The 72,089-nt window shown below is 45.1% G+C and overlaps 1 long non-coding RNA gene across 1 annotated transcript; it reads left to right on the plus strand.

The window, feature by feature from the left end:
- Positions 1-12,267: 12,267 nt before the first annotated feature.
- Positions 12,268-17,233, plus strand: LOC128915460 (uncharacterized). Its single transcript, XR_008468637.1, has 3 exons — positions 12,268-13,082; positions 14,116-14,280; positions 16,192-17,233. It is a non-coding gene; the product is annotated as an uncharacterized LOC128915460 (long non-coding RNA).
- The last annotated feature ends 54,856 nt before the right edge of the window (positions 17,234-72,089 follow it).

A 72,089-nucleotide genomic window follows, 5' to 3' on the forward strand; every position in this document is an offset into this window, starting at 1 on the left:
TAGAGTACCACGCGGTACTTAACATCTGTTTTAAAATTCCCTTTTATTGATTTTTACATAGAAGTAATATAGCTTACATCAGCGCTGTATTATGGGCATCTTAATCACATGTCTTCAGGCATTGTATCTTTGTAAAATGTTATCAGTGTTAAAAGAAAAAAGGGCCACTAGAGACAACAAACTAATAAAAGCTTATGATTATGAAGAAATCACTAGCGGTTTACACCCTTGTCCACTCCTGTGTGGAGGGCTATTTATGGGACAGGCATCCTCCAGGCTGAGTAAAAGTGGCAGTAACAAGTGGGACTAATCACATGAGTAAGCGCCACACTGATGAACAAAGATTTGGCAGGATTAAATACCCAGTTCTTCTCTGCTCAGATAAATCAGTTTATTATGTGATCAAGGCCTGTACTTTGATCTTTGCAAATGTGAATTATTTATAACACCATGCTGAATTTCAGCCATACACACTGAATTCTTTGAACAGATTTAATGAAGTCTGAGAAATTATCCTTTGTGATAGGTCTTCACGTTAGTGGGCCCTTACAGATTGCTTCTTCCATAGTTGCAGAGTGTAGATTTTTAATCTGGTAATGGACTGTCCACTGCCTTGAGCCATTATTCTTGCTTTTCATAGTAACAAGGACTTTATTGCAAATCCAGCACAATTTGTCTGCAGTTTATTGCTTATATAGAGGGGGCTTATCACAGACAGATGTTCCTTCCTCATATGCAAACCGGTATTTCCAGGGAGGTAGACAAACATACTCAAGCCCTTATGAACATGCAAAGATTACAGTACTCGACAGATGAAGAAATACTCCAATGTAATTTTGCTGTATCTGATTTATTAGAGTGTATACTGTGCTGCTGAAGGCAAATGATATACATGGAAGATGAAAACTGGCTGCTAATTTTCATATACCATTCTTGGTAATATTTTAAGGATTACTATGTATTTGACCAAGCTGACAAATATTTTTGATGTTAAACCATGCTTCAGTTTTATCTCGGCAAGCACGGAGATGTTCAGCTAGCTACTACGGACGTCTCTATTGACTTTAAAAGGGAACTTGTCTGCTAATTTTGGTCTTTCAAATTGCACAGAAGTTAGATCACCAAACCAGCCTAAAATAGATGGTGTAGATACCCTTATACCAAGAACCTGTTATTGCACTTTTTGTTTCGTGGGTTATGTTTCAAATACTCAGCTGGACTAGCAGGGGGTGGACGGCTCCATGAAAGGAGCTCGGAGAAACTATGGAGATTTATATCCACCCTGACTCTTGACACACCATTTACTGCGTGATGTTACTGGCTTGGTTAGGAAAAGAAAAGTGACAGCATGGATAGTCCTTTTTACAAGCAGGAGAAAAAGGACGTTCCTTCTGTGGGACTAATCACCATCCATGCTCCTCATCCCCACCCCTGTCTCTCGCGGGTGAGGAGGCTGGTCCCTGTTGAAAAGCAGTCCTCTTCACGCCTTTCCTCATCCCTCAGCAACCGGCAACAAGCTTACAAAATAAGAAGGCAGCTTGGGGCTTCACTATCATTGCTTAGAGAAACGTTCCATTTCTAGCCCAAGGTTTGTGTGGAGCTAGACAAAAGTTACGAACTCAACACTTAGACACGTAAGGTGCCGCCTTTTATTTCCTCTCGGTCCTACTGTGTTCGTTCTTTGCTTTTCAGACGTTCAGTAATACCTGCCTTATCCCTTAAGGCGATGATGATTTTTGAAAAAACCCACTCTTTTAACTCAGTCAGTAGTTTAATTGACAAGAATATACATACTTTACCACCTTCAGAAAGCAGGCATGAATATATGAGGATTCAATGAAGTTTCAGATAGGCAGTGGTTTTATTATTCTCATCTTTTTAATACTCTTCTCATTTGTGACCAGTGATTTTGTTTCACAGTAGGAAGTCATCTATCAGCAGCAAAATAATAGGACTGGAAATTAATAACTGCCTTTTTCCCGTGGTATCTTGTGAGCCTCTAATTTCACCTCTCTTTTACCACCTATCCTCTACTGGGTCTTCTGGTTAGTTTACCTTAATGGTAAGCATTCAGTCATTTTAAAGCAGCAGCAGAGCTTGTACCATACAAATGTACGCCTTTGTTATGCAGCATGCTCCTTTGATTTATATTCTTGATGTAATTTCAAGAGGTATCGATATTCTCTAGAATTTCCATCATTTAGAAAATAGAGTTTGGGACAGGGTAATGCCTTGTTGTTTTCTCTTATGAAAACTGAAATTCATGGGTGTTATTTGGTTGATTACAACTTTTGACTTCAGGGTGAAAGCATAAAAACTTAGTCCACTTTAGGCAAAGCAATCTTAGTAAAAACATTATAAAATATGTATCTAATAAAGCCCCCATGAAATGAACCAAATAACAAGAGTTGTTACTGTCATTAACTTCTTGCTGTCTTGATTTTCTCACAGTAACTTAAAAGAACATTAAAACGTGTGCATGAATGATCTCCCATACAAAAAGATCTAACTGATGGTTTTATTTTGTTTTGTTTTTTTTTCTAGATCCTGTGCAATTGTTTTAGTAGGGGCATCTCATATAGGTTAGTATGTTGGGTGAATGCTGCATTTAGGACCACATGTATATAAGCCCCACAGAGTATTAAATTTAAAAGTTCTAAGTATAGACCTTCATAGTTATGTGAAGCACGTATAGGGAAATATATATCCTTATATACCTTATTTAGCATTTGCCTAGCCCTACTGCCTTTATGAATATGGTTTTTGTCCTTTGTCTTTCACTTCTGGAGTTTATTGCCATATGTTTCCTGATTGACAGTGCTTCACTCTCTGCTCCCTCGTGTTGGTCTGTAAGGACAGACCCCAGCATTCCCATGAAAGCGAAGGATCCCAGAGCATCCACGCAAACCGACTGAAGATGAGGACTGTAGTGCATATCTCACAATTAAAAAGTGTGCTCAGAGCGTTTACAATATCAACAAATGGTGTTTCTTTCTAAAAAAAAAAAAAAAAAGGAAAAATTTGAATTATATTGCACGTCTCTTGGTTAGACTGTAAACCTCCCCGAGTGCCTGGATTATCTTTTACACTATGTTTATGTAGGCTCTCAGAAATCAGTTGACTTGCACAGGTAGGGACAGATTTGCAAAAGTATCCAGTTAATTCAGACACACGTATGCGCTGAAACCCCGGCTTTCGGTAGGGGTTCTAGTTGTTCTCTAAAGTTGTCCTTACAGAACTGGGCATTTAAAAATCAGGCTCAGGACAAATTTGAAAAAGCCAATCCTATGGAGTCTACCGTGCTGTTCCAGGTGCAGTGGGATCTGTAGGTATTAGGGAGGCTTGGAGAATATACATCACCTCACCTCCTCCAGTAGGTAATTCAATATAGGCTTAAATTGGTGTGTACCTAGGTCAATCTTTTTCTATTCATATTAGTGGCACAGCTCATTTCTACATTACGGGACATTCTCTGATCCCTTCCTCTTTGTTCTTTTGTTCACTGTTAGCAAAACTCCCAGTTACTCTATGACATTATTGTTACTTCTAAGAAAAACTAGCTCCTGTAGTCCTATTTTGGATGAGTTTTTTCCTGAAACTTCCCTATTGGTTTTGTTCTCATTAGCTGAACCTAGGGATAGGTATTTCCAAAGTAGTTAGAAATTGATTCTGGTCTATCAGGTAGTTGTGTTGGATATTTTACGCTTTGTTTGATGAGGCACAGGCAGCCTTATCACACATTTTTATGACTCATTAGCCGTCAGGCTTTCATAATACTTCAAGTTAGCATACTGGGAACTATTTGTGCACAAATTTAATGAAGCAAAAGAGGAAATGCAGCCCAAGACCTTCAAGCTGACAGAGCTCTCCTGAACAAGAACTTATTTTTGTGCTTGGCATCTCAGACCCACAATTTTTCACCTGGAATCCTGGCCAAAAAGGTACTTTAGAAAACCAAGCATTGAAATCTGCTACGTGGGGTTCTGTGGCTCCGCTAGAAAGGTTTAGAAGTGTGCAAATTGAAAAGGATTAAAAAGTCCCTGCCTTCTCTCAAAAGTCTCCCCCAGTGGCAAGTATCCCTGGCGGAGCGGCAGCATGTGAGGAGCGCGATGATGCTGGGACTGGAGCACGCAGGAAGGCACATGCTAGAGACGCTGGTGCCATGCCAGAGGAAGACCAGACACAGCTCTGGTCCCTGGGAGCAGCCTGGCAAGCAGGTTTCACTGGTTTTAGGCCACACTTACACGTTTAGCGGCAAGATAAATTTAAGTAGTCCTGGCTTCTCCTCCCTCTCACTCCCAAACCCCGCTGAATTCTGCCCACGGTAGCGCCGTTTCCTACACTGAGCTGGCAGAGCTGTTGGTATGGGACACAGTGACCCCCATCAGAGTGAAAAATTGCCACTCAAAACCATTTTCTTTTCTGGCAAGAGCATTCCCCTGCTCCAGCTCTCCGGGCAGTTGCACAAAGACCTATGCCAGCTCACCAGAGAGGTGTGGGAGGGAAGCAGGGGGAGAAGGACCGGGGCTCTCCAGCAGTAGCCAGGGCTGGAAGCCCGGGGAAGCCAATGTGCCTACAGTGCTACTGCAGCTTTCCACCTTAGTTGAATGAGAGCTTCCACTTTCCTCCTTAATTTTGTTCTCTGAAGGTGCTAAACAGTCAGCAAGTGCTCTGTCATTTTGGCTATTATAGTGCTGAAGAATCTGGGGACTCCGGTCTTTGATAAATAATGAGTATACTTATGTAAGTATACTTATAATAAGTGACAGAAAAGACAGAGTTGCTGCTACTTCTGCCCATATTGTTCCTATATGCTACCCGCTGGGTTCATCGTGAGATCTAACGACCCTTCTCTGAAATAGCTGAAAGAGAGGCTAAGTATGACAGATTTATTCTGAACCTCCCACCAAGACACTAATTCCAGTTTCAGCAGCTATTTGTTCCCTTGCCTTTAGCCTGTTCCCTCCTGGATTTGCCCTTCCCTTCCCACAACGCAGGGCTCCGCTCCACAGGGAAGGAGAGGCGGCAGCCTTCGGGAAGGAGTTCAGCTGCCTCCAGAACAGCGCAGTTGGGTGTGCTTTGCACCTTCTCTGGCCTGCTAAGCATGTAATTTGCACCCTCTGAGAAGTGGCTTCTCCTCGGCTCCTACTCCCGCGTACTCAGCGAGACTTGCTGACACGTAATGTATGGCTGCTGGAGTGGGGACCACAGGACTCGGCTGACTCAGAGCTGTCAGCTCCCTGCCAAGGGGCAAAAGGAGAGGTGCGAGTTACAGAAGGTAGAACTCAAAACTCCGCCGCTCATGGTAAATAGCAAGCTGAGCCTGCCATAAGGCAGGCAGATGGATGCGGTGCCCTTTGGTTCTCTCCGACTACAAAAGTAATTCTTTTTTCTTGAGTCTCGCCTAGCAATGGTACAATTATTTTTGGACCACCACCAGGACATCATTGATATAACGATCGTGTCTGTGGTACAACCGCTGTGGCAGCAGTATGTAGCAGTGTGTTTAGACCCATTACTTTTTATTTTTAGATGTTTTCTCAGCTCAACTTAAATTTTCTGATTGTCTAGTAAGACAGAGCACAACTGTGTTTAAGTGCCCAACTTGAGATACGCTAAAGGACCTTGAATTTAAATAAACACTGAAAAGCTTCTCTGTCAAAGATAACCACATGAGAAGTCAGCAGGACACTCGAAATGCACAGTTTTTTGGTACTTTTGTTTAGACACCTGGGTATATTTCACAGACATTGCTGCCCAGTTGCATACTTTGCAAACATCTACTTTTCTTGGTGTGTTATTCAAGGAGTAAGCTGGTATGAAGCTCATCAATATTTATGTGATGATGATTGTGCATCATTGTTGTGTATTGATTGTATTAATATGTGTTGGCTCTGTAGAGTTATTAGAAATGGGTCCCTGGGATGCATCTTGAGAGACACTATTGGAAGGGCTAAGGGTGAGATCCCAGCACTTAATTTAGCTGAGGTCAGGGGTCTAATTCTTAGGCAGAGCAGTGCATGAGAGCAGTGCTGAGGGTCTCCATACAGCCAACAGAGAGACACATTTCCCTCTGGAAGACAGGGACCAGTCTAAGGTCTTCCATTATTCTAGGCAGGTATACAACTCTTGCCATCCTTCGCATCCTCCTGTACTCACCTCCGTGTGGGCTACTGCTTACATCCTTACCTTCCCGTGAACTTCACTGTCTTACAAGAGGTCGGTGACAATTCTCTGCTTCTGCGGTCTCTCCTGAAGGTGATTTTACCCTAGAAGAAGCCACTAGGAGTATTGTGGTGACTTTTATCCTTTGCTGGAATTCATTCACCTGACAGATGACCACAGAAAATTTCCCTGTCCTGTTAAGATCTACAGCAAATAGGAAACACTACAAGAGGCTCTGGTGATGATTTTTCTGGAAGCTGGGCAGGATTATAAAGCTCTGTTTTCCCCTCTTCCCCTTGACACCAGCAGTTGTGACATATGCTCAGCATTTGACATGGCCGCAGCTGAAGCAGCTCCCCATTTAGATCTGGGCTGCATCTGCCTCTAGAGACACAGGTGGAATCTGAGCCATCTGTCTAATGCTAAATGCAGAGACAGCCCGGGGATTGTGCCCTGACACGACTTTTTCTTTTATTTCCTTTAAATAAATAGATTAACCATTCTTGATCATCTTGCAAGTTTGAAAACAATGGAGGGCTGGAAACTGCAGCTGGGAAAATGTTTTGGGGGGCTCCTAAATACAATAAGGTCATTGACACACTGGAGCAAATCCAGTGGAGACCAACTAGGGACTGGAGCACATGATATGAGAGGAAAGGCTGAGAGAGCAGCTGGGTTTGCTCAGCCTGGAGCAAACCCAGCCTTAATGGGATGTTATAGAGAAGATGGAGCCACTCTTTCCACCTACAAGTTGCAACTGGTTAGATATTAGAAAAACGCTTATGACAGTCAGTATAGTCAAACACTGGAAACAGAGGTTGGGGAACCTCTATCACTGGAGATCTTCAAAGCTCCAAGGGCCCTTAGCATCCTCATCTAACTGCAAGCTTGGTCCCACTTTTGAGTGGGCTATTGGAGCAGATGACCTGAGGAGCTGCTTTGAAAACTAAGTTATTTATTCTATGATTCCGTGATAATTTAGCTCACGGCATGCAGGCAGGAAACCAGCAGCTGCATGCTAGGGGACAGCATGAGCACTGGGTAGCAGAAGCCATAGACAATTTGTGTCATATGATCATCACGGCATGAACTCTTCCCCTGCTCTTTCACCAGGTGTGTCACTAGACTGGAGATATCACACCAGATCAGTGCTGCAGTGCTTCTTGTGGCGCGTTGCTTGGCTATGGCTTGCAGTCATTCCTTTTCTCCAAGGAGCAAGATGAATATTGGCAATGCGGTGACTCTTCTGGCATTACTTACACCAGACAGGCAATACCCAGTCACATAGCAACGTCAGTTGCATTCATATGTTGTTATATGTGACTGTACCCTCCTGCAGTGACTATGGGTACACCAGCCTCAAAGACAACTCGGCAGTTCCTCAACTTTCATTTTTTAAAAGCTTGTGAAAGTATTAAGGTGAACGGATGTGTTGCATTTCTACATTCTTACTCCATGCATTAGTATCATTTTTCATCTGTGCAGTCCCATGATGACCATCAACTCTCTGCCAGTGGCAGGGACATCCTTCTCACTCTGATGTTTGGAACACAGGAGATCCACCAAAGACCTCACACACTCAAGGAGCTAATGGCATCTTCTCCTGCCTAAGGCTGCAAATCCAAGCCTGTGCCCATGTCAGCCAGTGTCCTTGACCTATATTCCTTCTGCAGAGATCCTTGTCCCAGGATATTGTGATCTTGTGGAGTCAGTAATCATTTGTTCTTAATTTAAGAGATATTTGGCTGGAGTTGAGTCTATCTACCTAATGACCTGTCAAAGCTCCTTCCAGCCTTATTTTCCATAGTTGTGCAGTGTAAAACATAAGCAGAAAATACTAGCTCAGACAGGCTAATGTTCAAGGATTTGCATAAGGAAAGGCCTTGAAATGATGGAGTCAGACAGAGGTCATGAAGAGGGAACTTTGGCGTGCATGGAGGACAATGCATATAATCTGTTTGTTATAAATGCAGGAAGTCTTTACTGACTCAATAAGCGTTCAGACACCTGGAGAACTACATGTGATACAAGAAATATTGAAATCTGCACTGGAATCCAACATTTTGCACTGTCAAGCTGGCATATGTAATTTTATTGCACAACAAGATAATGACAAACTAGTTCAAAACCCTTGACCTGGAAGTCTAATAAAACACAAGAACCAGTACAGTGTCAGACAGTATAAAACCGGTAAAAAAGATAAACACAAAAGGGGCATGGCTTCCTAGACAGATGAGTCACAGGTAATTTAAGGTACCTGGAGTTGTTTCTGCCACTTTTGTCACGCACCTCAGTAAGCAACACCTTAAACCCTGCCATCACTTCTGGCCAACTGGCTCAAGAGCTGTTCTGCTGGATGGGAGACAAGCAGATGAGGAAGAAACCTGCCCTGTTGGCTGTATTTAGCCATATGAGTCAGGCTGTACTTCTCTGGAAGCACCTCTGTTTCACTTTGTTTGTTGTGAGGGGGTAGGAAGGTGGCTTTGGCTTGTGACCACACCGTGAGGGTGGTGACATCTGTCCGGGCAAATGGCTGTGCAAACATGACAGGGTCCGCAGGCGCTGCTTTCAAGATGACTCAGAGACTACGGGGTAGGTGTGCAGTGGATGTCACAGCTTCTACCCAGCAGGGTTTTCCCTCCCACGGTCCTCTCACGTTGTTTTGGTCCCTGAGCCCATGGGTGTAGGCTCAGGCTGTGGAAGTGGGGGAGCCTCCACGGCACTGTCCCCAGGCAGGGTGTTGCCACCCACCACGCAGAGCAACCATCAGTTCACCAGGCAATAAACTGAGTAATATTTGATATGATAAACTGAAGGCAAAAGCCAACACAAATAACACATGGCTGTACCTGGTGCTCCCATATCTCGAAACTTGTATGTTTACAAGTAGCTAAAGAGTGGGTTTAAGGAGGACGGAGCCAGGCTCTTTTCAATGGTTCCCAGTGACAGGACAAGGGGCAATGGGCACAAGCTAGAACACAGGAAGTTCCGTTCAAATACACGGAAAAACTTCTTTACAGTGAGGGTGACAGAGCACTGGAACAGGCTGCCCAGGGAGGTTGTGGAGTCCCCTTCTCTGGAGATTTTCAAGACCCGCCTGGATGCAGCCCTGAGGGATGTGCTTTAGGTAATCCTGCTCTAGCAGGGGAGTTGGACTAGATGATCTCTAGAGGTCCCTTCCAACTCTAAAGATTCCGTGATTCCGTGATTCCGTGATTCCTTATCCTTTAAATCCACCAGAAAACCTTCGCATGTGTGGTGGTCTGGACCAGGCTTTGAGCCACTGCTTAGGTGATGGTAGGACTGCTTGGTGCCACCACTGGCACTGTGAAGCCTTTGCTTTTAACCTTGGAAACGCTGCTGCTCATCTTTTAGGCGCTTATGGGATACAGACAAAGGTTGATGGTTAACCTCAGCTGTCTTGGGCTCATGGTAGTAACCAGCAGTGACGTTTATCAAGGGTTTTGCTCTCAAGCCTGGGGAGCACTGAAGTGTGACAGGAAGCGAGGAGAAACTGTGTGCAAAAACAGGAAAAGGAGGGGAAACTGGGCGTGAATTTAAGAGGCGGGGCTACACTGGACCAAGGTGAAGGCCAGACTGAGCCTCAGGGTGGAAGATGTGAGGTGGCACATGGTCTCAGATGAGGCGCAGAGGGTAAATACGGGCAGCAGTCTGGCTGTGCTGTCCTTTACATCAGCAATGCACTTCTCCCTGGCATGAGGGTGTCAGACAGGTTTGCGAGGGTGTGGGGCTGGGAATCTTTATTTTCATCCTGTGGAAGTGTTTGAGGTTTCAGAGCAGGAAAACAGCCAGCTGGAAGATGGAGGAAAGAGCCGGCTCCAAAGTGACTGGAAACTCCTAGCTGGGGTACAAGCGTAACCTTTCTCTGTAGACAGGCACTTTGAAAAGACATTTTGATAATTCAACATTTTGATAACCCAGCTTTTTCTCAGGAAAAAAGTTTGCTGGAAAACGTTGTACTTGCATAGGATCAACGGTAGTCAGAGAAAGGCCTTTCCTCTGCTCCTTCTCATTGCAGGGACTTCCAGCGGACAATCCTTACACTCACACCTTCTTCCCAGGGGTGCAGGTTTGATCCCTAGCTATGGCCTGGGCGGGATGCTGGGGCTCTGCACGACTGCACGTGGCCTCCGAGCGTCTGCAGAGGTGGGGAGTCGCCAGCCTTGCCCCGTGAAGCAGCTGCAGTCACAGAGCAACGATCCTCCTAAACCCGTGTTGAATCCCAGGGAATGGGATGAATCCCAGGGAAATCAATAAGCTCTAATTTCCCAGAAGCCGTTCATGTAAAAACCAAGGCAGATGACACTAAAAGCTTTTCAGTGCAGAGAATGATGAATGCAATCCGTTGTTGCTGCCGCCGCCACCGTTACTATTATTACTATTAATAAAGAATTGCTCTTTCTTCCCGATAATTGCCTTTGAAATGTTCCTCCGGTAGAAGCCGGATCAACTGCTTTCCCAGAGAGGAGGATTTTTCCGACCCCTCTGTGCTGTGGCGTGTCAGGGCAGCGAAAGGCAGGGAACCCCTTGCCCTGCCAACCGGCAGCCGAGGGGGAAGGTCTCTCCAGGCATCCCGCTCCCTGGGGTTGCTCTCACCAGCACTGCTCCAAGGGAGCACCGACAGCCTGCGGCAGAGGACAAGAGTGTGACCTGTCCCGGATAGATGTGGATTTACTTAGTCCTGGATTCTGAAACCAGTAACACAGCAGGAACACCCCCCCGCAAGCCCTAGTCCTGGGGGAGGAAAAATAACAAAGTGCCCCAACACATGTGGGGCTGTGCTTGGGAAAGGGATGTATTTCCTCTTGCTGCCGGCTTCCTGCTGCAGTCGTGGGGCTGTGCAGAGGGAGGCACCGCAGGGCCCAGCACGTCTCAGGCCAGACGCCTCGGGCACCCACAGCTGCACAGTGCCGTGGAGTCAGTCTTTCTGCTAGGAAGAGGTGCGTTGAGAGCAAAACCAATGATTTCCTGCAAATGGAGTCGTGCTGGCATCGTGCTTTGCTGGAGTGTGGGTGGGGGACAGGAGGCACGCAGGCACCCAGCTGGGACAAGAGGGACATCCCCTCCCAAACAGCCTGCGGGAGATGCCCAAGCATCTTGCAAGATGCCCGCTTGGCACCCTTCAACCTTACTTAGATCCCTACGGTTCAGCCTCAGGCCTGCTCTGGCTTACACCATTTGTTTGTGACTGCCAGCAAAACCCGTAGCACTGGGGTTTAATCCCCGACTGCGCTCCCTGAGCCGTCGCTGAGCCCTTTCGCAGCGGGAATCCCCAAAGTCGGATGCGGCGGAGGGGCTCGCACCAGCTTCCCGTGCCAAATGGGCACTCGGCAGCCAGTGCTGGCACTCGGCCCCTGGGGTGTTTGGGCGCATCCCTGGGCGCTGCTTACACCAAGAAAGACACGAATAGGCATTCTGCTCCCAAGGTGCGAGCCTGATTTGAATTCTTCGAGACGCTGACCTTTCATAAGACAGAAAAAAAAAAAAGCCATAACTAATAGCATTTAAAACTGATGTCCAGCTAGCAGTGCCCACCCCAGCAGAGCTTGCTTGAAAAATGGAAAATGACTTCATTTTAATTTAATTTTCTTGTAGACGGTGCTAAAACTCTGTTTTTTTAAAGCAGTCCTTCACTCAGTGTTTGCCGCTTCCATGCTCAGTGCTTAATTTCTTTCGTATCCTAGTTGGTTTTGTATCAATTTTAGTATAACCTCACTCAGGCAGGGACACATGAGGTGCTTGGGTGCTTCCACCACTCTGCTCAGTAAAAGCTCTGGGAGCATTTGCTGAAGCTTGGGCTGCATTTCAGCCAGTTTCAGCTCGTCCGCAGAACCCTACTTTGTGAAATTAAACTGTTGAGACAAGCCTGAGACGGCTCAGCCTTTTTGTTTTCAAACAATGTAATGTAGAATTATATGCATCTTCAAAAAAAAAGAAAAAAAAGGGTGAGCAGGAAGGCAAAAGAGATGTTTAAAATATTTTCCCGAACTGCACAATGATGAGCGCTTCCGGGTTTAGTGGGATCTCTCTCTCTGGCCAAACATGGTAAGGAAATGACTCTGTTCCCCACAGCACACGCTTGCAAATAGCTCCTTTCAGCAGCCCGGAGGAAGCCAGAGACGGCTGCTCGTCTTTACTGCTGCTAGCTTGAGTTCAAAGAAAGCCAGAGGCGCGGTATTTGTGTCAAACGAAGGAGGAAGCGATCAAAAATTACTCATTCCGAATTGCTGAACTGTTCTTCATTTACCCCAAATATGAAAATAAAAATGCAGCCAAGTTTAGGATTTCCATAAAGAGGAGCCCCGAGCAACAAAAGGGGCCTTGCCAGCCTGTCCTAGCCCGCAGCGGGGATCTGATTGCCTGAGGCCGGTGGCAGCCCCTCATATCTCCTAGGCTTTCCCCTCACCAGTCTCATCTTGCAGCTCCTGGTCACAGGAACGGGGCACTTAAAATTTGCACAGAGCCACATCCTTCTCCGTTTCTCACCTGAGGCTCAGCAGCTGCTCTGACCCTTTACGCTAAGGCTGCACCATCTACCCAAAACCAGCATCTCACCAGGGGAACTGAACCAGAGCACCCTGTTGCTCCTATGAGTGCTGGGGGCGGGGGGTCCGGATGGAGATTTGGGGAGCACCTGTGGCTTTCACGTGAAGATCTGGGAGCGGTGCAGGGAGGAGGAAGAGGAGGGTGGCCCATGGCCGTGCCTTTTCCCCACCTGTTGCCTGCAGCTCCTGCTGCCCTGCCACGTTCCCTGCAGGATGCTGTGTTCCCGGCAGATGCTGTCCGTGGCCGCCTGCCCCACGCTCGGCCCCACGCCTCTGAATTTGGGCCACCTGGATTGCTAACTTCGAGGGTGTTAATCTGCGGACTGGACCCTCCCCCTCCTTTGTGAAACGGTGTGTATTTCTACTGCACGGTGTGAAAAGCTTTGCAATCGCTCGTTTTCACTGCACTCGCTCGATTTCTGGTGAAACAGGCTCTGAGCAGAGGGAGGGCTTGTGAGCCGCAGCGGTTCACTGCCGCAGTGGGGAGGATGGGGCCGGGTCTCAGGGCGGGTGCAAGCACAGCCAGGGAGCCAGCGAGGTGACGCTGAGCTGGCAAAGGGGGGTCCTATACCTCGTAGTGACCTACATTAAACTCTCGACTTGCTTAAACAAATGGCGGCAGCCTCTGAAGGCGGGAGGCAAACCCCTTCAAGAAGGCAAACCACCTGGGGCAGAAGGTTTCCTTGGCTATCAGTGTGTTAAAGCCCTCTCTGCATCACGTCACCCAAGGCGTGATCTTTTACCAGTGACAGAGGAGATGTGTGTAGATGCAGAGGGGGAGAGAAAATATTCAGAGCAGTAGACTTTGGTTTGCTCCACAAAGCAGTGTCTGAAGTAATGAGAAATGGAAGTAATAAAGAACTTAAAGGAGAAGGCTGGCGGGGGAGAGCTGTGACCCCTTGACAGGAGGAAGGCTGAGGTCCGATGATTCGGACCCTGTATTTCAGCTGGTCTGCCAGGAAAACGCACTAGACAATGTTTCCGAAAGATAGGGAGTGATAACTTTAGGGATAACTGAAGAAATACCCATGAAAGTCAGCTCCCCATTTCTATCCCGTATCCAGAGCTGACAAACTTCATATGCATCTATAAATCTATTGCTTTCTAACCATAAAACTGCCTTTTTGTGTTTTAATAGGAAATGATCTGAGAATTTCACTGAATGGTATTTTTAGATAATTTAAGAAAGGGCTGTTGATTGTAGACATTCATAAATGGTTTAGTAAATAAATAGAAAACTGAACAAAAGGATGACTTGATGTCTTCAGAGGCAATTTGGCAGCAATTTTTGCAGATACAATAGTCCTGCATGCAAAATGTATTTCTTTTCATATCATGACTGGCACGAATCAGATATCCTACTGTCTTTTTTTTTTTTTTTCAGATTCATCTCAGAAAATTTGCAATTTGAGTATTAATAATGCAATATGAGAAGAACTCATTGGCTAATGCTCTTTGCGCCCATTAATAACAGCTTCTGGAGGTAGTTCCTCATAACTGAATAATGTATTGATTCCTATACCAGATTCCTGCCTCAAGTTTTTTAAAGGTAATTTATGACTGTAATATCCTGTGAAGATTAGCTGTTTCAAAATTCTCATACTTACAGTTTACAAAACCAATTTATTTCCAGGTCTTACAAAGAGAGTGAGAAATAGAGGAGGATGGAAGAAGTTTCAATAAATATTTGCTATACGACAATTTCCAAGGTGTTATTAAAGTACATGAATTTCCTTTTAAGTCATATTCAGTAGCTGCCTAATTGCAGAACAATCGTTTTACCAAAGTTAAACTTTTTAAAGATATTTACATCATTCAATACTTTTTCTCTATTTTTTTATTCTCATTATTTGCATATTATTTATTATTGTCATTAATGCATTTGAAGATGAATTATTCTTAATATTATTTATATCAGGTAGAGATAGCTTGGCTTCAGTGTTTTTGGAGTTCCCCAGAAAACAAGCAAAATTTATATTTATACCTCATAAGTTCTCATTTCAGTCTTCTGACTCTTACTTTAAAAGAATTAAAACAAAAAAGCTTTCTACATCAGCCTTGCCCTAGATTACAAGAGGAGGTCTTGCCTTCATTATTACTTCTATCAAAAGCAGAAAAGGATGCTTTTAAACCTTGCAAAATATTTTCCTGAGCACTTGTTTTCTATGCTTTATGTGAATAAGTTCATGGGCCTTGAGCATTGCTGAAATGATAATTGCAAGCGCTTATGTGATGAGGTGAGTGGGTTTTGCACAGGAATTAGAGTGGAGAGCAGGTGAGCGTGTCAAGGGGAGACAGAATGAGCGAGGTTACTAGTGGCGTTCTTCAAGGACGTGTTTGGAAACCGACGCGGTCCAATTCTTTCATTATTGACCTTGGTACGAGAATTTGGTGTAAGCTGAAGACATTTGTCAGCAATATGAAGTGGCACAGGGTCACTAATGCTGAAGAGGGCAGGAGCATCATTCTGGGAGGACTGGAGGAGCCTGTGAATTAGAGCAACGGGAACAGGATGAATTATGGAAGCACCAAGTGCAAAGCCATGGGCATGGCCTCACAAGAAGCCAGGTCCCATTGGAAAGACAGGGGGAATGTGGATCGGTGGCTGAAGGTCTGTGAACCACCGGTGTGATACTGCTGGGATTCAGTCTCTAGGGTCTGTGAGGAGCACGACTGAATGGCTGGTGTAGTCCCAGGCAAACCTCTTCCAATCCTACAATGCTGTGTTTCTATCATGCATCAATCTAAGCGTGTTCAGCAGGAAAAAGGAAGCTTTAGTACAACTATACAAGGCATAGGTATGAATACCGTGAGAATATTAGAATTGCTCTATATTAAATAAAAAAAAAAATTAAACTGAAATGGGAGCAGAGAAAAGCTACAAGGTAATATGGGAACTGAGAGTAACTAATGAGATGAGATTACTGGATCTTGTCTTATTTAGCTTAGCAAAAAGAAAGTTAGGAAAGAATAGGATTACTTCTTCTAAATACATTACTCAGAGAGTGCATACTAAAGAGGAAGAAGCATGGTTGAAATTAGAGGATAAGGATATTGATACAAGCAGTCCTGGATTTAGAAACTAACCTTGTGAAACGTCACCTGCTAGCTTCCTCCTTAATAAATAACCAGTTTGGGGAAGATGTGTGAGGGGATTTCTACCTTTGCCTTAAGCCTGAGAGGCTGGCCACAGTTAGAGAGGAGAAGTTGGGTGGGCACTGCTGACAGCTTCTTTGGCATGCTTTGCTGATCTGCTCAAGGTTAAATTAATTACCCGAATTAGGGCCATAAGCAGATTTCCCCCATCAGATTAGGAGGGACTACTGGGAGAGGGAAATGCAAACTTTGCACAAATAGAGGGGAGAAGTTTCTATCGGCACTTTATAAACTCACTGTGAACACAGGCACCCAGAATGGTGATGCTTACACTGGATTTCTCATTTTCTCTGTAAATCTGTAGGATGGCCCTTGCATTTGAATTAGGATGCTGAAAAGATTTTTGTGGCTTGTGGAGAAGGCAATTACCCGTGGATCAGGCTGGATTACACCTCTCCTGCCCGTTACCTGTGACTACGAGGTGGCGGTGGAAATGGCCTCGGACAACACCGAGCTGCAGGTGCCTGGTCCTCCAGAAGAGGCACCGCGGTTGAGACACCTTGTGCTTGGGTGCTGTGGAAGCAGCAGCTGGGGAGCCCCAGGGTGAGGGTGCGCTAGGCTGGGTGCAGCCTCGGTGATCCAGCCTGCCTGTCTGTAAGTAATTAAATCGTTCAAATAGAGGGCAGTCCCATAACAAACAATGACCTGTACTTTCTAGCGCTCTTGGGGTTTTCTCAAAGGTGTCACACGAGAACTGAACTGGCCCAGTCCTGCGCAGCTTCTGACATAAGATGGGCTCAGACATGGTGATTGCCAACTTACGTGCAATGAAGCGCACTAGAAGGAGAAGCACTCACTGGAGCTGTGAGCCCTTTTCAGGGCATCTACACTTCAGACACAGACTGGAGAGAGAGATTTGATGATCTGTATTAACAAACTGGGAAAGAACTAAATTTTTTTTGCTGTAAATACAAAGGAATGGTGAGAGTTGCTGCCAGCTTGAAGAGCTAGCGATTATAGTAATGAACTGCACACCAGCATCCCTTAGGAGATGACACCTGAACTGTTGCTCTGGATTGCCCTGTTGACCAGCTCATTCACCATGTTGCTTGCTTTTTCTTTACCTCCCTCTTCTTTCAGGACTTCAAAATCAGTTCAGTGTGTCTCTAGGCAGAAGGAGACTGTATAAAGAAAAAAAAGACCTTAGAACATAGTTCATTCCTCAGTGAGGTGTGCCCTACCTTACACATGTCTAGCTGAATAGCTCGGTGGCTGAAAGATATTATTAGGAATAATTGCTGGTGATGAGCAATTGCAGACTGCCTTTTAAAATGCACCCTTGTATGGAAGCAATATTGGCTACAAAAAATATGGAAAAAATAATGCTTCATAGATATTTTTAGTGAATGCATTTAGCACTACAGTACAATACAGACCTATGTAATAAAAATGGTATTTTGCAATAAAAGTTTTGTCTTTTTTGAACCTCCAAAGTACTATGCAGTATTGCAACAACCATTTACAATAAGCATTGCACTGACTCCATGAACATCATTTACATGCTAATATCAATGAGGCTTGGGCTTAATTCATTCTATTTCAGCTTAGATCAAAAAGATTATTTTTTCATCAGAATCACGAGCAGACAAACTCATAAGAATATTAAAAGATATTCACGAGTGCCAAGAAAGAAAGAAAAAAAAAAAAGATAAATGTGGAAGAAAGGGTATTTTGGAGGGACTTTCTGAAAGCAGTGTCTGAATTTCTGTGTGTAAGTGTATACATCTTCTGGATGTGCAAATTGTGCCCGTTATTCTTTAAAGTTCTCCTATTTCAGATGCTTATATCTGCTAAAAAATTAATTTATCCGCCAAGATTATTGTTCATTTGAAATTTCGCAGGCAAGCACCTATCTCAAGAAAGATCCATTATTTTTTAATCCAGCTGTGTTTTGTAGTGCTACTATTTTGTGTGAAGTTTGCTACCCTTGTTTTATGTAGCGCATTCAAAGAAGCTGCATATTAACAAGGAACACTGTAAGAATCTCAATGACTTGATGTTTTTCACTGCTGTACTTAAATTTAGTCACTGGACTCTTCATGTCAGGTATTGGTCCTTCAAATTTGGTGGGAGAGAGAAGTCTTGCGAAGTTTCAGAACTGTAGACACAATCAGTGATAATGTGCAAAACCGGAGTCAAGTCTGAGAGTGGATTTGAAAAAAATGTGGGTGCCTCTGCACAACACCATTTTACTTCACAGTGAGATTTTAATAAGATATTCTGAATCATTTAGTGGTAGTACAGAGAATTTCTAATCGATAGATTTCAAAGGCCAAGTTTTGTTACAGAGTCTGGAGGCTCTGAATGTCTAATTTGCAATGTTTTCAAACAGCCTAATTTCCACATTACCTGTCCTGTAAATCAGCATCTTCCTGGGGAGGGTGAACTAAGCCAGTGCATTTTTTCTGAAGAGGATGAGGGGGATCTCACACGAACCCTCTTTCTCCGTATGCTGTGGAGCGCAGGGAGCCATCTCCGCTTTGGGGCAGGGACAGGCAGGCAAGGCAGCGCCATATTCAAGCAGAACAGCTGTTTGCAAAATGAACATCTGTTCTTAGATTAGTGTGCGGGAGCGTGTGTAGCGTCTGCAACATGTAATATAAAGGCTACAAAATCTGAGGCAATGGGCTAACGAAGGGAGGAATGTATGCAATGTTATGGGTTTGATTTTGTCAATGGAATCCTCAGGCTTTGGGCATTATTGTATGGGGCAATGTAAAAAACGCAATTTAAAGTTTCTATTGCTACCTTCCTTTGCTGAGCACTTCCTAGCAAACCGGCACCACCGCCTATTTGCCCAGGATGGATGGAGGCTGAAGGAGGCTGAAGGGGTGTTGTCGTTTAACCCTGGCTGGCAACTAAGCCCCACAGAGCTGCTTCCTCGCTCTCCCCTGGTGGGATGGGGGAAAGAACCAGAGGAGTAAAAGTGAGAAAACTCATAGGCTGAGATAAAGATACTTTAATAGGTAAAGCAGAAGCCTTGTGTGCAAGCAAAGCAAAACAAGGAACTCATTCACTGCTTCCCGTTGGCAGGCAGGTGTTCGGCCATCCCCAGGAAAGCAGGGCTCCATCACATGTTTACTTGGGAAGACAAACGCCATCACTCCAGACATCCTCCCTTCCTCCTTCTTCCCCCAGCTTTTTATTGCTGAGCACGATGTCATATGACATGCGATATCCCTTTGGTCACTTGGGGTCAGCCTCCCAACTTCTTGTGCACCCCCAGCCTGCTCGCTGGTGGGGCAATCTGAGAAGGAGAAAAGGCCTTGAGTCTCTGTAAGCACTGCTCAGCAATAACGAAAACATCCCTGAATTATCAACTCTTTTTTTCAGCACAAATACAAAACATAGCCCCATACAAGCTGCAATGAAAACCAGTACAAGGAGGCTGAGCCTTCTGGGTCACAGTTTTCTCATGTCCTCTGAAGGAGAGTGGTGAGTTTGTCCGTCACCTCTCACTCCTTTGGGAGCTTTTTTGCAGTCTTTACCTGACTTATGGAGGCAAAGAAGCGGCCGCTGGATCAACACCTCGGGGCTAATAATAGCCTCTGGGTACCCTTGAGAGGCTGTGGTACACGCTTAGCCCACATCCCGCTGCCCTCCCCCTTGTGTCGTTTTGCGTCCTGCCTGCGGAGCCTGGCAAAGCGAAAATGAACAGGCCCAGGGCCCTGACAGCCACATAATCCCGGGGATGCAGAGGTTGCTTTGCAGTGGGAGGCCTGACGGCTGTTCCTGCTGGAGCAGCTACGGGACCCTGAAACGAAAGCAGAGCGCTGTGGAAGTACGTGGTGGGGACAGGTAGGTCGCCTGCAACCTGCCAGCTGTCCGTGGCATGGGGTCAAGCAGTAATTTCCTCAGAGTGCTAAGGATAAAGTTAAAAGGGCGTCTGCTTCAGCCTGGCTCTGACATTATGTTTTTCCCATCTTTTTTCTCCAAATAAGCACAGACATGCATACGGCCAAGATGACCGAGCAATGCTTTACGTGCCTGCTAAAACAGGGTGCTGAGTGTGTGAGTCAAGGTGGGCATGCTGCTCTGGCACCATCCACAACTGCTGTCTGCGCTGCCGAGCTCCCTCTCCTGCCCACAACCCTGGCCAGGAACTGCAGCCACCACTTTTGCTGCCAACAGCAGTAGTACTTGGCTGCGCTATACCCAGGAACCCACTTTTTCATCCATCCTCCTGGGATTTATGCAATAGCCCTTTTACATCTCTGCCCATGTAGCCAGCCAGCCTTAAAGGAGAGAAAAGAAACCCAGCTAGTGGGGGTCACTGCTTTTTGTTCGGTTTGTGCAGCCTGAGAAGTTCCCACACACAGTAATCTCCCCAGTTGACAAAAAAAAAAAAAAAAAAAAAGCGGACTGTACCGTATTAATCTGTGTGAAAGCAAGAAGCAGCCACGTCTTCACAAAGACTTTCCTCCGTGTCCACAAATGAGAACAGGGAAGACCAAACCCCAAGAGCTGCTCTGAACTTTAACTCAGCAAGCGTTTAAGCATGTGCCTAACTTTAACTGCTCAGATAATCCCGTGCTTAAACTTGCTGCTTGTGTTGTCTGACTGCGGTCAAAAGGTCCTTGGGACCCTTGATGAATGAGGACTAGGGGTATTCAGGGAGCTGAAAATAATAGGTTGGATCCTGCTTACCTAGCTCAGTCGTGTCGTGCCATTCATGGTTTGACTGCTCATATAAATAAAATGAATAGGATCTGACCCAGGCTTTGCACCTAGTTGGAAATAATCCCTCTTCTGGGTTTTGAGAGCAGTTTCTCAGACAGCTTTTATTTGTTTGGCCTCTAAACAGACGGATTGCCTCCAGACCCTATCAAATTCTGATTAAATTGTTGTGTGGGAGTCAACAGGTACATATTAAATAGGCTGTGAGATTACTTTCCATCCTGAATGGCAGCACCATGCCTAATTAGAAAAAGAGAAACGAGGCTGGAGGAACGAGGCACAGAACTGTGGCAGGAGCTCAGACGGAGCCAAGGGAGTGAGTACCTAATGCGGTCTGCAGACCTTTGACCAGAGGCTTCAAGGTCTCCTCTGAGGTTTGATTAAGCTGCATCTTTTATTTTCCTTCTGCCTGTTTTTCATGCAAATTGAGGATGCCATAGGAGGGAGCAGGTGGTGGGTCCTTAACATGGCCCAGGCAGAAACAAGAAAAAGAAAAAAAAAAATAATCCCTGAAATAAACACAACAGCTGTAAGAGGATTTCGAGCTGGAGGATAAGGAAGTTCTGAAATCTTAGAATAGGAAGGAAAGCCTTTATTTTACTTGCTGCTGATGGTTGTACTTCCTGTTGTGACCCCTCTGCAGCGTTTCATAACAGCTTGGGGACTGCTAAGTCTAACGCTGTAATGAGGAACAAGGATTCCTAGTTCCCCCATGCTATCTGCCAGAATTAAAGGTCTCTCTTGTCTGGTGATGACAGAAATTGCCATAGGAACTGAACAGAAAAGAAGACGGGGGGCAAAATTCCCCACTAGCTGAAGAAAATTACCATGTCTGTACTCCCAGAGCTAGGTCTCATGAACCTCAGTGTATGTCCTGAGTAATGCTCACGTGGTTCCTGGATGGAAATGGCCATGCCGGTTTTCAAAGAGCTTTGTTAAAAGTTGTCTGCGCAGCCAGGCTCTGAGGTGCTCTCACTGTCAGAGCAGAAAAGCAAGGATGGGACGGGAGGCTGCCGATGGGAAGGCAGCTCTGAACTGTCCCCAGGACTGGTGTCACCTCGTACCATCTCCTTGTGGGCTGCTCTGCCAGAGCAAAACACGTAGACTCCGATATGCTGTAGCCCTGTCTCCTACTCCTCTATACGTGCTATAGCTGACCTTTACTGTACCCTTCAGCTGTCGTCAGTGGAGGTGGGGGAGGGATGGAAAGCAGAAAGAAAATTTTTTTGGTAGAGAACCTCTGTGCAGATATACACCATGGTTACATGTACACACACATGCACAGACCGAGGCCCAAACTCAGAATAATGGCTAAAAACCTTTTGGACCCTTTGATTCAGCTTCCCAAACATATACAGATGTCTAATTCTCTGCCTAGGCTTTTGTACTAACTGAGCAGGAGAAAGGGACTACAGCCTAAAGCACTGCCAAAGCCCGCCTGCAGACCTGCAGCTCTGCAAGAGGCGTGTGGGTAGGAACATAGTATTTGCACATTGATAAGGCATAATAACTTTCAGAGTGGTTACTGGAGTTTAAACTCACAGCATTTGTAAAGTAAATCTAGTTAGGCTTTATTCACCAGCAATACACCCACACAACAAATACTATGGTAAGTGTCAATAAGATAAAATCTAGAAACGCAGCCGTGGAGAAAAATGAAATATCTGTGGGGACAGGCAGGACGTAAGTCATACAAGTAGTTTTGAATCATCGTATTTGTGGAGAGATATCATGTCATGGATACTTTATCCTACAATACTAACGAGGCAAACTGGTTACACAGCAGATTGGTTAGCTAGTGTCCACTAAAGAGATAATAGGAAATGCCCAAAGAAATTCAGAATTTGGCAGAATAAAGTATTTTTAGAGCACGGCTTGTGATGTTTACCAATGTATTTGCTCCATTGAAAAGCTGTATTTGCACAGCACAATGATGTTTGCCTTATGAACCTAAATTCCTGAGCAGAACAGAACAAACTTTTACCTTCACAGCACAATAATTTCACATGTAATAGGCTATGGTCTCCAATAGTTAGCAGATCTTTGCCCTTCCTTCCTTTCCCTTCTCTCCTTTTACTCTTCTCCCCTTTCCTCTTCCTTTTTTTGTATTAGGAAATGTGAATTGCATTCCATCACTAAAACAAAATAATTCTGAGATGAGATTTCCCTCTCTGTATCTAACAAACCTTTCCTGGTCAAAATTATAGTAAAATTGGTCTTCTTCAGTAACTGTTCAATTTGCAAGGAAACTGCATTTCTCTGCAAACTACCAATCTCATTTCATCAGAAGAAATCTTGACCTTCTCCAGCTTAAGTGCTGTGAAAAGTCATTATCAGACTGTCTGGAAGATGGAAACCGTCTACTGAATGGGTTATTAACAACTTGTGTTATAAAGGGTTCCCAGGGCTACTCCACCCATCTACCTTTTCCTGACCTGGATGGACAAGCTGTTATCATCAAGACTTCCAGCAAAAATACCTGCACCTGCCAGGTGGTTGGGTGGCTGGGGGTTTTGGCACAGCGGGGAATCGTTCCATCCCGTGACTGAAGCAGTATTTTATCCCTTCTTGTGGACTCTGGATGGATCACAGCTAGTCAGAACGGCAGAGCCCTGCGGCACAATAACAACGGACAGATATGTCTCGTGACTAAGCTCAGATGCAGAAGACCTCACCTTCTTCTGCTGCAGTGCTGTCAGCTTAATGTCACCACTGAATTCCCTTGAGTGTTTGGGGCAGTATGAGTAATGTTTGTAATGCAGGTGTAGATAACGCACTTCAATGGTATCTACTGCCTTTAAAACTACAGTATGTAAGGAAAAAAACCAACGAGATTATAAAGTCTATTGCTTTGCATGGACAAAGCAAACCACCCAAAGTGGGCTTTTTATCTCACCCATACTTTCCATGTAAACTTGTGAGATGAATTAGAAATTTTAAAAGAAAAAGTCTAAACATGGGTGAGAAACCAAGATGGAAACTCACTTTCATTTCAGGTGAAGATTTGAAAGCAGACAGCATGATCACTTGATGTGTCTTGAGAACAGATCCAAAAGTAAGTTTTTACTTCATCAGGCCAGAAGAAACTCAGAAATCTGCCTTTCTCTAGCAAAATTTTGGGCATGTTAACTGCATCTATTTTAAGTCTGAAGGGAAATCTTTAATGTAAGCATTTTAAGGTCAAGAACCAGAGCCTGACTGGAAAAGTACAACTACGTTGTAGGGTTAAACTCTCATTCGCCTTCTTTAGCCCTTATACCTTTCTAGTAGTGGGAAGAGTAGAGAATGAGAAATTTGAACAAGGTGATAATTCAGGGAGCTAAGTTTGGAAGTGCCACAAGAATATCACATTTTTAGTCTGCTCTGGTGAGACCCCACCTGGAGCATTGCGTCCAGCTCTGGAGTCCTCAACAAAAGAAGGACACGGACCTGTTGGAATGGGTCCAGTGGAGGGCCACGAAGATGATCAGAGGGCTGGAGCACCTCTCCTATGAAGACAGGCTGAGAGAGTTGGGGTTATTCAGCCTGGAGAAGAGAAGGCTCCAGGGAGACCTTATAGCAGCCTTCCAGTACCTGAAGGGGGCCTATAGGAAAGATGGGGAGGGACTCTTTATCAGGGAGTAGTGGTAGGACAAGGGGTAACGGTTATAAACTGAAAGAAGGTAGATTTAGATTAGATGTTAGGAAGAAACTCTATACTGTGAGGGTGGTGAGGCACCGGCACAGGTTGCCCAGGGAGGTTGTGGATGCCCCATCCCTGGAAGTGTTCAAGGCCAGGCTGGATGGGGCTTTGAGCAGCCTGGTCTAGTGTGAGGTGTCCCTGCCCAGGGCAGGGGGGTTGGAATGAGATGATCTTTAAGGTCCCTTCCAACCTGAACCATTCTGTGATTCTATAATATGAAGAAGGAAATTATTAGAGACTTTCTATGGTGAGAAAAAAACCAACAATGTGGAGTTAGAAAGGAAGGACAGAGACGGTGGGATGTGAAAACAGTCCTACTGTACCTATGAGGCCTTAGGGAGTAAAATTCTTTCAACGAGGAAAGGTGATTTCCTGGTTTATCTCAGCCTCTTTTTCAAATTCAGTATGAATTATTTTACAGCAATTCCGTTCCTGGCACGGACTGAAGAAAGTTAAAAATTAATGACTTATGGGAAGTGTGGTGCTTATGGCAGAGAGTGGAGCCAAGGTCAGCACTGCTGCTGCACCAAAGGACCAAGCATCACCACCTGGATTTGTCCCAGCACTGGCTCACAGCAGCAGGAGGATCTTGGAAGCCCTACAAGCCTTGTCCCCCTGGGAAGTCCTAAAAGTCTTGTCCCTCTGGGAAGCCCTACAGGCCTTGCCCTGCACATACACATCCGTTCTCCCTCCAAGGGGAGAAGTGCTCCAAGGGACCTGGACGTTGTCCAACTGAATTGTGGTGCTTTGATTTAATGCTTCTCTTGCAGATTCTGCCATCGGGGCTTCTGTGACAGCTTAGCTGTGACTGAAGCTGTGCGAAGGTGATCTGCTCAGGCAAATGAGAGCACAGGCAACAGCTGTGTTTCCCCAAAGTGAATGTTACCAGGTAAACAGCATCTTAAATTGGCATAGGCTTGTCGCAAGCTGGCTTAGGTGCTACTATCCTGCACTGCAGTCTGCAGTCAACCCACCATTTAATGCTGAATCGGTCCATAAAATGTTCCCAAATGCTTCCCAGCTGGGCAGCGTATAAAAGGTAATGACCCCAGAACAGGTATATCAACAGGCCCATACAGCTTCTTGATGGGCTGGGACTGCTCTGTGGTTTTCTGCTAGCTCAGGTGGTTTTCTTAAAGGGATTACCTTCAATGCCTGCAACAAAGGATCAGTCAGCGCCTTTTATAATATGTATAGAAAAGTCTCAGTCAAAACTACTAAAGCTGAAAACCTGTTTGTCAAAGCAGCTTTGAAACGTTACAGGTTCACCATTTTCTCCTCCAGGTACTTAAAATGGGTGTGATATAATTCTAATTTTTAGAAAACCTGAGTGTGGGGGGGTTGGACATATATGGTTTAAAAAAAAAAAAAAAAAAAGAAGAGAGAAACAATGAAGTGAATGTTTCCTGGCGAAGACCAGCAGAAGGATGTAGCTGCCAAAAGAAGAAGCTGCCTTTGATTAACCTTTACATTCAGTATGCACTCGTGACTCTTTTCATTTGTGTCTCATTGCAGCAAATGCGTAAAAAAGCCCTGATTAATGCTTTAAGCTAATTGTATTTGTAACAGCCTCCAAATATAAATCTGCATATTCAGGACGTCTGAGTGCCGTTATCTTCCTGCCCTTCCCGTTAAATGCCTCGTGGAGGCAGTTCTCTGGAGGATGGGGAGCGAGGTGCGCTGGGCTGCAGCGGGGCAGCAATGCCTCTCTTCCCTCAGACAGCTTTGCTTCGGCAGCCCTATTTCTGACACGCCCAGCCACGGTAACGAATGAGCATGTACGAGGATGGAAGCGTGAGAGCTGCATGACGGGAGGTGATTTACGGCACCTGGCTGTCAATGTGATTCATTAATTAAGTTTCTCGGAGGAGGGCAGAGTGCTGGGAAAGCCGGGCAGAGGAGATGAGAGGAGAGCGCCTGCCCCGCTCTGGGGGATGGCTCTGCCTGGTCATGCACCCATCCATCTTCCTGCCTGGAGTGCCAAGCACCAGCCTTAAACGATGACTGCAAGTGGTGTACGGGCTTTTTGGCTGCTGCCAAACAACCTTTTCTTCCTTTCTTTCCTTCTCCCCTTACTGCTGCCTTTCCTGCAGCTGATTTCCACATCTTGAATCTTTGCTTTCTTCTTCTCATTCTTCACCTCCTCCTCTTCTCTCTCCTTCAGCCCATCCCCGTCGTCTTTCCCAAATCATTAACCTCTTGCTATCACTCAGCTGTGCTGGAGTGAGTCTGGCAGTGGGAGCAGGAGCGGGCAGGGTGCTCTGCCTGCAACAAGCCCTGGCCCAGCACGGGCCAGCAACAGGCTCACCGGTGCGCCCATGCCAGGGTCTAATCGCATACCCAGAGTGGGCCCTGCACGGATTTAGCATTTGAAGATGGCTTTCCAGCCTGAGCTAGGCATCTCAGCTTCTTCTCTGATCAATGCGGAGAGTCTAAGGGAGGAGACTAAGGTAGGAGGGGTGACTCGTCCTCTGGAGTTGCTCATATTTGCACTATTGAGTGACCTTAGACAATCAACTTTGACTAGATATCCAACTTTTAGATGACTAGAGCTGCATAATAGAAATCCCTCTCTAGGGCATAGAAATTAATGGGGGATAAATAATTCAGATAGGTGGATCATAAATAATTTACCCTCTGAGAACCCAAGTTCTATCAGCTCTTTTCACTAAGGGTCTTTGGGCATTTTATTAATTTTGCACAACAGCCACATATTATCATACCCTTCTCCTATAGGTGCATGAATAAAGTACAGTCACTTCCTGATGTTGTCATCTAACGGAGCTATTCCTGTGCTAAATCGGTAGAGGCTTGTATTTTGGAGCTAGAGGCTTTGCAGACATGTCCCACTGACAGTTCATTGTATGTGTTACTGCACAAACCCTGAACGAAGGTTCTCAGCATCCGATGCGTTCATAGCATGCCTGTCCCACAGCTCAGCAACCCGGGGCACAGGGAGGTTAAAAGTGATTTACTGGAGCTGGAGCCCAGACTCTGGCTAGAGTGTGGTGGGGTTTTTTGGAGCACAAGTGACACAGCCTTGCAGAAGCAGAATTGCAACTCAGTATTTATTATCTTAGAGAAAGAGCTGTGGCTGCGGCTGACTCCTGCAGTGAAAAGCTGGCCATTTTCAGAAATGCTGTGACAAGCTGTATTAAGCCAGGCAGGAACTGAAAAATTTTGCTGGCTGGCTGCTAACAGATAGAACGGAGAATTTGTATTCCAATCTGTGAATCCTGATCGGTCTCAGATGGCAACCTGTTCAACCAGGTTAGCAGCAAGGCACTTCTAGGCATGTTCAGAGGCGCATCTCTAGGGGTAGTGGAATTTGAAACAGTATTAGGAAAAAAATTCCCTAAGAGTCCAGAGCCAGTGTGGGTTTTTTGCAGTGTCGTTTTAGATGTAGGTACCTACATCCTCCCTAAATACTATATGTATTTCTGCAGAACTGGTCACTGTCCAGTGAAGTATTTTGTCCTGACAGTTGTGTTAAAAATTGTATTAAATATGTATCAGATTTGGGATCTGAAACTCACTTGCATGAGTTTCTCCTCTTAGCTCCGAGTGACTGAACTGAGATGCACCATCTCTCTAACCACAGTATTTCCCAACAAGATGAAATAATCATGACATCAAGCCAGAACTGAGACAGTATGAGATTGGGGCCTGATGTCCTACTTTTTTCTGCCAAGCAGCATCCTTTCCTTTTACACCTCCTCTTCTGCTGGTGGATAGGAGGCTCTTTTTTCACAGTAACTAATATAACATAATTCATACAGTGCCCCATTGGCACAGACATGGGGCAACTTCTGATTTAGGCCCAAAGCTACAGCAAAGAGCCAATCTTAGCGCTGGTGTGCCAAAGGAGGGATAGAAAAGCCATTTTTATCATAAGATTTAGTGTAACAGAGAGGAATGCCTGCAGGGACTAAGAAAAACACACAATGTAAATGCACAGGGACAGTATATATGGTGTGGAGGATGGAAAGGTGTGAACAGCATTATTAATAACAGGAGATGCTGTCTTTTCAGAACAGATCGCCAGTATGAAAGGCCTTGGTTGCTTCACCTGTGAGACTGAAGCACCAGTACAAGTCTTTCAGTGTGAGCTCTCTTGAGACCTCTTTTTGAGCCCTTACATTTTCATTGCATCGTCATACCTGAGACGCATTAAGGTATATCGAAGGTACAGGAGGACGGCATGGTGCGACGACAGCAGCCAGCAGAGCAGGGCACTAAGCAACTGGTGATGGAGCTCCAAAACAAAGGACAAAGAAGTGGCAGAGAACTGGCCATTACTGTCCTGGGGTTAAATGAGGTACAAGAGAGAGGATGTTCTTCTGATGAGTATGACAACTCAGTGAAATGAAAACCAAAGAAAGGTTTGTCAGCTCTAATTTTAACCAAACTAGTTCTTTCTTCCTTCCTTGCTTTCAGAGCACAATATCCAGCATATTTAATTGTGTGGTTACATGCAAGCAGTAAGCATGCTCTGCAGTTGGTTTTAGTAGAGCCCATGAGAAGTCAGGTCTCCACACTGCATATCTCTGTGTGTGTGTTTGTATTCCACAAGCGAGGAAAGATCCCCATTAATTGCTGCAGGCAAGCTTGTGCGTGGGGATCTGCAGGCAATGGGGAGATTAACTCACAGGCAGCTCCTCGCTTTGACAATGGAGTTCAGCCTGGAACAACTTCTTGAGCATAATCTGTTTAAAAAGACAAAAGACAGATGCCTCAATTATGTCAAGAAATTTTGTATTTAAACTATGCTTCCAAGTAAAATGTGCCCTCGAGGAATCTCTCCAGTGATGTCAGACACTCATATGCCTTGCTCCTACAGAGGTGGTGAAAACGGAGTAGAGAAACCCAAAGCAATCAGGAGCCTTCCCCCTCGCACCGCTGTAATTACCGCACAGAAAATGTTGCACGTTTGCCTCCTCTCCCTAAAGCGCTGCTTCATGGCACTCTTCGCGTGAGCAGTGAATTTCCATAAGTGAGCGGTGACCTACATTCAAGGCAGAAGCCTCGCTGCCTGCTGTCAGCGTGCACCCTGGCTGCCTTCCAGCTGAAGCCTGAGATTCTCAGCATTTCATTTCCTGACTCGTCCCCGTCGGGTTCGTCGGGGACCAGCTTTGCTGCGGAGCATCTGCACGGAAAGGTCACTGCAAAAGGAAGGGTTGGAAGAAATTTTTGTGGTAGGCTTAGGCACTAGTCTGACAGAAGTTATAAAAATATAGCCTACAATGAGCACAAATGAATAGTTAGTGAAGAAATTAGCAGTCTGGTTATAATCTGTACTTGTAAGAATCAAGATGGCGATTCCGTCATAAAGTGTTTTTTTTTTTCAAACTTTGGCAAACTCTTGACATTAAATGAGTTAGTGAATTAAAAGGTTAATGTTTATCATTGATGCTTCATCCTGCTCTGTACCTTCACTGACAGGTTAAGCTACCAATCTGCGAAGCAGTGTAAGAGTATTGAATAGCCAAGCAAAAGCGCCATCGCAAAACCTTTTGCGAGGACAAAATAAGAGCGTGTCAGCTGACTGCACAATTAATTTATTAATGTATTACTTCAGTTCTACAACACCAGCAACCCGACTATGAACTTCCTATTTCTGGTTTGGTTTTTGTTCTGCAAGTGAAGAAGTTGTTCAGCGGGCTGCAGAGGGTCGTGGTAGGAGCGTATGAATCACCAACATCTTTCAAAAGGAAGCTCTGCTCTAAGTGTGGCTGTCCCAGTGGTGTGGCATGGAGACCAGGCAGAGCAAAACCGAAGCAGCAATTGAAGAAATGAGCCAAATATGCTCAGAGAGAACCATTTCAAGAGAAATTCAGACCAGCTGTTCCTTTGGATTCACACAGCACAACTTGACAAATACTACAGAATAAGCAACACTGGCCTCACTAACAACTTCCACAGCTATGAGAGAAACTGAATATTAGGAAGTAATATTCTTCGGGGCTCCAGAAGAAAGTTCACCCTTCCAAGTTGCCTCTGCCTAATGTGAAAACATGCATGGGCCAGAGGAGTGCATTCCTGTCCACTCAGCTCTTCCATGCTGCGTAACCACGTAGAACGAAAGGGGAACAAAATAAAAAGAGCAAGTCAAACCATACACAAAAAAAATCCCCCCAAACCTACAGCCCAAGCAAGGACTGAAATTCTGAAAATTTGGCAAGGCAAGGGGAACTTGTCTTGGCTAGTGAACAAATAGGAAAGATATGGGAATGAAACATTAGGGCTAGTTTGGACTTCAGATCAATTGGAGCTTCTTTCAGACAAGTGGCTTTTTTCTTTGACACAGAGACCAGAAATGCTGACGCAGCAGAATGAAATTAACTTCACAAGGATTCTCTTTCCCAATAAGCTGGCTGCTGGCTGCTTATTGGGAGGCTACTGACCATGGGGAAGTGCTAGCCTTTGTTTGTTTCGGTTTTTAATTAGCTTCAGACAACTGGGGCAGCCTTATGTGAAGCTACTTCAGCATAAAAATAGATGAGGAGCAATGCGAATAACTGCAGTGATGGGAAGATTTGAGATTTTGCATTTTTTGACTCCCTGCTATGTCCCTTAGGCAGGAGGGATTTCCCACTTTATTTTGTGGTAATCTCCCTGTCCGGAGAGTGTCATTTAGTACTCCTGTGCCCGACCGAAGAGAGGAGGCCAGGACTGTTTTGGAGGCTGGTGGGCGCAATGGTGTCCCTGAGCAGCAGTCAGGAGAGAGACCGCTCCTCGGGACTTGTGCCAGGGAACCACACGGGGCCCAAGCATGGAACAGCCGAACAGCGCTGACCTGCCGTGGCTGGGCTGCTGCTGGGTGTCCCCCCGAAACACCCCCTCTTTCACTTCCATTTCTGCTTTCACAGCTCCAGCGCACCGCTGTGTTTTACTTATTTCTCTGTCTTGCTCTGTCTGCTTCTCCTTTTCTTTTCTCTCCCTCATCTCCGCTTGTTTTCTCTTCTTCTTCTCGTTCAGTGTGTGCTTCCCCTCTGCTCTTCACCAAAAATTGTTGCTACCACCCTCCACTACCAGCGCCTGGGGTTCCTCACCCTTCTCGAACACTGAGCAATGTTAGGAGCTCAACCACCCCAACAAACCTGGTGGATGAACTTGATCTCTGAACTCTTTTCTGATTGCTGTGCTATAGAAAAGGCTGGTTTGGGCTTGAAGATCTAAGACTCGCCAGTTGTGCTTTACCTGGAGAAATATAGCAGCCAAACCTACACTGTGCTCACACTAGCTGCTAGGTCCAAAGCTAACACAGGGCTAAACCAGGATTTTAATCTGCAAAAACAAACACAACTGCAGAACTGCGTTGTCCAGCGAAGAATTCAGAGTTCTCATTTTTCATGAAAAAGCATGGGAAACTGAAGAACAACACTCTGCCACCAAGCACAGCATGAAGCAAGATAAAGACAAATGAATAGTACTGGGCTGCTTTCTTTACATAATTGCCTGGGGAAACCTCCTAAAGCAAATTTGGATGCTAAAATACATTTGGAGGGTTAAAAATATCGAGCAATTTTTAGTTCAAAAAAAGATGCCAATACTCTGAAACTTGACTATTTCCTCAGTGCTTAAAAGTGAGTCTGCTGAGGTTCCATCTCTTCTCCTGATAATGTGAGAGTAAAAGCTTTTCTGAAAGAAACAACACGCACTTGTGTCCTCTCTCACCATTCAAAGCACGAAATGCTTCTCCTTCTAAAGCAGAAGTGCATCTTTCACCTATTGCTGTAAAATGAGAGGTCATGTGTTAGTATTAGCAACCCACGCCTTGATGTCATTAAACCTTCTATTTCCTTCCTATCCAGCCTGACAGGAACCTTTCCAGGATAACCAAGACGACTGAAACACAACTCTAACACTAGCATCCCTTCATCATGCTTGTATAAATTTTAAAAAAATAAATCACTAACCTGAGACCAGGCATTAAATATTGTTAATAAATACAGACTGCACCAGGACATCAAAAGAAAGCTCATCTGGAAAAATTCCTGACGTTAACTCTTCCTTTCATCTATTCTGGCTTCTTAAAGGGGAAAAGAGAAAAATCTAGTAGTTATCTTAATTTGTTTTAGGTTGTGGTTATTTTTAATCAAAACCAAAAGCCTACTCAGAGTGCTGAGGGCACATGAGATCGACCAGTTCTTCTCAAAGTGAGGAGTGTAGAATAAATTTGAGATGGACCAGGGAAAATCCATCTCACCTTTGTTTCCATTCTTTCTCCCCCTGTCTTTGGGATCCCTTTGCTCTTTGGTGTCCACAAGATGAAGGGGCAGAAAGAGAGCATGAGGAAAGCTTAGGCTTGTGCCGCACTTTCCCTGTGTGATGGCATGGCAAGCTGAGGTTGGGGTCGCCAGAGCTGCGTCAGCCCCCCACTGTGGAAACAGCCCCACGGGGACTGTGCCCAGGGTTGGAGGGAGCTGCTGGGGTTGGGTGGGAGTGCAGAGACCTGCTGCCAGCAGCAGGGATGCAGGGCACAGGGGGCCAGGGCACCAAGCTGCGCTGGAGTCAAGCTCACTTTGCCAAAGCTGGTGAGAGAAGGAATTTAAAATGCTTTTCCTTAATACAGGCTTGATTGTTACATGGGTACATTGTGAATTTGTATCCCATTAGTTAATCGGTTTAAATGGATTGTACAATCTGCAGGAAACAAAGAGGCAAGCGTGGGCAAGTCTGCAGGGTGCAAATCCATGTTACAACCAGCCGACGCTGAAAGGGAGGTTCACTCTTCCTCCTTTTCTCCCCTCCCTTGTGCCAGCACTCTGATTGCAGGATGCTAAGCTAACCCCTTCCTTTGGTACGGTGAATCTTTCACTCGTTCCAAGGGGAAGCAAGGCACCCAAAGGATGCAAGGAGATCACTATTCTCATACATGTGGACCTGGTCAGCCTGGGTGCAAAACTCTATCCATGTCAAGAAAGGCAATCTCATCATGAACAGCCTCTCCTCATGTGTCCACAGGGGCTATGTTGCAGGCAGAATTTGTGTTATTTAGTTTCGGGTGTCTTCCTAACGTCAGTAACTAAGTTTACTTAAAGAGCTTGGAATACACTTCTAGGCTTGTTGAGAAAATGAAAGGAACAGTATCTTTTCTACCTCTTTCCCGCTGGCTCCCTTTATGCAACTCACTGACGCAGCTTAAACACTGTGATAATGATTTAATTGCCTACACCCTACCCATTAACACTGATTTTTTAAAAAAATCAAATCCTTCTTGGCTTTCCTGGGTTGAAGTCTGTGTAGCCCAATTTTTGGCCTTAGAAAAAGAAAGGGAAGGTTGTTTTTTTTTTTCTTTTATAAAAGAAAAATAGGGTATTAGGACCAGGGCAACTCCCAGGGACTTGAGCCGACAAGGATATGTGAGGAGAGCAGCAGTTATTAACGCTGTTTCCTTGGATCCTACTTCTCAGACAGAATCGCAGTTCTGCATGTGCCTGACTGACACATGTACAACAACTGATGTGCAAAGCCAGGATTTGTGCATGCACATCCCTGTTGCATGAGGAAATGGAAAACTTTGCTGAGATATAAGATTTATACCACATACAAAGCTCAAATTTCTGCACCAGCTACAATAAAGCTAGCTTTACATATGACTTTCCTGAGTTCTTTTCAGGCTATGAAGATAGAATAATATTGTCAAGAGCGGTTTGGAAGATTTCAGAGCAGGAAAGTTGGTGCCCAAGGATTTAAGAATCACTATTGTACACAAAAAGCCTGACAAGTGTGTGTGGGTGGGAAGGAAATCCAGCCTGTTCCTTATGCAAAATCATGATCAATAAGAGCAGAGTGATGGCTAGGGTGCGAGAAGGGGCTTACAGTGGGAAGAACTGAGATAAGTGAGACAGCAAAGCTTCAGTCAATAGAAATCAGTTCAGATCTTAATCATCACTGTATACCACAAGGGCTGGCGAGGAAAGAGGCTGTTTATCCCTTGTTGCTTCTCCCGCCCAAACTGCCACCAGCTGCCCTACCCTGCTGCTTTAGGGGCACAGCCCTTGTGGCCCCTTCTTCCTCCTTGTTTATCAGATTTTACCATGGGTTCCTTTTTTCCTGACACACCATTTTGTTGGTGTCCCACCACTTGCACCCTGGTGTGACTACACAAGCGAGTGCCGCACACCTTTGCTACCAGGGCCCCATCAGGTCTATCCCAGGCCCCCCAGCCCCTCAGGCCTCCTCTCTGAGTTGGGGTGCACTCACTACAGAGACCACTGCTCCCTGGTAACAGGCTGCTGGGCAGCTCTTTGAATGCGCCCTTAAAAATGTCCTTTGCTCTGTTGCCTACAAAAATCTGAACTGCAACAAGGAACCGATACCTTCAGCTTGTTGTGCTGATCGGTGTTGCCTCATTTGCTCTCTTATTTGATCAGCCACGTCCACCTTTGGCACACCTGCTACTTAATGGGGCCAGGAAAAGCCTTTAGTAAGCTCTCTGGTTGGAGCCATGAGTAACAGAAACTACAGATGAAGCTGCTGGGCAATACATCCATTAAATTATAATAAGCACAAGTATAAAAACCAATACCAAGCAACATTTGAGTTGTTCTGTCTTGGTTGATCACGCAGTGTCTCAGCTGTTCTGTCTCTTCACAGTTGTCTCAGTACATGGAAGCAGAGTGCTCAGGCCCCATATGCCCTGGTAAAAATATCAAGTATGCAAGTACAGCCCATGTTACGGGTTAGCATTTATTCAGGAATCAGTGAGTACACTCTTTAGATTTCTCTTGTGATAATCAAATAATGAGAGGTCACAGATTGGGAAGGCATTCAGGGGAAAGTTCAGACTACTGGCCCAGCTTGCTTGTTCTCATGTTTCCTCCCCAGTCTGTAGAGTTGGTTTTTTCCCTTTCCCTCTGAAACACTTCCTGCCCTGAGTCTTGGTTACATCTGTCTTCCCGGGTTGTGACACGGACAAGTTCAAAACCTCCTGGGGACAGAAACAAAGCTCAAGAGAGCACGTTCCTGTCAGCCAGCCGGGCATCATCACACAGGTACTGTGGGTCTAAAGCCTGGTGCATTTTCCCTGGTGAGCTTCTGCTCCCCCAGCTTGCAGAGGAGTCACAAAAATCTCTGCCGGAAACAGAGTGTTGGGTTTGCAAATGAGAAATCCTCCTCTCCACTTTTCTCATCTATTATCAGTGATCTCCGGCGTGTCCAAAGTAAAACAAACCCCAGAGAAAAAAAAGCACTGAAAATGCTGCTTCAGACCACAGAAATCTTTCACAGCTGCTGACTGTCAAGTTCACAGCCGGGACACAACCTACATTTGCGGCCAGCCCTCGTCACTTCCTCAGCAGCTCCCCAGACACTCCTGGGCACGGGGGGGACCTGAGCAAGCCCACACTGTGCTGGGCTCTGTGGAGGTGCTTGGGATGGCACCAGGAGCAGCCTGGAAGGTTGACACCCTTGTGTCCCTTTGCTGGAGATGCCAGGGGGACTTCCCCAGGCGTGCCATTGAAGGGCAGAGGCCTGGGGGCTGCAGGCAGCGGGAGGGGAAGGAGGGGCTGAGCACTGGAGGCAGGGCAGGCAGCTCCCCCAACAGAGGAGGATGTCTTATCAGCTGTTTCAGACACTGGCTGTGATTTTAATAGCAGTTTTTATCGAGGTAGACCTGTTACTTCCAGCACAGCCTTGGCTTCTGGCTCTGCAGCTAAATCTGGCTGATGTTTGTGCACATGCCACAAAGACACAATGACACAGAGTGGACAATGCCATAAAAAGGGTGCCACCAGTGCCGGAATGGGGAACCAGGGCTCCTCATCTTTAGGGACATTGGCTTCAATGTAACTCTGTCAATGCATGTACCCTGTGCGGAGCAGGGTATTGTATCCTTGCATGATGCTCCCCTGGATGGCCACTAAGCTGGGGGTGGGAGACACAGAGGGGAAAGATTTAGGGTTATCCAAATGGTACAAGGCAACACAGAAACTAAGTTCCCAGACCACCTCCCATTACCTGTCTCCAGCCAGCTTGAGGAAAGCAGTAAAAGCCCTGCAAGAAGCAGTGTCAGATACGCTGCTCTCCACTGGAACTGGAGATGACTGTAAACCTACAATGACCTGGTTTACTATCCTTTCCAAAGTATTTCTTGTTGGCTCTTCTTGTTAGCCATTTAAATGCCTGCTCCCTGGATTGGTTTAGAGAGGCATTCAGCAAGCCCTCCTGGGGATAAAACAGTCCCAGCAGTGTTCTGTATGCGAGCCAATGTCCCTTCCTCCACCATCACCACCCCAGGATTACTTCACAGCCAGCAAAAGCCAAAAGCCTGAGGCAAAAGCGATGACAGCAGTCTCCCAGGCTAACATGGCCCAGGGGCTTGGCCACAAGGCACTGGCTCACCTGTGGAGCTGGGGAGTGGAGGGGTTTTCTCTCGTAGGGTGGCCCAGTGCCTGGGGCATCTTAGAGGATGTTTCTGCTGCAGAAACACAGAGTGGGGCTGGAGGTTTCAGTGGTTCTCCCCAAAGAGCTCAGGCCTGCCACGCTGCAGGGTGGTGCTGGGTGGGAAGTGGTCTTGGCCAGCAACTCCTCTGCTGGGGAGCAAACAGCTGGCACTACCAAGCACATATGTGTCCAACCCTGTATGTGCTGTCAAGGATCCGTTCGAGAAGGGATTAAATGTATCTGAAAACATCACTGCAGCGGTGAGTCTGCTACGCTTCTATGTAGAGAGGCCCTTTTGCTAAGTACTGCCAGGAGAGGCGTTTACTTGTTGCTTATACGTCAAAACCCATCATCCGTGCTGTGGTCCCTGCAAATTCATCCTCAGCACTTTCCTGCTGCTTTCCTCTCAGATAATATTTTCCCAGCGAGAGAAATCTCGCTTCATTGCCTCTATTCCACAGAAATAAAACATAAACAAAAGCACGACATAAACACGTGGGTCTCCTGTGTAAAGCTCTATCCATCAGTGCTCCTGCCCAGGACTGGGTAAATCACCCCGAGCAGGGCTGTTTCAAAGCACACGCCGTATGTGCTTTAAAGCAAAATAGGAAATACCTGCACTTCAGTCATCTAATAGTTGTGCTTGAGTCAAAGCAGACGATTCACAGACAGGGTCGGGTTCACAAGAAAGGGGTGAGGTTGCTAGAAAATCAAGCTTCCTGTTTTTAAAGATGGATTTCAACAATGATTATTGCTGCCTCAGAGAAGGAAATGGATGCTTGCTAGCTGAAAAGTACCTCACTAGTTTTCCCTGCACTTGTGCGCCAAAAAGTCACACAAACAAGTGATTTGTGCTGGAAATGAGAGGAGGCTTCCTTTTGAGTTTTCAGTGACAGCACAATTACTACACGCTTGCAAAATTAAGGCTGCTCTGTTTTTTGCTGTTACGCAAACTTTAGGCTTTCTCCTTGGCAACACAGAGTGCCCTTAAGAGCTAGAAGTGCTCAATGTCTTATGACTCTATTTTCTTTATATACACGATGATTAAAACAAAATACAGCTGTTAATTTCAGGAAAAAAGCCACCACGTAATAAATCTTTTGTGACACACCAAAATAACTCTCCTCAGGGAGACACAATTTAGCATAAGAGTTGTCTGCATTTGGTACTACTTACCATAAGAAGATATTCTTTTACTTCTAAATACATGGGGAGGCAGGCTGCACATTACAGAGCTGCCGCTTATGTTACAGACAGAAAGTAAGATCTCATTTCTTTCTTCTTAGCTGACACTTCACCGAAGGCACGATGTGCTTTCTGTGTCCTGAAATAAGTACCTTTCAATTGTTTTCAACAATGTCATCATGTGCTTCTGCGATGCAGGTGACAGATTCTCTGTTTGTTCCCATTTTGCTGTGAATCGCCTTGAGTCAGTCAACCAGAAGAGTCTGAATCACCTGTTTGCTGCCAAGGCTCACCTTTGCAGTGCTGGGAGGAGCGAGGCAGCAGGAGGCAACGCACTGCCTGTTTTCCTGGTTATCCAGCCCAGAAACCATCGCACTTTAGATCAGAAGGGTCGAGAGCAAGCTGGCACATCATCAGCTCCTCTTCCACCTCACCATGAGCCGTCCCCGTGGCAAGCATCTATCTGGTTTTCTTCAGCGCCCTGAGGAGCACCGGGGATGGGGCCTTTACCGCAGCTGGGCTGTCATGTAGAGCTCAGGCTTGCCCTTCCCAGGGAATTAATCTGCACTACGTGTTTGAATTTGAAGGGTAGCCATAAGACTGAGTGGACATCTGGAATATAGTTGACTTTCATTCACTCTGCCCTGGTTCTAACTGGAGCAGAATAACTATTTGTGATTGATAAGAACAGTTTTCATAAAATTTTGGTTTCAAAAGAAGGCATCCACCAAGGAACATGTTCTTCAGCAGCCACCGTTGATGTGTTTCTTCAGTCAGTGCTTCCCCATATGGAGAGCATCCCTTGTTCATATCCTGGAGGCTCAGGGTGACTTGAACACCTGAAACACTATCAACACCATGAAGTATCCCCCAAGCTGCGTGAGAGCGCACACCCTCACAGGGCCACAGCACCACAGAAAATGATCCATAAAACAAGCTGATGTACCACCGCTGAATGATGTGGCGTTTACTGGGACAAGCCCGTTGTGGCAGAAGCATGCAGACTTTCTTTGCAAAGCTTTGACACCAGCTCTAAAATGTTCAGATGCAAAAGGGATCCTGCCTGGATGCATTAGCTCCTTGACAAAGCAAGTTTTGCTTTTGTTCTGAACTACTGCTGTGGAGAACAAGGCAGCAGCATGCAATTCGGGTAGCTAGAAAACACTGAGTCAGCCTGCTCGGTTTAATCATTTCTCAGGCTCTGTGGGTAACCTCCGTGAAAATCTCTGTGGATTTTGAGGGAGGTAAAATTTTAAATGCCAGGTGGTGTAGAGGATTTAGTGATCCTTCCTCTTGATTTCAACGGTGTTATAGAAGGTGGTACGTACAGTTCTTTGTTGGGTACCTCCTACACGTCTCTGTTCTTGGAAGCTGGAGATAAATTTGGAGTTACCTTGAATCTCTTTTTTTTCATGGTATTTGTTGTACAAGTGGGTAATTTGACACAAAGAAGGTACAAAGAAGGTAATTTACATAGATTATGTATGTTAGAAACAGGGGTACTTATGAAATAGAGCGTGAATTTGGGGTCTTGATTTGTCTTTAGAAAAGTCAAGTTTGAAGTTTGGGTGGAGCGAGGTGCACTTTTCAGATCACTTGCTGGGCTCCACAGATGAGAAGTATGGGAATGGATAAACCGTTTAAGAAAAAATAAAAAAAAATACCAAGAAGTCTTTTCCAGGTTTGTTTCCTTTTTGAAAAATGCCTTCAAACTGGTAGAACTTAGATCGGCTTCTGAGAAGTTTCTGTGCACTTAGAACCTATTCCAAATACAGGCTTGCATATTTTCATTCTAAAACTTTGGAAAACCCACTGTAGGATGCCTGCACTTTTTTCTGGTTTTATATCTCTGTAGCTCATCTTCTGACTGTGGAGTTACCACTGATTGACATTTTGAGAACTGTACCATTTTTTTAATGCCTGGATTTGGTAGGAAATGCTCCTTTCCATACGGAAGCACTTTGGAGTTGTGCTCCTCTTGTTTGCAGGGAAGAACAGGGAAAAGTAAGGAAGAAAAAGGTATGGCTGGAGCTATTGGAGCAGTTCAGGGATTATGAAATACATCATTTAAAGATGCTGTGTTTTAGGCTGGGAATGGATGTGTGGCCAAATGTCCTAAGGACTGTGGGGACTGTCTAGGCAGTTTAAAGCAACATCTGCCTGTTTATATCCAAATATAGTCCACAGGAATGAAGGAATTCAGCAGCTGTTTATGAGCATGCCTATACTGCTAAGTAAAGGGGAAGGAGGGAAGACACACAAGACTGGACCCTGACCACCTGCCCTGCCCCATTGCTGGCTCACTGCCTCACCCTGGTTTTGGGCACTCCAACAAGAGAAGTCTTCTCTGGAGAGAACCATGAGACTTGGCTTCGTGGTGGAAGATGAGTCCCTGGACGTCTTTTATCCAGTAGTAAAGACACAGCATCTCCACCATCTTGCCAGATTCTCCCACACCCTTGTAACCTAAGCATATTTAAAACAAATGATAAAGATTAGTTCAGAACACCTAAAATTAACAGTAAGACTGTAGTTCAGTCATGCAGGGAGCTGGTCTCTTTTGTTGCATACCACATTAAAAATCCAACTGGTCCATGATGCAAAGAACTGGTCTGGTAGAAAAGCACTCTGTAGATTTGGACTAGGTCACCTCCAGAAGGACTGAATGACTTTGAGACATTCCCTCCAACCTCAACCATTCTGTGATTCAAATGTCTGTGAAAATATCTGGAGGGTTAACTTTGCCCCAGAAAGCTTTATGCCTCATCTGGTATATGCCTGTCCATGCTGCTCTAATTTTGCCCTGAGAATTTCTGTTCTCACAGCTGGCATGGCATGAACATAAAACCAAAAGAATGAGACAAACACCTTGCTGGGAACTATGCCTCGATCAACAGAAATGGCATTTTTTGCCTTGGCCATGTCCAAATCACACCTGATTGCTGGTGTATATTTCTGATATTGATCATCACATGATTGTGCTCAAGTGTCAAAGGGCAGCTGCAACTTTTCCTTCCAAAGTTAGTCAAGGCCCCAAAACAAAGTAGCCAGCCTGCTTCATCTTATAAAACACATTTGTTTTTCAGGTATGAGCCAGTACACTGGATTTTCTGCTGTGCTCAGCACTGAATTCGACTAAAGCTGACAATCCTTCCATTGCTGACACTTATCTTTCTAGCCACTGGACTTCAATACCCTATAGCCATGTTCTGGGGGGATGGACTAGGGGCTGGGACTTTCAAGCCACAAGATTATTCTAAAATAACGTGCTCTGAACTTGTGGCCATGAACAGATACGTGCACACACCAGGAAGACGAACCTCACTGGAGAGGGGATAACACCAAAAGACATTCACATAGCAATCAGTCTGGCTGAGTTTTTGATAGACCAAGACCCTGATTTAGAAAAAGTAGAGAAGCCTTTCTGCAGGCCAAGCACATTTCTAAGTACACACCTGGAACTCAAGAAGTTTGGGGTGGGAACAGAGCAGTTTTGCTTCATGAAGCATCCTGGAAGGCCTTGGGGGAGGTGAAGATTATATTTCTTAATAGCCTTATTTAATATAGTTGAAGGGAGAGTTTGACTGTGTAATATAAACACTTCAGAAAGAAACCAACATAGGGCTAGAGTATACACTGCAAGCTGGGGCTAAAAACTGCTTAAACTTTGGGATTCACTTCTCTCCTGCCTTAAAGATCTGGAACAGTAATAATACCAAGGAACTTCTGATCGTGTGTCTCAGCTCACTGACACTGTGTTTCCATCGGTTAGTGCTTTGAAACCACCAGCAAAATTTGTAATTGCTGCCTAGTTGTGAACCTGAATGCTGGTTCACTGGAATTGGGCAGGACCAAATAACTCTGTCCCAGCTGATATAGCAAAGGTGTGAAAAACATAACAGCAGCAGCAGAAACTTTTACGCTGGAATTTTAGAACAGTTACACTGAAGGCTATTGCACACCATTGGTATAAATCATGTTTAACGTAGGTTAGCTGGAATGAGCCTGCAGTTTGCCACGCAGGCTCTGAGGTGTGAGGACGACAGCAGCCTGTTAACATTCACTGCATTCCCCCTTCTCATATTCTTAAGTATTTTATCATGAGACTCTTATTTACTTTTATACATAAGAGTACTTTTGTGGTTTTGTTGGTTAGTTTGGTTTATATGTATATGATCTTTTACAAAAGACAAGGGTTTGTTTTTCAAGTATTTAGAGCCAGCTATTTAAGCTAACAGTTTGGTTATACTTTTGAACGTGGTTCAGCATATTAGTAAAACTCATTGCATACGAAGCAGAGAACAGGCAGAGAGATTTCCCAGTCATTATGAAGAGTGTGTTATGTGTGAGATGTAACCCAGATTTAACAACCGAGAGATGGTCAAAACTTTAGCTAGGTGGAAAATAGCTCAGACTTCTAAGAAATGGGAGTGAAATGACCACTTAGTCAGCCCAAGCTATTTTTGGTGGTCTAAGAAAAAAAAATTCAACCAAACCAAACCAAAACAAAACAAAAAGTAAAAGAAAGGAAAAATGAATCCGCCAGGATTCCTGACACACTTTTCCTTTGTGGGCAATGTAGAAACCAGGCTTATTTCAAAGTGAGGCCAAAATGATGAGAAGTGGAGCCCTGTGCTAAGGGCAGCCTGAAGCCCCAGAAGGGAACTGCCTTCATCTGTCACAGATGACAAGCTGAGTTTAGCAATGGGAAGTTTACTTGAGAGGCCAGTAAGTGAAAGACTCCTCCAAGTCATTTGCTAATTTGGATTAAGGGGGTAAATACTTTTAAACTCCTGTCATAGACACCAGCTGCAAGTCCCCGCTAGGAGAAATTCAGCAAACTTTCTTGGTCCCAGCAGCAGTGCCACTCCCCGGATCCTTTGGGCTGTGAATTAGGCAAAGGTTGCTCATTTGACATATGGCAAACAGATCATTTATGATCTTAACTTTAAAGTACCCAGCAATAGATTCTTATCCAAAGTTTATGCAAATCCCAAAGTTGCTAAAGCCACACAATTATTTATTTCACAAGGAATTCATAGCAATAGGCACTGATTTTCTACGAATGAGAATTTGGGTTTTCTCCTTAGCTTTGATTTTGTTGCAGATATTTGTCTCAGAAAAAATATTTCATCTGCGGACTATTTTGCAGCAAAAGCAAAACTCTCAAGCACTAACCAGATTCTGAACTGATGAGCAAGGAACAGTTTGATTTCTCTTCTGCTTTTAGCAGCCTTTGGGATTACTTTTGCTTTCAGAGAAGCAAAGTTGAGCAACTGTTGCAGGGTATTCATTCCCAGCAAGCAACCGGTTTTTAAAATTCAAGCAAACATGATTCCCCCCCAGTGTCTGTGAATTCCAGACATCCAGCTGGGTGCTGCTGATAATGAAAAGGAACTGACAGCTATGTCCCAGCTGTCCCCACGCAGAGTCAACTTCTCTCTTTCATAAAGAGAAAACCAGCCCCAAGTCGTGCCGGTATCCCAAGGGGGAAAGGGGTGATTTGGGATCAGAAATGGTACCTGGCATGGGTGAAAGTAGAATAGCAAGTGGTAAAGTAAGAGATCTTGCGCTTTCATGGATGAAAAAAAGCAATCAGCCTTTTAACATTGAGTAAAGTGTGAAGCAATCCATCAACTTCACATGCAATATATGTCCTTTCCATTCCCATCTTTGCCCGGTATACTCTTCTGAACCAAAATATTAATGTTGAGGCTGGATGCACCACAGAGCACGACGAGAGGATTATTTCTGTGGAGGCAGAGCGATACCCCTCCAGCAGCGCCAGGATCTGGCAGCAATGCGTATCCACGGGTGTCACTCTGAGCATGTCCAAATGTGGTTCTTTGTTCCATCAGCTGCTTTGCGTGTGACAGGGGGCTGTTTCGGAAACAGGAGTTCCTTGTTTATGCTGCCCTGAGGATGAATGAATATATACTTACTAAGATATCCTCACATTAAAAGTCCAGCCTTTCGGCCATGAAGAGTTAAAATTGCCATGGCCTTTTTAAAAGAGCTATCAATTTTGTGACTGCATCCTTGTGCCCTCCCTCCAGTTTTAGTGAGTAGTACCTGCCAACCCTGATATCCCTCAGTGCTTTGCATTTACAATTGTATGGAAACAGCAGCGGTTACTTACGTATGCTCCTGCCTGCTTTCTTCCCTGTCAACTGATTGTGGTTCTTAAGGCACACAGTGCAAACCTGCTAATCATAACCTTCACTGGATGCACCGTCCTTACAAGTGAAGGAGGTTACTGTAGGGGATGCAGCATCCCTCAAAGATATTTGCTGCGCTGAAGCTTCTTTCTATGTGAATAAGCTCTTCTTTTTTAAGCTGCTAAAAAAATGCTTTTCTGCCTCTCCTCTCTCCAGTCTGTGATCCCAGTGGAGGAATTTTTGCAGGGCCTGATTGCCTCTATTTCCTAATAATTACTTGCTAATTACCTTTTGCCAGTGAACATTTGCTAATAATTACCACAGTGGTATCTAAGTGAACACTTCCTCCCTGTAAGAAACATGTAAGATATCTATAGTAACTGTGGAATAACATCTGGTATATAGAAACTTTTTGAATGGAATACCAATGCAAGTTAGCAGTGGATTTCAATGATCCACACCCGAATTTTTAAGAAGTAACTCAGCATACATGCAATCAGAAAAAAATATTTTAGGCCAAAAAAAAAGTTTTCCATGACCAATTTCATAAACGTTGCCTTTCCTTGACAAAGGACATTGTTTCCGGTGTAGTCTCTATCACTAAAGTTATTTTAATGTTATTCTACTGTGATACCTGCCATTAGCACATCCAGATGAATTAAAGCAAACCAATCCAATGCCACAGTATGTTCTAGAGGGGACAGGTGACGCTGTGGGGTGTTCCCACAGAACAACCACCCTGGCTGACAGGCGCAGAGAAATCTGGGGAAAGCTGGCCGGGAGCCAGGGAATATGGCTATATAGCCAGCTCTCCTTCCTAGGTTGTTGGCTGCATCATGACTGGGGCTTAGTCGGTGTTACCAGGGCTGCGTGAGCTGCTCCTGCAAGGTGTGTAGCACAGCAGTGTTGCCTCTTGTCTTCTGAAGCATGCAGGGAGAAAGGAGTTTCATCGGGCACTCAGAGCAGGAGAGCCACCATCCGAGCACCAGTTTAACCTACGTATGTACTTCCCTACACAGAAATGCTCTTTTGCAATTCCTCATCACCATTGCAGATGCCTGGTTCCTGCAGTGCAGAGGGAGGAAGTCAGATTTAGTGATGGTGTCTGAAAAACATGTTTAGTTTTTGTAGCATTTTGTCTTTACTACCCAACGGTGCCCGTTGAGGTCAGAGTGCTACATTCACTTTCGCTGTACACAGACTAACACAGACTGAGGAAAACATCTCTCAGTTGCAGGCCAGTGTTTTTTCTATCCTCCGCATAATCATTTTAAGCACCGTGTAATCTGTGGCAAAGTACATCTGTTTAGGTGCAGGATGGCAGAGCTCTGAACATGTAGTGCACAGAACACCCAAAATAAGATGCTGCTACTGCTGAAATAGTCCTTTCAGATCTTTGAGCCTAAATCAAGCTTGCAGCTTTCATGTCATTTGGTGAAGTTGATTAACCAAAATCTCATTTTCTTCTCTTTCTTTCTGTTGTCACATTACTTCTGTAGCAGAGCTGGTGCGTTGATATCAACATGAGGAACACTGAGGAACAGAGATTTATGTCACAGAACATTCCCCAGATGGTGATGGCAGGATGACTGAAGGGGCACAGATGAATTAAAGACAAGCTACGCTGGAGTACAAAGATCTGAGCCTACCATCCTGAGGTCAAACTAATACCTTTGCTCATTGAAGTTATCCTGCATCTGTCAGTCAGGCATCATTATCCTACAACGCATTGGGAGCAGTACCGACACAATGTGAGTGAGGGGAAGAGAAACAGAACAACAGGTGAGGGGCCCAGGTTTGGCAGCGTGAGACCCCATTAAACATCTAAACTCCCTGGTACAGCCAGGACCAGTGCAGGGCTATTTCAACATGGGTCATCGAATTGTTCACCCAAAAGATGGCATGGGGCACTGCTAGGGTCTCAGGTTGAGTGTGGTGTGAGTTGAAAGGCTGAAAGCTGTGGGGCTGCCAGGGCTCATCACAAGCAAGATCTCCTATTCCCCATCTCTAGTATTGTAGCTTTGCACTAAAATACAATATGTGTTGGCGTTTCAACGTGGACAAGGATCCACCTCTGATTCATCAGGATTGAAAGTAACCCATGGGAGGAAAGGAAAAGGGAGGCTGTGGGCGATGATCATGGTCTGCCTGAGGATGCGTTACACAAATAAGGTCAAGGTCATACTGTACGTGTGAAAGAAGAATCCAGGGAGACAGTAGTGTCAAACATGGAACAGTGGGAACACATTTCAGTAGGGTGTTGCAGTACACAATTATGAATGCATATTTAGTGTCACCTACTGAGACAAAACATTCCTGAGTAGGGAAGGGACAGATTTTTCTCTATGTCTGTCCAGAAGAGAAGTCACTCTTTTATACAGAAGAACTGAAAAACAAGTTAATAAAATTAGTCATGTGACCTTTGTATCTGGAGCACTTGTGACCTTGTTTGCATTTTGAATTCTGATTTTTGTGAATTTATGCATCACTTGAAATTATTGCAAAAAGAATTTGGATCCACAAATTTTACCTTACTTGCTTGGAAAAATAGTTCTTACGTATAGCCTCTGTTTAAACAGCAAGGCTAATAACCTTCGAGGAGAATATTTAATGTATTCCTTGAATAGATGAAATAGCCATAAGACCACATAGTGATCAGACAAATCTTTTGTACAAATATGACCTCCTATTTGGATGTTATTTTGAATATGATTATTTATTTACACAAATATTTACAATGCTGCTGAATCCTGCAAAGATTCTTGTCAACTAAAACCTACTTGTGGAGTTGTTAATGAATAACAAAATAAAAACGGTTTTAGACACTGCTTCAATTAATGAGCTGTCTTATTTCCAGAAGCACTCAAATGCTGTATTGCTACATTCACCAAATGCATTGAGAGGGTAATAACAGTGATTAATGAGCTATAGCAAGTGACTTATTAGAAGGAACTAAATATATCATTTTTGCTGAGTCTGAAGGAGCACTTGCAAATATTTATATGGGAGACTGTGAGGTCTTAAATCCGATGTACTGCTGAACAAAGGCTGTACCCACCAAAAGGCATCACTGAGGTTGACAAGCTGTCTTCTGGATCACCACACCAGTACGGGTGAATGATGATAGTGGTGCCTGGCTTGATTAGAGATATAGGAATTATTAGCCTGGTACCAGTTTGGGGATAAGATGGTAAGGAAGAGGAAAAAAAATCCAGAAGTTTAGTGACAGAAAGAAATTCTCAAAGGCACAGTCTATGAAGAGTCCCCGGGTAAAGAGTGATTCCCATCTTTGGGGTAAATAAAACAACTAGAAGGTCTGTTGGCATGAGCTGGCCTGTGCTGACAAGAAGATGTGAATACCGCCAAATATTTGGTGATGTCCTCTAGCTCTAACACTTTTATGATTCCACAACATTGCCATGACATCCAAAAATCAAGGTTACCTCCTAAAAGCATGCAGTACCTCAGCTTCAACATGAAGCAAAAGTTCCCGGGAGAGCCTATACGTTTTTTTGTGGCTCCTTTGTAGTTTCTCACTCTTCCCTGGACTACCAAGACTCTGCAAAGTGAAGGCTGAGTCAAGCCTTTGAAAATCATCTAGATCACCACCCAGCAAATGCACCGAGGAGCTCCTGAAGAGAATCTTAGTAACCCTTCTGCATAAAGTGTTTCAGCTGCAATAATGTGGAGAAATGTAGATATGCCTGGAGATCGGAGGGTGAAGAAGGAACAACTCCTTCAGTCTCTCTTACTCTCTCCACTCTGAGTTTTATATTTTTCGTGGGTCCAGGTTTTCTAAATGCAAAGGAGCCTCCTCCCCCATTCTCCCAAGTCATGCTATTGCCTATCGCAGAGCTACAGGCTGTGACGTCTTCTTCCCTCCTGTTCGTTTTCAGCTGAAATAGAAGAGCAGGCAGCAGTATGTGGCTGGCACACAGAGGAGCAAAGGAAAATGCTTTCATTTTGTGCCCATAGTTTTTAATTAAGGCTCCAGCAGGATTTTTCTGCACAGGGACGGAGATTACCTCGTACAAAACTGAGAGGGCGGGACGTGGGGAATAATGAATCCTAAAACACACAAAACTATTCATCAAATCAATTTGGGCTACTGGGAGGCCAGGGAGCATTATGGAAATGAGGACGACCGAGTAAAGCAAATGTCTAAAGACCCAGGAACAATGGGCTCCACTTTCCCAATCTCATCTGGGAGGCAAAAACGCGGTGCCGAGGCTCCCGCGTCTCCCTTGTGCTGGTGCAGCAGCTGTCCCTGCACCACGGGAGATCTCGCCTCCGAGCGGTTGACCCAGAGAGGAGATTTCTGCGTGACTGAGCGTGTACGCGCTGTGGGGGCTCTGGCAGGCCTTTTTTTTTGTTTGGTTGGTTTTTTTGTTTGTGGCACTACAACCCCAAATCGCTGTTGACTGCCAGGCTAAATAATTTCTCCCTCTCTCTCTCTCTCCCTTGCCTGTTTACACTTTCAGATTGTTGTGGACAATTACCAGGGTTTGCCTTGGTCATTGTTTCACCAGCTGTTACGTTAGCACATATTTTGCGCTCTCAAGTTTTCTACACATGCCATTCACTCCACTTCTTGGGGTTTCTTTCAGAATTTCCTCTGTTTTGTTTGAATACTTTTCATATGGAAGCATTTAAAGCTGTGTGCAAGGATATGTCACCTACAATACCATTCATTATTTGAATTGTGGGAGCAGGGCAACTGTTAAACGCTTTAATTCAACATTAAATTTATTGCTGAGAGTCTTAAAATATACTCTTGACAACATTTTGGGCTTGAAGCAGTAAACTCCAGGTGTGCTTCGCAGTTACCAGGTAGAGATGAACATATCTAGCAGGTCCCAACTGACTTTTCAGTTGGGACCCAGATAAACATGATTCCGGTCCCACTCATGCCCGGTGTATCTTGCTTCCCATGGAAAGTGGCCAGGCAGGGGCACAACGCTTTCCCGCAGACCTCCCAGTGGGGAGCAGCAAGGGGACAGGACTGCAGGGCAGAGGGGCTAGTGGGGAGCCCCTCTCACGGCGGGCTCTCAGTGCGCACTGAGAGAAAGGGGGAAAGAAAATAAAGGGAAGAAGACAAGGTTATAGCAACATGTCTGTGTGTGGTACCATGTCTGTGGGTGGTAGAACTTTAAAGCCCAATTTTTTCTCATTAACATGGTGTGACTGGGTATTGTCAAAAAGCTTAACTTTGTAGTGACTGCTGGTAAAATACTTGGGAGTGGGGTGAAGAGGAGGAAAATGCGTAACTTACAACCCAGCACTGCGCAGCAGTGTGTGATTTGAAGCATCGTACAATGAATGGACAAAGCACACCTTAAGACAACACCTCAAAAAAAAATGAAAAGAGTCTTAGAAAAAGAAATGTAAAATATAGCATAGTTACCTGACTTAGCCCCAGCTTATTCAGTCATGACCAGGCCTGGATATGTTTAAACATCCGAAAGGCAAGCCTTATTTAAGGAAAGGCAACAAGTGCCATTTCGTTTGTGCAACTGCACAGTTGGACATTGAGGCTCTCCTCAGCATTCTCTCGTGGCTTGATGGGAGGGATGAAAGCAGAAACAGGAGCTGAATGTAGCAATTTCTAGCTTCCCTTCTACCCATGAATTCAAATTTTTGACTGGACAAAAGTGTAGAGGAGTCCAGGGAAAACATACCTGCTGGTATCCCTTGACTCCAAGTACTGCATTTCCTTCACAATTTTTTTCATCAGCTACATATGTGCTAAACATCAGTCCTATCCCATGTCCTTCTCCATCCTGCGTGCTTTATATACAGAAAACTGACTGTTGCTTGAAGAAAGGATGTGTGAGTAGTGAAGTGATCCTTCAGCTCTTCCCTAGCTTCTCAGGTGCTTTCAGCTTCCGGCTAGCAATATGGAAACGTCATTTTTACTCTCTTTATTAGAAAATCCATCAGGGAATATTGCCAAGTTCCTCTAGTGCTGGAAACCAGAATTTTGGTTCAAATCCAAAACTGAAAACAGTTTTGTGAGGTCAGCCTAGGTCCCCAGAGAGCTGGTTCCTCCTGCTACAAACAGAAGAAAAAAGGCACAAACAGCTGCTGTAACCAAGAACTCACGCATGTTCCTACATAACCTAAACGAACACAGCTTGTCATAGGTTATGCTAATGCCTAACAGGCATTATTAGGATAGGTTATGCTAATGCCTGTTGCTCTTTGCAACAGCTTGGATAAAATCTCGAACTGAATAAAAACCAAGCCGCAGCCAATGCCTGGTTACCCAATATATGTCAGCCTTGTATTATTCGGGTAGTTTAATGAAAATCTGTTTCCTATAGACTTTTGTCCTCTGTTTTACGTCTAGTGAAGCTCAAGCTCTGATTAAAGTGTTGGCTTTGAGTGGGGTTTTCACTGCTTCCTCTCCTGTGTATTGACTCTGGTATGGTGGCAGTGCCTGACTTTGCAAGCTGAGACTGCAGCCTTCCCCTCTGTCTCACCACGGTTAGAGATTTTCTCCTCCACTGAAGTAGAACCTTCTCCTCCTAGCCGCTGGCTTTCATGAAACATATTTTGTTGATGCCTCTGCCCCTCTCTCAAATATTGTTGGTGCCTGTGAATGGGCTCAGACCTTAAACAAACGGGCAGAGAGGCAGTCAGAGACACACACAGACAATGTGGTTGCACAAGTGTTATTTCCTTTGGAAGCCAGACAAAAGAAGAAATGGTCTCAAAGTGCATTTTACAAGCCTGTCTATTTTTACTCTTCAGATATTTACATCCTCTGTGTCCTATCTGAATAAAATGCATTTAGCATGACACTGTTCTAATGGAATATCAAACAACTCAAGCCCAATGGCTATGATGGAGACAAATATTGTTTCATCTGTTCAACTCGCCAGAGGCCTACAAACAAAACAGAAGTAGATACATTGATAATATTAATAATTAAATTCACTTTTGGGGGCTTTCCGACATTTTGAGCTCTCTCTTTCCCTCCTGTACTCACATACAGTGTCTTTTTCTTTTACTTCCCGTGTGCTTTCCAGGGGCCTCCATGCAAAGCAAGTCTAAACAAGTCCCACAAGCTGCTGGGACACGAGCCTGCCTGAGGCCTGGCAATGTCACACGATGAAGGAGCTCCATTTCGGAACCACTCTTGCCCTCACCCATCTGGAGGAGAGCCATCACTGCATCTTTTTGGTTTCACTTACAGATGGCAAGTACATTCACCCATTTCAGGCTCCCAGAGTTTAGTCAAGCTTTTTGGAGCATTTGGACCAAATTAAATGCACCTCTACAGCTGTGGATACCTTGGTACACTGTATTTTCAGTGCTCATCGTGTGTGGACACCATATATAATGGCATACATGCTGTATTAGAAAGACAGCTTATACTGCACCGTTTTGCTAGTGGGGACATTGTACAAAACTACCATTTAGAAAAAAGTACCATAACTGTATCTTTATCTGTGGGAACCAAGTATCAGTAGGTGATAATCCATGCTATACTAGTGAAGCTTTGTTCAGTAACAGCGATAAACACAGATTGGAGACAGACTCCATGCTATTTTTATGAGACGACATTATTTTGATACCTTCTTCACTTAACAGTCACAGAGGAACGATAGGATGAGTGTTGATATATCCATAGTAATATTATGTCACATATTAAATCCCTGCCAACCAAGCTGTGAAGACAAGCATTACTATTTCAGTTGTACCCTGACTACTATAAAAGTTAGTAATTCTATCTTGGGGACTAATGTCCTTTCTCCAAAAGAAGTTAAACCTACTTATGCCTACTTTTTCCTTTAAAAAAAATAAAAAAAAACCCCAATAATACCAAAACCAGTTCCTTTACTTGACTGTCTTGCATTTTTGCCAGATGAACTTCTTTTACATTAGTGTTCCTGTGAAGCTAATAGAAAACACCCCTTCTCCCTCTCTAAAATATTTCCATCCCTAAACCATGCATACTTTTATCGCATATTTTTTGTAATATCTGAGAATTAGCCAGCCGGGTGTCTGTTAGCAGACCTCCAAGAGCATGCCCTTCGGTTATGAAAAGAGCTGGGGAACACGCTGTGTCAGCCACCCTGTGTTAACAATCTCAATTATTTTTTTCGGCATCTTTTTGTGCTCTGGTAATAACAATCTTTGCTTTGTCTGTGACTTTGACAGGATTTTCTTGTTTGTGGGCTTTTTTAAGTCACAGTGCTTCATAACAATCTCCAACCTCCGCCTTTTGCTCCCCAGCACTTTCATCAAAACCTCCAGAGAGTGTGCTGGAAGCACAACATTTTCCCACTAGCCTTCTTTTTGATTAGAAATTCATACTTTCAAACTGAAAAACACCTCTCTCTTCACCAAAGGCAAGAAATTATTTATGGCCAGGTTCATTTAACGGTGCCTTACCATCAGCAAAGATAAAACATTTTGTGCACGAGGGACTAAGGCTGAAGTTGCCCCTTCTGACATTGCTGGTCAATGCCGAGGCTTTGGTAGAGCTCTGATGCACAAACTGCCACTACCGCTGTTTCCAAAGATGCTAGGGACCTGGGGACGTGCCCCATTGTTGAGCATAGTTCCCTTCAAACTCTTATTTTCCTGTGAAAAACCTTTTGTTACGAAAGGAACCTGAAAGGGTTCCCAGGGCAGAGCTGCACGGCCACAAGGCTGCGCAATGTTTGTCCAAGGGCTCCTGCCAGAGCCCTGCTGATGCCTCCAGCACTGAGATATATTTAGCACGTCATCTCTGCAGAAATTGCTCCTATTTTGACTGGTGCAAAACGTTTGCTTTTTTTTTACTTCCTTTATTCTTTGGGGTCTATTTAGTGAGAGGACCTGTTTTTCTTCCTGGAGTGGCCCGTCCCAGCTCTTCTGTTGCAGATGGCGAAGCAATGAGGCTGCCCAGCTTCTCTCCCAGCCCCTGTGTGAGGGGCATATGTTCTGGCACTGCAGTCCTTGGGCTCAAACACATCAAATGCTTCCCTTCTGTTTTGACTCCATATCTATCGAATGAATATGAACTCCTAAAAAAGATCAACAGACCAATACATTCCAAATACTGCAACTGTTGGTTCCTCCTCCCCTGTGTATTGTCGCTGCTTCAGCAGTGCTGAGCTCGCATAACGCCTCAGTGAGGACAGAGCGCAACACGGTCTGTCCTGAATTTCGCTTGTTTACACCCTGCTGTCTGTGGCTTTTCCTTTGATGTCGCTGTCACGGGAATGACATTATCGTGGACCAACATCCAGCTCAAAAGGAGGAAGAATTTGAATTGTTTTCACACTGATAACCCAGGCGTCTGCTGCTGCAATGTAATCCACTGGTCCCAGGCACAAATCCTTAGTAGGGTTTGCTCCCACAACATACATATTCTGGGGATACACTTACACTTGTGGATAAACACTTGCAAAACTTTATCAGCAAATTCATTTTCTGCAGCTTTTCCCCAAGTGTTGGCCTTGGCTGGTGTCTGCCACAGCACAGTCAGCTTTTCTGGGTGGACTACAGTTTGGGGATCCTAAGGCCTTTCTGTTTTACGTCCCTTTGCTCGTGGTGTTTCGGGCAAGCGCGCTGCCCATCCTCCACAGGGTGACATCCCTTGCTCTCATTGCCTGCCCAGAGGCAAACATGAGGTCTTCCAGGGAGCTTGGTGTTTTCATGCAGCCCTTGCTGTCAACTGGGTGTCCTGCCAGGGACCGCGCCAGTCCCTCCAGTTCACCAACTCAGCTCTCCTGCTTTCAGTCGTTCATGAGCATCTCTCCCCACTCTCTGACTAAGGACAAACTGCTCGCGGCTGTGCAGCGTGCCACCAGTGTCCATGGCACAGCCTTGCACAGTCCTGATGGAGCTTTTCACCAACAGATCCCGACAGCTGTCAGAGTCACCACTATGGATGAGGAAATGGGGGGAAAGCAAAGGGATTTGGCTAGTCCAAGTGCAAATCCTCCGTTCGTCCCACAGTGCTGCCTGCCCTGCAGTCATGTCTAGGATAGGAATGAACCACAAGTTTCTGATTCACTGCCAAATCTCCCGGTTAGCTGATATTGAGGGATTTGCCTTCAGCCCAGGGCTATGCTAACCTCCGAGCAAAGGATGCTCCGATCCCAATTTCTGTTTGTTCTGCTCACGCCACATTTTTTTTCTGTTAGCCAAACAACTAGGTGAGGCAAACAGGCTTATTAGTGATAATGCTGTCTACGTTTTCTGCAGAAGTTGGTATTACCTGCCTCAGCCTGTTGTGTGTGGGAGGGACCTGCTGGTCCTGCTGTGAATAACCACCAGAAACGTGCCTCCTACCCGACAGAGAAGGTGCAGTCTCTGGCATCATTTACCTAGCTACCTTCAGAGCTGGTCTGGATTGTAACCGTGTTCAGGTTTTTTTAGGAGCGGCACCAGAAACACATTTACATAAGCAGAGCATCCAGACACAAGAGTAGCCATATCTGACACACCATTAAATGGAGTTTTTTATGGGAGAGTGTATGTATATGCAGTTCATTAGAGTTTGGGGGGCAATTTACCTCAGAAGTCCCATAAAGAAGCAAAGCAGAGCTCTCTACCATGAACTTTATGTATGATTATTTTATTGAACCATCTTGTTGCACAAAAATTCAATTTATGTTTTCCACATAATTTATTTTCCATTTAAATGGCTTTTTAATTACTCTCTAGGCAGTAAGCAAAATAAAATATAATTTATGGCACTTTTAGTAACAAATCCATTGTTCATTTTCCTACGGAGCTGAACACACTAGCGAGGCAATTTTGAAGTAGCTTTTATTTGGATAGCCCTCATGTTTTCCAAAGAAAACGTGTGCCAGCTCCACAGCCCGAGAGTGAGAATACATCTTTCTTTTAGCAGCGATTCACACACAAACACGTGAAATGCCTCCCAGACAAAAGGAAAGGTGCTTGCAAGGCTTTTGGAGAGACTGCACAGCACAGGAACACAGCGTTTGGTAAATCCTTATTTTCAGGCCATTGGGATTTTCATATGGCAATGATACGCTCTTGCTTCAAAGATGAACTACCACAGTACACCAGACATGAATAAAAATCAACGTGAATAAATAGCAGACTATTTATTTGGAGGTCATACTTCCCTACCATCATTCAGCACAACGAAGTTACATGTAAGTTAAATAAATTAAATACATTTCTCATTCGTATTTTTATGCCTAACTGCTCCACAGTCCCAGATACCATGCAATCATGTAATGAAAGACAGATGCTGCTATAAAGAACGTGCAGCTGAAACAAACTGTTCACAGAAATGGGAGATGTAATAGAGATGCTGAGTTATCAGATCTTATTAATTTAATGTTTGGGTCCAGAGCCATCCCAGCAAAATTTTATCTGAAGTGCTGCAATTAGGAGGAAAATCACCAGGGCCCCCCTGTAGAGTCGATGGAGAAGGAAAGTCCCTGCAGAGGGGGATCTGGAGCTCAGCTGAGGGTGGAACAAGAGAGAGGTGAATCCATCCCTGGGTGCCTGGGCTGCCTGCCGAGCACAGCGGCAGGCTTACCACCCACCCGGGCTGGCAGGAGAAGGAGCGAGCCCGTGACACCCTGCCTGGCCACAACGCTGCTTTATGACCTTTCTACTCTCCCTGAAACCTCTGGATGAGGGAGAGCTCCAGCTGCGAGCTCGGCAAAGCTTGGTGCCACTCCTCTCCTGGGAGTGCTGTGTCCCAGGGAGGCAGCCACCTTTCTCCCTTGTTTTTAGGGTGCTGCTCCAGGCATCCCAGCTGGAGTGGGGCTCTGCAGCCTGCCCTTCTCTGGCATGGCTGCATGGGAGCCTGGACAAGGCAGGACACCCACACTGCCATCCACCATTGGCCATGTGTCAACTCCACCAAAGCTCCCGCTGGCCACTGCCCCCCATGCACCTGAGCACAGCCAAGCCCAACACACATCAACTTTCCAGGTGATTTTGCTGTTTTTTTCCGCTCAGCACTGAACAACTGCTGCATGCCCTTGATGCTATATTTGGTTGTTTTTCCATATCTTTATATTTTCCTTTTTTCCCCCTTGTTTTTGGGTGGTACTATGGAATGTTTTCTGAATCATAAATCCACTACTCAACCCTCTCACTTTGTCCCCCATGGAACAGTTTTCATCCATTATTCTATATTTAGGAACGAGAGAACTGTGTACCCATTATAATACCACAGCCAGCCCGCAAGGTTTTGTCTTGAATAATGTCCAGAGTTACCATTTTTTGGGTGGCTTTTTTGATTAAACCAAGACATAACAGCTTTGCAGACAAAAAGCACTCGACCTTTTCTGTAAACCAGGTAGCATTCAGGTATTTTGGTGAAAGATGTGTTATTCATCAAAATTATGGTTTATGGGAAGACATAAATTATTTCTGGAATTTAACAGATCTAGTGGTATCTTCAGGTAGAAAATATACATTAATAAAAAGAAAAAAGATGTTATCCTCAGTGCTTTTCAAAACAACATTTGGAGCAATAGTTAATAATAAAGGGATTTAACTCCTGAAAACAAAAATTCAGCTTTTCCTTTTAGGCCAAATAAAATAGTTGATTTCTACCAAACAAAACTTAAAAAACCCCTCACTTTAAAAAAAAAAAATGTCTTGAAGACTTGAAAAAGGTCTTTAAAGTGTGATGTGATTCATCCAGCAGACTGAAAAATGCACAGCTCTGGTCTTAGTTTGGGCATCAAGAACTGATCTAGCCTCAAGAGTGATCTCTGGAAATCTTATCTTCTAAGTCCTGATGTTATAGAAGTGCTATTGGTAATGCAATATCAGAAGAAACTTTTCAATATAGGCTGCTCTGTGCCTGACACTGCAGAAATCCTTCACAGAAGACATACAACAGTTGGTAAAACTATAGAAAGCTGCCACTTATTCCAACCCAAGCCTCAGAAGAAGACTTTGCAGCAGATGTCTCAGACAGGCATGAGCTTACCTGCCTCATCTTATTTTTTCCTGTCTCATTAACTCCCTTTCTGTAACAGATAGGATATTGATAATTTGCTGTCTTCTTTAGATTTGAGGACCTTAGCTGCAGTTGGAAATAGAACCACACAGAAGAATCATCAACAACAAAAACTGGAGGAGGGGGAAAAAAAAATTAAAGCTGTTCCACAGACATGATAATGCCAACTATGGAGATTTTACACCTTTGTCGAGGCACTTGGTGCTGACCGCAGTGGGAGATGGAACCAACTAAGGGAGTGACTGGTGTGTTGCACCCTGCAATTCCCTCCAGCCTGTGGAACTCAGAGTTCTTGCCTGGGGATCATCCTGTTTGTCAGCCAAGCTTTCCCCCAGAGAACAAGCAGTGTTGGTGACATCTGTGACTCTGCAGTGACAAAAGGACAAGTCAAAGCCTAGTGTACCCTGAGTTCCACAAATTGTCTTTTTTTCCTGCCTGCTTTGGGCAGGCTGCAAAGGATGGGGAAAAAGACACTGGTATTTGTTCTGTAGGAAGTCCTACAGACCAGCAGCCTGAGGGCCGTCAGGAGACTGGGATCCAGCTAGTGAACTCAACCTCATGGAAACCAAATCCACAGAGGATTCGTAGAGAAATGAATTCCTGAAGCTGAACACAAGCTGGTTTGGGGAGTGTTGCATGCTAGAGTTAGTATGACGCTGCCGTAGGGTGCCGATAACCAGGGTTCAAATCCCTGCACCATCTTTGATTCACACGGGGGGCTGAACCTAAATCAGATAGATCCCAAAATGCTCTATCTGAAATTAGGGCATGCAGCTTTCTCAGTTTCTCCTTGTGGTGGTGTTCTCTTGTGAATAAATAATTGCAGATGAAGAAAGAAGAAATGAGTCTCCAGCCCTAAGAGTTGAAATCTTACTGCAATTAGGAGCGAGCTGGGTCTCCGGCATCTTAACTGTGAACTGTTGATCATCTCAGGTAGGTAGGTAGGTCCCAATCCCTTTTGTTTGACGAGGAATCGCTGGGCCTGACAAGCTACTTAAAGTCTTGTCAGAGTGGATGTAAGTTTCTGAGTGAGCACAGTGGTATTTTCTAATGGAAAGCATTTGCAATTGAAAAAAAACCCAAGCAACCCTGGCAAACTCCAGGTATGCTACATGCATGTATTTGATTACGTGAAAATTACGCCTGATTGGTTTTGTTTTAAAAAGAACAGATAAAAAGTGTGTAGCATGTCTCATGAAGACTTCACTTTCAATGAATTCAACTGGAATTTCCCAATGAATTTAATTGAAAGAAACACTGAACCTCCAGTGCTTCTTTTTACTTATTCTGCCATTTGTACGTTGCTTACTTCTTACAATCAAAGCTAGTTATTCCTACTGTAGAAAGAGAGGAATGGAGAGCTTCACTGAGACTGAGTTTTGTATTAGTGACTCAAATAAACTCAATTTTATGAACATGTCAATCATTTGTTAAAATTCTGTTAGCTCGGTCGCTCTGTCTCTTTGCTCTATTGGGGTAACCAAAGTGAAGTGGTCATTTTAAAAGCAACTCCATGAGCTAAGAGGTAATTTTTTAAAAGAGTTTAGGCTCTTAGACTTTCCCTCCTTTAAAAACATAAAACAAACCAAAAAAACAGTCTCACAGATTGTCTCAGGGTGAGCCACGCAATCCCACCAGAGAGTCTTCCAATGCACCAAAATACTACACTGATGGACTGGAAGTACTGGGAGCAAATCCTCGGTGTTCTGGCTCCTGGAGGTCCACCTCAACTGGTCACCCCACCTTGCCCCCACCCAGGGCTGGTGCCTCCTTTGGATTGGTTTTGGATCAAGCCCTCAGAGCACACAAGGAACTGAGATTGGTCACAAGATCATTTTTCATTTCTGTTTTTGGGGTTGTTAGAGTTTTACTACTTTTGAAATCATTCCTGAGAGGGAAGAAGGCCTAGCTATGGATAAAATGAAAGTACACACAGGGAAACAGAAAACGAACTGCTTTTGCAGAATTAACTCAGTTTTAAGCAGTGGACACATTTGGTTTTGTTCTTGCAGTTAATTTGCCATGAGTGTGCAAGAACCTGGGATTTGACACGTACAGGAATAATCCTATCCTGACAGATCTGACATAATAAACCACCGCATTCCTGTGGTATTGCAAAATATGTAAATCATTTTTAGAGTCTGTTTTAATTACAATCTTTCTTTCTGGGGAAACTTCGATGAGTTATTATTCGTAACGTAAACTGACTTGGCAGTCCAAACATCTACTCATAAAATTCAACAGTCTTCACATATTTTAGAGAACACGGAGGCCAAGACCGAGAAAGCATGGGAAAATATTGCCACCAGCACTCGTGGGTCCTGTTGCCCCCCCCTTGTCAAGAGACTGCTGACTGAAAAGCCATTTTGCTCTCTTCCCTCCAACCAGAGATGAAAAGCCAGGCAGCATGTTGGAAGGGTCTCCCAAACTGCAGCCCGAGGAAGAGCCTGATACAGCAAGGAACGTTAAGTGTGCTTGCAGTTTTAAGTTCCCGCTTGGCTGAATTAGGAACCAATTTATTCTTTGGATTCACCAATGCATCCAAAGCTTAGCTGCTCTCATATTTGTCAGTTGTGCTATACTTAACGCCTAGTTGCTGTTATCTGCAACCATGAACTGGCAGGCATATTGAAAGCATCCTCAGCATTAGGGAAGGTTGATGTGACCCAGACTGACGCTGGCTGGGAAAAGGGTGGCGATACCCTGACCGGGGAAGCGGGCATTCTCCCAGGCCACAGCTGAACTTGCGTTCAGCGCTGTTTCTCACAGTCCCGACTCCCCAAGCAGCGAGATGCGGGGTCTTGTTGAAAAGCACTGCTGTTCCCCGCTGCCCAGGCTTCCCCGGGGCACTGGCAGAAAAAGAGAGAAGGCTGTGCATCCCAGCAGGCAGTCAGAATGCAAGAGCATCACTGGGAAGTGCAGCCAGGCACTGCGGTTTCTATATAGCCCCACAGGAAAGACATCAGCCACTATGCATGCCACCACCCCACGCTCTGATATCTCCGCCTCATCCCGGCTTTAAAGAATGTCTTACAGCTTTCTATTCCAATCGTTACTTTCACTTTGTTTAAGCTTTTCCATACTATTTCCCTTCTTTATGTTTCTGTGGGGTTTGTTTGTTTGTTTGTTTTGCTGTTTATTGTTTTGTTTGGGTTTTTTTTGTCTTCAGTTCCTGTTAATTACGCTTTTAGAACTACTGCTTACCTCCTGTGAATGTATTTGAAATTGCGTTATGTATTTGACAAAAAGCTGCCTGACTGCCTCTACAGCGTGGGTTCTGTGGCTTGGCTTTACGGAGGTGAAAACTAAAGGGAAAAAAAAAAAAAAAAAAGCAAAGGCTAGAGAAGGAGCTTCGGTGTCCAAATCATCCTTGCAACTGGGCAGGAAGTCCCTCGCAGTGGCATGCCGCAGGCTGTTACGCAGAGCTTGCACAAGTCGTTTAGAAATTAGAAAAGAGCACCATGTGCTTCCTGTGCAGATTTGAAACTGGAGAGGCACCCGTAGCCACCCTTAGCTCCTGCCCTGAGCTGTGGCAGGGGCTCAGCTAGCACAGCCTCCCGGAGGAGTCAGACACCCCTCTGCAAATCCCCCCCCCGCTGCCACCCGCCTTTCTTCAGTACATAAATACATTTGGGGCACCTGATGGCCCTTCTGCCTGTACAGATTTTTACACTGTTTGAACAATTAAACATTTAGACAACCAAACTGTTCCTTCTGGTAAACTGGACCTGATATGTTGTGTCTCAGCATCAGTTACAGACCTGGAGGTCTTTTTGTACTAGGCCTTTTTTTTTAACTCTAGTACTGCCAAGGCAAAATAAAATGCAGTACAATTAAGATAAAAACACTTCTCTTCTTTTGTTATTTCTGCTTTGGGTTCATAATTTTTCAACTTCAGTTCCACTATCTGCCATGGTGGAAGCAAAGATGACTTTGCGATATCTGAAGGCTGATGAATTGCTAGGTTTGGTTGGGAAGTACGCAATTAGTGATGCTACAGACAATACAAACAAGGGGCAGACAAGTGAGCCTGTGCATACAGATTACTGGCTATTTAGCTCCTAGGTTAGCAATTCAGAAGCTGAAGGAGCTGAAGCTTAGATGTAAAACTGCTTTCCAAAAGCCAGGAGCCTTTGAGACAAGAGGCCAAATTTCCGGGTGTTCTGCACTTTCAAGTGGAGCGACTGTAGCCAGATGTCAGAAAGTGCCAAATCCTCAGTGCCCTCAGCTACATTACATTCATGGACACTTGCTTTTGGTGTGGCAATGGAAGATGAGCCTATTTGAAAAGCTGTCCCCAGTGATGTGACTGGGTACTGTAAGAAAAAAAACCTCTAACAGAGAAAGAGTTTCAAATACTAATTTGGAAAACATTTGAAAGCCTCTTTTCGACAAAATATATCACTTTTTCATCAAAATGTTGTTTTCTAGGAGGAACCCCAGCTTTTCATAATTTTCTTATTTTTGTCAGAAAACCCTGAAGCCCAAATTGTTTTTCAACAAGAACCCCAATTGCTTTTCAAGTAAACATCTGGCAATAGTAAATACATCTATTCGCTAAAAGCATACATATTAACAGGTAAAAAATATTTTATGCTGTTCTAATCTGTTTCATTACTTTTCATTCCCTGATAAATTCCGTTCCCACATCTTAAAAAAAAAAAGAAAGAAAGCAAACGCGTAGACTCTCCAGGCCATCTCCACATGGCTACTGTAGTCTCTGCTATCATGATTCATTTTTAACCCTCAGCAAGCAGCCGAGCATGACAATTAGAATGTAATGCATTAAGAAAGGCCCTTTTGAAAACACCAGTCTCCAGCCAGCTCTTCCCCAGTTTAGAGGGATTATGGCAATTATGATACGGACTATTGGTTGGCAGCGGAGGGCGAGAGGCAAGAGGGAGTATTCATAATCCTTTCTTTGGCCTGCGTGGAGTGGGAGGAAAGGTGGATTTGGTTTCTTTGGGATCCCATTGGATAACAGTGAGGAAGGAACTGGCAAGTGATGAATGTGTGGCCTGGGAAGCGCAGGTCCCTGGCACACCTAAAGAGGTTTCCCGCTGCTCCCTGGAGCTGACTCCGAATTTCGAGACCGTGGGGTTGATCCCGGTTTGCCGAGCACCCCAGTGGAGATGAAAACAGACAAACCACTGGGAAGAAAAGCAGGTAAACAAAAGACCATGTGCAAATTGAAGTGGCTCTCTTTCAAATATGCACCAAAGCTGGACAGGAGCCTCTCTGATAAATTTTCCCCTTTGAGAGCTGTGGTGCGTGGCTGCATAATCTCACTAGCTGTTGCTCTGAAAGCAACTATAAATGTGGGGTTGTTGCAAGAAAACCCACACAGGTTTCCTGTTTCTTATGGTTCAAGACAAAGGTTGCACACAGCATGAGCTCAGTTCTTTATAGCAGTTGTTTTCTAGCAAGACTACAGCAAAGGATCTACAATTAACTCAATTTCAAGCAGCTTATAACTTCTCAGAACAATTAAAGTCATTTGGCACAAACAGCCATGCCACCAGCAGCTGAAACGCACACGTCTGTGGGAGGTTTTGATACAAAGCGTCGTTCCACCTCCTAAAAAAAAAAAAAAAAAAAGCACAAGATACGTGTATCTATTAGTGGGGCTCATAAACCAATACCGCTTGATTTGCAGCCTCAGTAAAATTATGAACACGGTCATGCTTCAGATCAGAGCAAAGGCTGGTAGCTAGCTGTTACAATCTGGGGGAAAACATTGCTCATGCTGTCAACACAGTGTGCATTAAAAAAAAAAAAAAAAAGGGTATCTGGAGGAAAAGAGAGTAACATTGCAGCATCTCTCCACTGCGGCAGATTGCATCCCCTGCACTATCCTCTACTGATGGCTTCTCTTTAGCTTGTTCCCCCTGGAAACAAGAGGCGCCTCAGGGATGCAAGGGAGAAGCAGGCGTGAGTCAGTGTGTGCCAGCAGCACCACAGCGGCCGCCCTGCCTGCCGTGTGCGTGGATGCAGCCACCCAGCAGCCTGCCGTAGGGAGCAGCTGTGGCAGCCTGGGGACGGCGTGGGCTGGGAGAACTGAGACGTGTCCCGCACAGGCCACGCTCGCCTGCATCGCGGCGACCTGCATTGCCGTTAGCTCTGGTGTTCACCGACGTAAGCCCCGTACCCTCAGCTGCAGTCAAGGAAGTTGTACCGATGTAAATCGACCTGGAGATAAGAATCACCTCGTCTCCCCTGTATGAAGTCCCACGGGGGATGCTGCTACCGTGGCTTTGAGGTTTGTGCTTGTCGGTGCACAGAGAAATGCAAGGAACCTCTACCGGCACCTACCATTTCAGTATCTCCCTAGTATCTCCCTTCAGCGGACAGACCAGGCACCCTTCAAAAAAGGCAGGCAGGAGCTGGCACCGCTTCCAACAAGTGCTGTTCTGAGGAGCTGAAGGAGACAGCTGACGCTTGATGAGGCTACAGCATCCCTGGCACCTTTCCCAAGCAGAAAGCAGCGATCAGCGCTGGGACTGGACCACTCAAAACTTGTGTCACCACAAGCTTCTCTGCTATTTTCCACCATGAGACAGAAAGGCAGTACCACACCTGGCAAAAAAAATAGCAGTTTCCAGAGGCTGATAGTTGAACATACCCTGAACTGCTGGTGTAGTGGAAGTTAGAGTGAGACCCTGTGTGAAGCCCGACCTACCTCAGCTAACAGGAGAACAGGACTTACTCATCCAAATTTTCTAGCCCTGATCCTGGAGCCCCCAAATCTGAGAGAAGTGTCACTCGGACCTGTTACCAAAGGAAGCCAGCATTACTCATAGAAGCATGAAACGTTCACCTCTGCTCAGGTGGAGGGCAACCACATTCACTAAGAAACCACTGTGCAGCAGTGGTATGTAGTAGGTGTGCTGGTTGTTTTAACCTCTATGACATAAAGTCCTCAGGTAAGACCTAGAGTTTGCTTTGGGCTTTTGCCGCTAAATTTCACCTACATCATCCTTCATGGGATAATGAAAGCATGCATACATTTCACTGTGTCTTTCTTTTAAATGTTTACATCTTTAAAACAAAGTCCAGAAACTCTTTCTCAGCTGCCCCCTAGCTTAGAGGATGTTAAATTTCACAGGTATCTTGCTTTATGACTATAAAATTGTCCATGTGCTTCAAGTTGTAGTTCCCTCTCTGCTGAGAAGCATCCTAGTCCTGATCAGAGTGAGCAACAGGGCAACTACCTGATCCCTAAGCTCATTTTAGAGTCAAGCCCAAAGTGTTCCTCCTCTTTCCACCCCTGAGAAAGCTGGGACAGGCAGGTTTGCCTTGGACATGCCTAATGCTCACCAGCAGGATCCTCACAGAGTTCAAATGCTTCATTCATTCAAAACACTTACGCAGCAGCTACAGCTTCCTTTTGTAATAACTTCATGCGCTCTCCCTGTGCCCAGGGCTAACTTCTGCCTGCTTTTCCCAGACACTTCCCTTTCTCCTCACCCTGGCAGATTTTGAGAGATTTCTGCTTTTGTCTTGAATTTCTTTATTCTTGGTGAAAGTTTGGCTACATCTGCCCCAAGTACCTGTACACTTGCAAGGTAAGTCCGGCCTTTCATTAAAGACTGCCAGAGAACTGTAATAGATGTCCACGATCTGATAAGCTGCAGCCTCACTCTGCTCTGCACCTGAGACATCCATGGCAGCCTTCGCTCATATCCAGTTTGCTCCTTAGCCTGAGGGAATTCCCACTCACATTTTCCAGACTCCAGGTTATTCAGGATGCGATTACTCTTCTTCACTCCTGCTGATAAAGCAAGATCGCTTGCGGAGACTGAAATACAGAGGATGTGGCCACAGAGAAAAAGTGGAGGAAGTGAGCTGAGTCTACCTTATACAACACAATACGAAACAACACAAATAGCCAAATCTTTACTTATTTAAAATACATGGGGGATGGGGCATCACCACACTCTAATTTGCCGGCGAGGCTTAATGTTTGATGTGAAAGTAGCAGCTTCTTGGGCAACTCAGGCAGTCTGGTTCTTTTGACTCACTGTACATCTCTCCTGTCGCCAGCACACAGATAACGCCTGCCACAGGTCATGGGTGGCTGTGCCAGCGTGGCAGGTGACTGCTGCTAAACCTGTCACTAAGGCACAGGGGCACTCCTACCATGCGAAAGGATGTGCCACCATCAAGGAAAATGGAGGATGCCTGCATACTGGTCATGGGACGGGTTCCTATCACAACCTGCTGCTGGGCCAAGGCTGCAAGCCCAGGGAGCGACCACAGGGAGCAGCCAGCAGGACTGACCCCACTTCACCTGACCCGCGTCCTGCTCCGTGACTGCTTTGGAGAAACCCCTGGCAAAGAGGGCAGCTGCCAGCAGGACAGGCCAAAGGGGAATCTTGGCAGATCAAGCCTGACCCAAGGTGAGATGGGTGTTAAAGTCTCTTTTTAAATACAGTTCACCTCCGGATGTAGTAGTTTAGATGGTTGATAAAAGTGGCTTTGAAGTAAGTTTTTGGTTTCGGGTTACACCTAGTGTGCTAGGAGAGAGCCCTATGGTGGAAAGCAGCTATCCTGCTCCTCCCTGGTCCCTCCTGCCGGTTCTGGTGTGGGCTCCAACAGCCGCAGGGTGAGTCAGTTCAGCTGGCTGAGCTGGCAAAAAACAGCCCTGCAAAACAGGGAGGGGGAGGGAAAGAAAAGAATAATTTTCATTAGATCAGCTTGCTACATCTTCTCATCCCCTAGCCAGGCAATTAGCAGGTCCAGTTCAAGGCAGAGAAGAAGGACCATTTGGAAAAGATTCCTATTAGCTGAGGTGTAATGCAAAACCACATCCTTGGGGGACCAGGTAAGGAAATGCAGTAGCTGATGCTCAGGTACACCAGTCCTTCTGCCAACCCTGCTGTGGGAAAGTCATTTGCTAGCAGGGCAGGCACGTTTTAAATGTCCACAGCTCAAATCAGTGATCTCCTGTCATAATCTTCAGCTTCTTTCAAGAGGTCTTGGTTTGATGTCTCAGGGTGCTCAAGTCGCTGCAGCAGCAGATGTTTCTCAGTGGAGCATGGTTTTTCGGAGGGACAGAGTGGTCAATGTACACTTCCATGTACCGATCACCACGTGACGCTCTGCAGAGGAGAATGATCAGCTTGGAGTTTTTCAAACAGACACACAGGTATGTGCCTGGCATGTCTCTTACAGGTTAGGGGCCAAACCCATCACTGGAGCTGGAGTTATAGCCAGGGCTGGGGACCCTGTCACCCTGAGGTGTTGCACAGAGATGCAGGAGACACAAGCCTAAATCCTAGGGCTTCAACTTAAGCGGAGAAGAGAGAAAACTGGTGCATCCAGAAGGAAATGTGGGGCAAAATAGAAGTTCTATCAACAGACTTTGGCTGGGGTGGCTTGCCTTCTGGGATGTCCCTGCTAAACCCAGTCAAATATAGAGATATTGGAGAAAGCAGATGTACCCTGTTTCCCAGCTGCACTGTTCTGCTCTCCACAGACAAGTTCAGGTTGTGGTGTGTATTTTTTTTTTTCAAATACCATTTTAGTAGTTGAAATTTATTTTGTATCATGCCACAATTTTCTTTGCTAAGAGTGGATTCAGCTCTATGGCGCATATAAATTGGCTTCTTAACACTGATAGGTGCACTTTGTGCATGTGTGTTTTATTTATATATATTTCAAACTTAACAGTGCCTGACATGAGCCCTGACACACAGAGATTTCCCAAATGCTAAGGGTAATCCAAAGTCACTAATCACTTTGGCAAATCCTGGCTATAATGGTGCCTGATTTAAAACCCATTAAAGTCAAACGGAAGGAATTCCCTCTGACATCAGTGTCCTTCAGTCACGTCCATAAAACTCCCATTCACGTCTGTACAAGTTACACAAGCATGGGGATGGTGGGGCAGGGCGCAGACAGATTTCAGACTACTCCACTCCTGTAAAAAGTTGCGGAATAACCGCTGCTTTTGCTTTGAAATCACAGGCCCATCAGGGTCTCTGGGTTTGTATGCCTCTGCATTCATCTTTACTCTCAAAGATGGGGACCTGCTATTTGTTTGGCACAATGCTTTGCATACCTTCATAAAGACGAATAAATATGGGTAATGAAAGCCTCCAACTGCACGAGGTTGACGGGCTTCTGAGGAAGCAGGAACGGGAAGGCAGGAACAAAATGACAAAAGCCTGAGGAGCCCCTTCCTCCCCAGCCCTTCCCTATCCTCATGTGTCCTAATTGCTAAAGCAGAATGGGGTTTAAAACGGAATTTTCCGTTTGGTAGGAAAACCCATTTTTTTGCTACACCCAAGCAGAAACCAGTCCTCTACCTGTTAGTGTCCCCCTAGGCAGGTGTCTCCTCCCTCGCCCCTGGGGAATTTCTTCCCCACTTCTGCAAGACCTAATTCCATAATAGTGAATCTCTAGTAGCAGGAAGGTAGAGGTACAAACTCTTAAATGAGAAAACATTGCCAAAGCCTGCTTTTACATGCATGCAAGAACATGACGTCAATTGACATGTCTTTGACACGTTCATTCATATTGCACCAGCACATTCAAGCCTTACTCATCTTCTCCGAGTTCTGTTTTCAGGTGATACTTCCCCACGAGTACCATTGAACCCTTCTGTTATTTTCCTCAAATGGCACTTTTTCATTTGTGTAATTACCAGGAAGCTGGGTCCCAAAAGAAAAATGGGAAAATATAACCTAGATAGTCACACAGAGTGGGTGAACGTGTCCCATGTGTCACCCACGCTGCTCCATACATCAGAATCAGCAAGGTAATCCACGCATCACTCGGTACATAGGCAGCGCTACACATCTTCCTTCTTGGGCTACCAGACTTCAGCTTAAAGACTGCAAAAGATAAAACCTCCCTGCCTAAAGCTGACAGAGCTCAGACTTCGTAATTTAAGACACTCTGAAGTTAACACCTAACCCTTTTATTCTAACTGCAAATAACCTCTGTGAGCAACTATGATGCAATTTGGGAAGGAACTCCCCATATTTGGCATCAAACTTGCTTCATTCCAGAAACCTTAAATCACATTGACTAACCACAGGCACACTTTTCATCTGAACATTAATTCTCTTTTTTTTTATTAGAGGAAACAGCATCATCTTTGCTGATTCCCATGCTTGAAAAGAGAAAGGGAGAGCCAGCTGGGAATTTCAGCTTTTTGTCTGATTCATTCCTTCACTTAACTTGTCTTCCTAAACAAACACCTTTCATACTAGATGTGAAAAGCAATGCATGTGTTGCTGCTGTACAGAAATTGTATTCATTGCATTGAAATAAGTCCCAGCTATGAAAATGGGCAAGGTAACTGGCAAGTAAGTGCCTGTATATAAATTGTTAAAGAGAATTGATAGAAAACCCATAAAACCATGGCTCTGGTTTTACTGTTTCTCTTTATCAGCATTGTTAAGCCATTGTCCTGCAAACTATCTGTCTATATTTACATAGACAGATACGTCTATGTTTCAATGTAAATTATTCTGAAGAAAGGAAGAAGCTGCCAGGAAGAAAGAAAGAAAGACAAATGATTATTCACTTCTGATATCTAGAAAGTAAACAAAGCTGGGAATAAATCCTTTCTTGCTCATTTTCTTCTTTCTAGATACAGGACTTCAAAGAATCACCCAATTTGCAGAGATAAGTCTGTCTTTAAAAGCAAGTTAGAGCCTGTAATCAAGAATATGCAAGTTGATTAGTCAGGTTGCTAGTAAGCTTGGGGAATGAATTAACTGCTGCCAAATATGGGCAGACTTTTTTCCCCAGTCTGATTTAACTTGTTGGAAATGTTATATTAAATACACCCCTGCTATTTCAAGGCAAGCTTGAAATTCATCATGTGCCCCGAGTCTGGTCACAGGAGCAAAGAAAGGCCTTGAGCGCAGTGTGTTAGTGTCTATTACCGAGCTCAAAGATTTGTTGTGATACTGAATTCTCCCGGGCAGCTTTCTTAACAGATCTGCCACAAAAGACGACCCTCATTTTTTTACAGGAGGAACTGATGATATGGGTCAAGACACCACAGGATTTAGGCAGCTTTTTCCTTCACCACTTCCCGATGTTGACGCGAGTAGCACACCACTGTAGTATGCCATACAGTTTTGGGCGTTTTTCTGCACCCAGACGGTGGGGTCTGACCCTCTGCTCCGCTCCTCTGGTCTCATACGGGTCATTTGCCCTTCAGCGATGGAGCCTCTCTGCCAGGAGACTGGCACATGCCTGCATCTGATGTTTTTGGGGAAGCCACTGCTGTGAACCTTTCCCTTTTCCCCTTTCCCCACCCCCATCCTCCTTTCTATGTCCTCCTGATCCCAGAACTTTCAAGAAAATCCACTCCATTTCCCATAACCTCCATTGCTTTTCAGCCAGCAAATAACAGGAAACTAATGAGCAATAGCCATTTATTGTTTCGGCTACCTCAGTGCTTTATTACTTGGCTTCCCAAACAGGGAGCCTGCTTTTCTTCAGTTCTCATTTCCCTTCCAAAATGGTTCTTACAGTTCCTCCTCCCCCTTGCTACAGCTCGAGTCCTCCCTCTCCCTCCGCTCCCAGAGCACCAGCAAGTCCGGCAGCACCGCACGAGCACCCGTTCCGAAAAACTGGTCTCACTGCTGCCACTGCCAACATTTCCTCTCATTCCTGCATGTCCCACATTGCTCTGCATTCCCCTTTTGCTTTGGCATTAGATCTGCCCAGTGAGAGCACCCGCCTGCCCAGAGCCATTTGCTCTCTCTGTTGAGAGCTCTCATTTTTTTCCTCACTTGCTCTCTATGTTGAGAACCGTCATTTGTTGAACTCTCTCATTTCAATAAACGCTGGCTGGATGTATTCCTGATGTTTCTCCTAACGTGCTGTCTGCAGGTACACGGGCTAGAAACGCGCCCATGGGGACGCCGGCTGCATGAGCCGAGGAAGGCCATTGTGGAGGAGCTCGGCCAGGCCACGGTGGTGGGAAGTGCGGGGATAGATTTTCAGGTTCCAGTCCAAGGATGTTGAGCCTGCAAACTGCCCTCCTGTCCAGCAAGAAAGCACGAGAGCTGCTGAAACACCTCAGCATGGCCAAGCCTTGCCGTGGAGAGTGATGGTGTTCCTGGGGGCGAGCCACCACGCTTCCAGGCCCCTGCAGCCAGCAGTGAGGGATGGAGCGGGCGCCAGGATGACATATGACAGGAAGGCAAGGTTAAAAACAAAAGGAAGGGGAAGTGCTGGAGCGAAAACGTCTGAGTTCCATAAGAATTTAACTGTTTACTTAATGCTGTATCGCAGTTTCCAAAGAATGATGTACTTCTCGGTGGGCGATGGTGTGACAGGAGATGATGTCTGTATTTCATGGTGTGTAACTATTTGTATAGCCTGGACAGGCCTTGTTCCACTATGTGCCGAACAAACACAGTGAGGAATAATGCCTGCTCCAAAGAGGTTACGTGACAGCTATAGGAGAAGGGGAAGGGAAAAACACACATGCATAAGGGCAGGTTACTGGCAGAGCGCAGATTCCTCACCAAACTTCATCGAGAAGACAGTGCCCCATCTTCTCGATGGCATTACCTGTGCTTCAGAGAGCCAAAAGGATTGCAGCCTTATGCATGGTGTTGTGCTCTGCCACAAGGTCAGCAGTGCAATGAAAAAAATCTCAAGTCCCCCACAAGTTTTGATAGCGGTGACCCCTATCACCATAAAGCTGTTCTACCCAGCGATCCAGCCAGACAGGGAGAGGTGGCAGGACAGACTGTCTCTTTCCCCTCCATAGTGATGACAAGTGATCCTGCCCAGCTGAACAAGGGCTTTCCCACCAGGAAGCTCGTGCAGTAACATGTGGCTATGTGGGACTTATTTTTACAAGACAGATGGAGCCTTCAGTTCTCATATATGTTTTAATATCTCATCATTGTTTATATGAGAAACTAAGTGGTTCTTTAAATTGAGGTCCTTTTATTTCAGGGACAGACACTGCCAGAAGCATTAATACTTGATAAGTTGTGGGCAATAACATGAACTTGGAATGGGGACAGTTCACTCACTCTTGAATTTTACTTAGGTCAGATTTAACTGCCTCCAACTAATACCTCTTTTATTTTTTAAGGCAGGGGTTATTCTGCTGTAGGAAAAGATGTTTTTTAATAGCAAAGGATATCAGCCAATAGAACAAATAAAAAAGCAGAATGGTGGATTCTCCCTCTGGTCTTCAAACTAGAAAAGATACACTCTGGCCAGAAGTGCTCTGAGGCCCAAAGCAGTGGAAACTGGGAATATTACAGTGGCCTGTTATACAGGGGAAGCCAGAGAAGATTCAACTTCTGTGACTTCCTCCTCTGTATCTCCTCCGTACCTGCTCTATGTATATTACATGTCTCTTTATCTTGGTGTAGGTATCCACCTCAGAGCTGCAGGGTAGTAGAAGTCAAGTGAAGAAGCTGTGCAGCCCCATCACAAGCTACTGTGAATCACCACAGTGCCTGGGGCTGTGGGGAAGGGGCTCCAGCATCCTTTTAGCTCCCTCTAATCTGCCCCTCTGACACAGCTCCTACAGTTGTAATATCCGAGGCCCTCACAGTGTGCAATAGCCCCATTTCCTTGGTTGTTCTGGGAGCAGGAAACTACTGTAAGAGGGCTACAAAGCAAGGGACAGATGCTTCTGCCCATGCAAGCAGTTGCAGACGACAAGCTCACGCATCCCAGTCTTCATGCTCCTCAGGTACGAGACATCCACCAGCCCCAAAACCAAGACTGACTCAAGCACGAGCAAGGGAGCATGCTGTGAAGCAGGGTCTGTTAGTTCACACATAGCCGTCGACTAACCTAGCTGCATGGCTTCCAGCCCAGAGCTGGCTCCTAGCTAGCCCACTCAGGGACTGAGTCAGCTACCCCACTTCATGTCCTGCCTGGAGCGGCACAGAAAGCTATGTGAAGCCCATGAATCAAACCCAGCTTTATCTCAACCTAATGGGTACGCTGTGCTCCATTCTCTGTGGGACAAGGACTGCAGCCCTGCAGGTAGCTGGTTGGCACTCCCAAAAACTGCCCATAGCTCTTTGCATTTCTCTTGTTCTAGAGACATCACAGCTCCCCAGGAACCGAAAAGCAGACCTGTGTCCCTCTGGGAGCACAGTGGCTCCACTGTCTGGAGCAACACCTGTATACAGCAACAACAG

This window comes from Rissa tridactyla, chromosome 1 (assembly GCF_028500815.1).
Source record: "Rissa tridactyla isolate bRisTri1 chromosome 1, bRisTri1.patW.cur.20221130, whole genome shotgun sequence".
NCBI lineage: Eukaryota > Metazoa > Chordata > Aves > Charadriiformes > Laridae > Rissa > Rissa tridactyla.